We start from the raw sequence: 63,851 nt of genomic DNA on the forward strand, positions 1-63,851 counted from the left end.
AGAAAACCCACGAGCACGGTGTTTGTCCACCATAAAGTCCACACGGCGCGAGCCGGGATCGAACCAGGGACCCCAAGCACCGGAGGAGAACGCTCTACCACTGAGCCACCGCGCCCCCTACACGTGCAGGGAAATTCGCATTCTCATTCGCAATCGCATTCGGTTGCAATGGAGGTGCGGCCTAAGTCACATCGACCCCTTGTTAAAAATAAGTGAAAAGAAGAGCAAAACTCAAGTAAATAAAACGGGATGCTGTGACTCAGTGGTAGAGGGGTCCCTGGTTCGATCCCAGCTCATACCGTGTGGACTTTGTGGTGGACAAACATCATGTTCGTGGGTTTTCTCGGGATTCTCCCGTTTCCTCCCACTTTTTTCATTCCACCATTTCATTCATTTATCATCATCACCGTCTCCTTTAGCTTAACCGGCAAACGTGGGACGTAAAACTCAAAGATTTCATTTCATTTTTTCAAATAAATAAAACAAATGGCGCTTCCTTTAATGTAGCTAAATTAATATGATCACAAAACTTGTCGCATAGGAATTGGATACACACAACGAACTAGGGAAAATTTGATAAGAAAAGGGAAAATTTTGTGTCAGTTGAGGGAAATTTTCTTCTGGAATTCTATGAAAACTGCCCCTGCCAGTAGGCCGTTACATTAGTCAACATGTGTTTTGCGCTTTAATGAACGCAGCACCTTTTGAAGTTATCATTTAAACTAGTTAAACTATTTATAAAAATTTAGTAAGAGTAGAGTAAGTATTTATAATACACCATTTAACATTACAGCGTATCAACTAAAATTAAAGAAGTACTTATCAAGTAAACTTGGTGCAGATTTACTGTACGGATCTACAGATTTGTAAAATTTAAAGAACTAATTTGTAATAATATTTTAATGGACTAGTGTGTAGATAATCTACGTATGTTGGGTTCTTACCTGTATACAAAGTATCTCAGGTCAATGTGCTAATATGACGCGTAACTAAAGAAATGTTCGTTATTTAAAGGATCCATATATTTGTGTTAATTATGTTAGTAGTGTACTAATACTTTGGATCACAAATTTTGAAGCAAATAAAACATGGTACTGGTGTAGTTTTGGTGCACCACATTTTGGAAGATTTAGAGTTAATATTTAACATGTTTATAAAGAACAAAATTCTGCCTACGGCAGGATTAAATGCAAGGGCCTATGTTTAGCAGAAGGGGTCCAGCTCTTTTCTCTAAAAAATGTTACAATTTTGGTAATTTCTGTTCACTTTCGGTTAGTTTAGGCTAGCTTAGGTTAGGTTAGTTTAGGTTAGGTTATGTTATGTTATGTTATGTTATGTTAAATTAGTGTAGGGGTCCCGCATGATTTTCTAAAAAAATGATAGAATTTCGCTTATTTCTATAATATTAGGTAAGTTTAGATTAGTTCAGGCTAGCTTTGGTTAGTTTATGTTAGGTTAGGTTAGATTTGGTTACGTTAAGTACTTGCACCATTCATTTCTCCTGTAAATTTTCGTAACGAAGACAGAAAACAACAAGCCTAACCCGTCTTCGCTAACTCTCGCTCGGCAATATTGTCTGCAGTAGTTGTTGTTAACGTAATTTAACGTATGAAACCATAAAACGACCGAATGGGAATAGGATATCGAAGAAGAAAAAAAAGTGTGTGAAAAAGCTTGCCCCCCATCGCTAAACAATAGCCCGAATGGGTTAGTGCCTTGCATAATAATTCTTATCGTGTACGGTCAATGTTCCGTTAAGGGGGTCCAGTAATTTCTTCCACACGAAATTTTCAATTTCCCCACTTCTTTCTATTGATTTTCGTTTGATTACATAATATAACGTTATATTAGGTTAGGTTAGTTTTGGACCCCTTAACTGAACGGAACGTACACTGAAGCACTCTGTACGGAAGAATGCAAGTCGGTGCCCCAAAATTAATTGTTTTAAAATATTAATAGTCGATTTACTGAAAACGAAGTATATGTCTAATAAATATATATATGGATCCGTACAATAAATCTGCACAGTAAATTTATATGTAGGCTGAAAATGAAATCCGTGTTACGTGCCAAAAATGGAAAACTTTGGTTTAATGTCAAGATGTGGGCTATGTGCTTAACAGTGCTCAGTTAAAATCGGGCTATCTAGTATTCACTCGGAAAGTAGTTCAAGTAATCGCCAGGAGAATGCACATGGGTCTATGTGCCACCTGCCCTGAAGTAATATCTGGCCCTTTTATTCAGTATTTTCATTTGGGCACCTAGCATCGATTTCATAGTCTTGTCTGCATATCTGGACCTTTATTGTAATCTTGGCCGTTAATTACTTTAACGAGTAGAGCTTAGCGTGATAAACGATAGCGTGAGTATGTACGTCACAATTGCAACAAAGAATACATACTTTTCATAATGTAATGACTTATTGCATAAGCGCACCTGCACAACAGTAGATTAACCGTACTAAGAGGGAAAAAAAGAGAAGCACCTTTAGTGCAAATTTATAATACTGCTTTTTTATATATAATACTGCCGTAATTTTCCTTTTAGAATTAGTGAGTCCATATGATAGAAAAGTGTCTCTAAGATATTAATTTCCACATGTGGAGCATTTCTGCGCAGTCTAGGAAACAACGGTCGTGAGGTCAAGTTTAGTCACACCATTTGAAATAATAATTGTTATAAATTCTTTCACGAACTTTATGCTTATTGTCCTTCAGAAGATTTGTGCTGAGCGACATGACAATCCTTGACTTAGCATAGATGTGGTTTAAGGGGCACTTGGAAGTAATTGTTAAAAGATTACAATTCTTTCACGAATTGAGGACAAATACAGCGGCCAAACGTGTGCCATAAATGCTACAGACTAATCTTCCATAATTCCGTCGTTCAGTCTTAACTGTTAATCACATATTTCTTGGTTTCATGCTTGCGTTGCTCTTCATTAGATAGGTATTCATCTGTATTGTTTAGTGCGCATAATTAGTACTTTCTCATTGTTCCAAGCACCACCCTTCTAAAGTTCTAAACAAACGTTTAGAGGGGGTATGGGGAGCAGTACCCTATGAAATACCGGGTTAGAAACACCAGTAAAAGGTAATATTGGTAGCTTTATTAGGTATTCAAAGCAAGTGAAAATGGAAATTTTTGAACTCTTAACTAAGAAAACTTAAATACACACTTACGCAAGAAATATTAACAAATCAATAAATGAATTTCAATAACACATGATCTGCAATAATATATGGTTCACAATAATTCCAATTGTAAAACATTGCACCTTTTCTTTACATCTTTAACTTTTGTTGTGCACAACATTAAATGAAACAGCAAGCAAGAATTCTTGCATGCTCTTTGTTCCAGCATTGTAGGCCAAGCACAAATTTTGAAATCTTTTCTGCAAATGATCATAGATCCGCTTCGTCTTCTTCGCTGTACGCTCCCCTACAGCAATCTGCAAAAGCATTGTCGAGACTATCCTGCTGGATGCATTGGATTAATTTCCAGATTGACGGATGAGAGACTCCAACCAAAATACAAACCCGTTAGAGGGGAATTTTAACTTGCTTTGAATATATAATGAAACTGCCAATAGTATCTTTATCGGTGTCTGTACTGTCAGTAACAAAAGTTCTTTTCCCATGTTAAAATTTCTTCCGCGAATATCTCTCGAATGAACAGACAGATTTGAGTGCAATATTCAGCAACTTAAAGCAGATATAGTTTCAAATCAGTCCATCAATTCCAAAGTTATAAGCAAAATAAATTTTACAGAAGAGAAAGAAATTTTATCGCTGACTGTACATTCGTCACTGGTTTGATTCGTTGCGCTGGAGCAGTTCTAATTAATAACATGTGAATTTAAATATCTATTACATTCAGAGTATTTTCTCACATTTTCTGTACTTCTATTATAAATGGTGCCAAAATTTCCGCCTTTCATGAAATACATGTTATGAATCTTCAGAAATTACAAGCCGCATTCGAAAGTATGAAATATGAACTTCTCTTAGCAGGAAATACACTCTTGTTGCATTAGGAAGTGTCGCCGCTGTGGCTCAGTGGTAGAGCGTTCACCTCTGGTGCTTGGGGTCCCGTGTGCGTAGGTTTCCTCGGGGTTCTCCCATTTCCTCCCACGTTCTTCATTCCACCATTTCATTCATTACTCATAATCACCGCCTCCTTTAGCCTAACCGGCATAACCGTGGGACGTAAAGCTCAAAGATTTGCATTAGGAAGTGTTTCGTAAGGCAGGAATTATATTAATGGGTAACGGTTGACTTTAGGAGCCTAAAGCGTAGTTACAGGGTGTGCATATATAGTAGAAATTCTAGTGCATAAAACACGAATTAACTTGTGCTTGGTGGCCACTAAAAAGCACGAATACTGTCTGACCGAGTCAGGGCAGATATACAGCAGGGGGCCGAGCGAAGAACAAAGGGTACGTCCATATGGAGTAGGCGCGTAAGCGACGGTAAGTATACGGGTAAACGAGACATTGGAAAAACCCTTTATATAACACAGATTTGCGACACTTCTATGATAACTTTATATTTTGCTTTTACATTTTATCGTGTCTTTCTTCTTATACGTGTGAGAGGTAAGATTTTTTTTTTTTTTTTATTGTGTAATCCTGTTTTGAAACCAAGTAACATGTTTCATCCTTGAACTCAGAAAATTTATGCCCATATAAAATGGTGTATCATCCAAAATTTTGTCACATTTTGTTCAGACACAATTCATTTCTTGCTAGTTTCCCCTTTCATATCTGTATTTCCCTCCATTACTGCAGCATACACGTTCTAGATTAGTTAATAAAACTAGCTTTGAAAACGCTGCTATATTGTGCTCTATTGCCTGTTTACCTAATATCGCATCAATACGCGAACTAATATAGTCCAGAATTAAACTTCTTTTTCTTCCTAATTAATTATCGATATTAATGATCTTTATTGCCTCTTTTGTTACTCTCATGCTGATATTTCGTCTGTTTCTGTTCATTTCTTCGTAAGTGTTGTATTTTGGGGCCGTCATCTGAGACAGTTAACTCAAACTACAGTGCAAGTAACACAAACTAACCTGTGCTAGATGATCACAGAAAGCGAACGCTACCTAACCGAGTGAGGTCAGGGCCAAACTTATGTTTCCGGCGCGGAGGTGCGTCCTAAGGGAGCAGACGCGTCAATGCAGGAGGGTATGCACGTAAGCGAGGGTAAAAGCATGTGTTTTCGCAATGATACGAGTTGCTATAACGCTTTGAATGGTTTCACACTAGTAACGCTACAATTGTAAACATAAAAATATAACTATATGTCTTACTACTTACATCTGAGCCTGCAGAAATTCGTTCCTTATAAACATGTCTTTCCATACAAAGTGTTAAGTTTTACCTGTAAATCTTGCAAAATGTGGTGTGAAGAGAAATTCCCGGTTTAAGAGGCCACAACAGAACTTCGTTCCCAGAACCAAAGTCAAAGCTAGGACAGCTGATGTTCGTGCTCAGAAAAGGGAACATTGGGTTCTTTTTCAATTTGTTATACATTTGTTCGTTAATGTGTTGGAAGGACGATGCATCACGAAGTGAATGTGATGGGAAAATGTGAGCCACGTTTACTTACACATATTATAATGTTTGAAACATATTAGACGGCTTTGACATTTTGATAACCAACAGAAATGATTATTAAGCCAAACAAGGCAGGAGCGTAAAAACTAATCGCATGTAATGGAAAGTTATGTGTTGCAGATATTTTATTAATCAGTACTATCTTACTGTGAATCATCTTATACTAATACAGTTTACTATCGAATAACTTAATTTCTGGAATGTACCCCTACTTCCTAATTTATTTTTTTCTTCCGTGAATTGTCGATGTCTCGACCGATCACAAAATTACAACGTGTATATTTTCAATATAAGCTTCGTGTGAGTAAAGTAAGAGAATAGAAATATAATGCCTCTCTGTATTCAGTTTTTTTTTTTCTTTTTTTCTTTCGTGCTGTTGTAAATGAATATTCAATATTTCGGACCAATCACGTTATCTTTTCAAATTACTCCATATTTAAAAAGTCAGCTTTATTGTTGATTATATCCGGACCAGAGAACAGCTTCCGGAGAATTCGCTGCCCGACAACCCAATACTATTATAGACACGATGGCGTTAATTAATAACTATTGTGTTTACAAATTAACCGGAGGCTTATTTATATGATTATTTGCTACCTATCTTCATTAGCTAAAAAGGAAAATTGTGGGACAAAACAAAACACATTCCAAAGTTTAGTATCTTTTTTTTTTTTTTTTTTTTAATTTTTTTCTGTTTGTCACCTACAACAAAACTTCATGTCCCAACTACAATAAACTTACTCAGTATCTAATTGTAAGTGAAGATATTTATATCGGGTGTTATAAAATGGCGCTCACGGACTATTCTACAGGTAGGGTGACCGTACGTCCCGTTTCAGAGGCGTGCCCCGGCCGTCCCATCAGTAGATGCAAAAAAGTATTTATCCCGTTTTATACAAGTAAAGAAGCAAATAACAAATCCAGCATCTTTACTCCTTGTAAATGTATTAATGATAACAAAAATTCAAGAATTGAACTAAAATTCCTTATATTAAACTTTAAACATGATATAGTTCGAAGTATTGCTCGAAAGGCAGCAGAGGTTTTAGCAGTTGCTTGTTTGTTGACGTGTCTTTCCTTTTTCATAAGTATCAATTACTTGATCTCGCCCTGTAACAAAAAGTTAGAGAGAGAGGAGGGGAGCTCTGATATCGGGGAGCTGATAACAAAGATAGGCCTAAAAGTCCAGGGCTGCTAAATTCAGCACCAGTAGCAATTCTAGCCACATTCTTTTCACTTCTGGCCATTTTATAGCCAATTTTCGTATTCATTCTTACGTCTCTAAAAATATAGTCATTATAAGTAAATTGCATGTAGGTAGAGGAAATTTAAACGCGAAATTTTTTAACGTCAAATTTCTTACGGGCATGGCGAGAGATGTGTGCAGCTTGGCACCTGGCGGGCGAAAGCAGGTTGAGTATTGGCAACACTGCTAAAGTCAGTGAAAAGACTATCTCAGTATTTTTAAAAAACCGGAACCTGTCCTGTTTTCAGCTAAAAAAAAAATGTTGTGGTCACCCTTTCTACATGTCAGATTAAAGCAAAAAGTATATATGCTTGTGTACCTTTCCATTCCTTGTCTGGAGACGCAAATTGGACTATGTGGCAATGTCGCTGATAAAGAATCATAGAGTATATCTACGAATTTATCAATTAGTTACATCGATTCTTTCCAGATGGCAGTTAAAGTCAATATAGAGTGACACTAGCATCACTTATTAGTGTAGCAGTCGATGTAACTGCTTGATGGATTCGTAGAGACGCTAATGGTTCCGTTAATCTGCTACGTTGCCACATAGTGAGAATTTGATTTTCCATAGCGGCTGAAGGTGGCCCCTATCTTCATATAACATTTTAGCTTTACTTTGACCTGTAGAATAGTACTCTGTAGTCCGTGGGCGCCATTTTTAGAACACCCGATATAATAATACATATGGTACTTAAAGAATAAAAATGAATTTAAATTTAAAGGAAGGAAGTAAAATCAAAGGAAAAAGAAAGAGAAATGTACTTGATTTGTCCATATATTTGAGTTACCTATCTTTCTAATATTATATAAATACCTTTGTTATCTTGCTTTTAATTGGCTTTAACAATACATGGGCTCAGTTGGATAAAATGTTGTTGGTATACACGAAAATTGTGTAAGTTTCGTTATTCTTCGTGATCCTCAGAATTCGAAATTATCGAGTAAATTGCCTAAAATTCTATCCCTTTATTGTAGAGGGCGTAATGTGTTTGTATATTTATTTAAGCTAACTCAGAACAAGTCAGTTCAGTGCACACACTTATTTATTGTGTTCGTTTCAGACTAACTATGCCAGAAGAAACGTTAAAAAGGTTTCTGCTTTTGTATGGCTCCCAGTTAGGTCAAGCAAAATCAATTGCAGAAGAAGTGCAGAGTCAGTCGGAAAGTCAAGGTTTTCTAGCTGACTTAAAATGTATGGATAAAGTAAACAAAGAGGCAAGTAACTTCAGATACGCTACGTGATTGTAACTTACTTAAATTATAAGATAGAAGGTGATTGTTACTCGTCAGTACCATTGTCTACTATTATCTAAATTCTATTTCTTGTAGTAAAGAGGAATTGGCATTGAATAGCTTGAATCAAATGTCAAAAGTAGATACAAAACATGGAAATTACATACATTGCTGATAAAATACTTAGTGTTATTTATTCTTCTCCAAAGTAACGTCAGTAAATATAGGTGTTCCATAGAATTCATTTTGCGACTCCTTGTTTATCAAGAAATGTGATCTTCTGCTTTCAAATATAAAACACGAAAAATTAATTTTCTATGTAAAGTAATAGAGACAGAAACTATACACAATTAAGAAAAGAAAGAAAAAAAAATAGTGTGTACACCGAAATCGAAGAATGGTTCTAATTATTATAATTTAAAATACGAACTATATAGCAAAAGAGTACAAATGCCTCATTCATCAAAGACCAGTCTATACCACTATAGTTCTCAACGAGCTTCCTTGTGACAAAGCTGTTAGTGTACGCATCTTTGGCGTGAGAGATCCAGGTTCGTTTCCTGGCGGGTGCGCGTGTAGTTCGAACCCCGCGTTAAGCTACTTAAAGGGAAGGTAAACTGAAAAATCAAATCAAATCTAGCTCTAAACGTGAAATTTAACGGAAAACTCCTTTTGTCACGAAAGTAAGGAATGAAAAGTTTTTTTTTTTTTTTTTTTTTTTTTTTAAATACTATCCTAAGATGGAGGGGGAAGAGACAGATTTTTTTACCAAAAGTATCTCACGAATTCTTGAAATTTGGGAGATAAAACTCAGCATATAAATTCATCACTGAAAATAAGCGAACGAGTTTTTCAGTGATTTCATAATTTCGATGATTTTTCTTCTTTCTTCAGAAAGTGCCCATGTGAGGATTCGCGTAAGTTGAAGATGCAGTATATAAACTCTCAATTAAAAATAAAGGAATACATGTTTCAACATTTTCTAAATTTTCAGTTTGAAATGGGGCGGATTTCATAGGATTTAAATTTCCAGTTTACATTCGATAAGTTTGCCTAAAATATTGAACTTTTCAAGAATTCTTGACTTTTACAGGAAAGCTTTCAGGTCGATATTGTGATAATATAATTATACTGTATTCCTCCTGTGCGAAAAACGGACATTCTGGTATTCTCATACAGTCTTATATACAGTGAAACAAAATACTTGTAATTTTTCACATATTCTATTAAGATATCATTTTTGTGTTTCTTCCTTTATCAATAACAATCAAATTCGAAGACTTACATATATAATACATTGAACTGACAAACATACCATACATCACTTTTCTCGTAAATTCCTTGATTAAACCATGAACTCCCATGTTACACAGTCGCTTGATTATTTGCATTACGCTAGATTTCAATGACCCGTCAGATATGATACTGACTTCTGGGGCTCCTCTGGTGAACTAAAAGCTTGGTGGCATGGTCAAGCTGCCTAAGACATTATGTTAGCAATCGCAGGACCAGCCTGTTGTGGATTCAAATCTCGTTCAAGGCATGGGTGTCATGTATTGTCTTTTCACCATTCCTTCATCACTATTACTAATTTCTCATCTTTTACTATAGCCTAAAAGGTAGAATCGTGGGACATGAAACAAGAATAAATAAATGAAGATGACTAAGAACCATTTTCAAACTACAGATTTTTTTAAAAAAGAAGTATTTAGTAAATCCAGAAGTATTTAGTAGACATCCAGAAAGTTAGTTCATTTACTAAAACCACTGCATGTTGTCTACTGATTTTAGATGACCGTGGAAGCTCGGAATTGAATTAGTGTCTGGATTTTACATTTTCACGCTAAATATATATATATATATATATATATATATATATATATATATATAGAGAGAGAGAGAGAGAGAGAGAGAGAGAGAGAGAGAGACAGAGTTTTGTTATCGTTTGCTTTCGTTACATACAAATCTGTACTCAAATGGGTTCACTCATTCATTCCGAATTTTTTGAGCAAAGAAACTGTCTAAACAAGTATCCACTTTTGTTGATAAATGTATGTTATATTAATTTCCATCACTAACACTGAAAATCAACTTACACAATGAAGGGCCTATCCAGTTGCAATGATAAGAGACTATGTAGATTCTATATTTCAAAAGCAATTTGTCCTAAAATCAATGGAACATTGTCAAAAATCACGAAACATGAACATTAAAGTGAATGGAAAAATCAATAAAAAAGATGGAGTCGTCCACATATCTCAAAAACTATAATAAGGAGATGGCTAAATGAAAGCGTATTGCAAAGATATAATGAAGAGCTTAAATGAAGTATACCGCGTAAGGTAAATATGGATAGAACATTGTCAAAAGTCAATTTTTTAGAGTAAAATCAATAGTGATAATTTAATAAAATATATGCATCATCTTCGAATTACCCAGGGCGCCTCATGTATAGGTTATGTGCTTGAAATATCTCACATCTGCATTTGGAATCTCCAGACTCGATTTAGCACGCAACGTGACTTTTGACTTGATCACGTGACATAATCTGATCCTTATAGCAAACTGAATAGGCCCTTTCATAATGTGGATGTGTGTTACTTCGTTTAATAAATACCATCTTGCTGCCAATATGGGAGGACTTTAAACTTGATTGCAGGAGTAAAATAAACTTCTCTCAAAGGAACTGGCGATTGAGCTGTAATATAAAATATGACTGACAGTATCTGTTTGTTTAATTATAATGTTTTAACTTAGCCTAGCGAATTGCACTTACTATCCTATCATTGACCTTAGGTTGTACATTTATCGCGTCTTCAGAAATTAGTATTTTATATAGAAGAGCGAAATCTACTGTTTTTTTACCTTCTCAAGCCCCTTTTGTATATTTTAGCACCTAGCTGAGTTGTTCTGTGTTTAGAGAAGTTTTGGCTGAGGAAATAGGGGAAATTAGGAATTTACTCATAATACATCTAAAATATTGTGAGAGTATGAAATTGTGGAAATGGAACTAAATAAACCATGGTAGGTCATACATTACGCTAAATAGTTCGAGGGCACAGTGGCTCAGTGATAGAGTGCTCATCTCTGCTCCAAGGGGTTCCTGGTTCGATCCCAGATCATGTGAATTTGTGATAGACAATATCATGTCTGCGAATTTTCTCGGACCATTTCCTCCCTTACTATCATTCTATCGATTCATTTTATAAACATTCACCTTAACTGATCGGTCTCCTTATAAAGCATAATTGGGGAACGAAAAAATGAAAAGTTATTATCGATATTATTTCTTTTTAAAAACTGTCATTGATGAGTGTTTCAATTTTATTTAACTTTCACAATCCATATGTAGAAAAAGCTTCGTAGCTCTAATGTCAAATGATTTGTGATATTTCTTTCTGTTTATAATTTTGATTAGTGTAGAATATTTATTTGGTGATTTTATATTTATATTCTGCTTATTGTTCAGTTTAATCTCGTTGAAGAAAGCTGTGTTGTAATTATCACTTCTACAACTGGAGAAGGTGAGCCACCAGAAAACGCTGCGAGATTATGGAGATGGTTAAAGAGACCTCATCCACCTAACTTCTTGCAGCATCTACATTATGCAATACTAGGTCAGTAGATCACTAAAATGTGTACTTGTGATTTCACTTTCACTTACACCAGTGGCGTTATTTTGGCTGAGTTCAATAAACTGTTACTTCATCCAATATTAAATTCATCTGTTTTATACTATTAAGAATAAAACTTCTATTAAAAACTTCGAAAATTTATATATGCTTAAGACTAAACGTAGAATGTAGGTTATTTGTTATATAAAGATTATATTGATATTGAAAATATAGTTAAATCGTAGTTCCACTTAATTGATAGATTATATACATTTACATGAAATGTTTAAATTATTGAAAAGTAAGCTTTTCCCTCTGATGGAGAGGATAACGCGTACCTTTGGTGCACTTAGTCCCAGGTTTGATTTCCCCTAGGAGAGGCTTGATTTTTAAACTGTTACGGTGGTTTGGATTCCATTTTAAGCTGTAGGTGGAATCCAAATGCCTCATAAAGACTCGGTGCTAAAAAGATATGCGTAACTCTAACCAATCAATCAATTATTGGAAAGTGATCGGCAATAATTTTTGTCCTCCATCATTATTAGAATTTTTCCGTTTGTAATAGGATTTACTTTGTATAATACTGAAACCCCGCCTTTCAGCTCATGAATAGATGTTAGTTTTGCTATTCAAAGACATGAAGTTTTAAGATACCTCTTCGTACTATAGAAAAGTGAATCTAGTGCACCCACACGGGATCCGAACTGTGTAAGTCACAATCAAAGATCAAATTCATGTCTTTTGTATCTAAAGTGAGAGTATTTAGATATGATCTTGTCGTGGTATCAGGAAGTTCTGAGTAACAGTTGTTCTCATCTCTCAGAATTATAATGCGAACTGCAAGAATGGACTAAAACTAAATTACTAGAAAAATAACAACATAGATTTTTAATCACATACTATTAGTTATTTTGACATGAAGGAAAAAGTGAGCCGCTTGAAATGTTTTCTCTTTCCACTTCTTTTCTTTCCATAGACCATCAATGTCCGTTCTCATCGGAAAAGTATCCTGAAACATAAGTCTATTTTTAATGCAAGGCGCCTGAGGATCTGCACTATGAAAAAACTTGCCATACTCTTTGCTATGTAGCTGTTTTTTAGTCATCAATAGCCGAATTTTCATTGTCTTTACTATCAACATTGTCAAGACGCAAGTAAGAAAAAAAGGCATTTAGAAGAGAGAGAGAGAGAGAGAGAAGGAATTAGAAACAGATATATGCGCTAATATATTATAACATATAACAAGAATCATTTTAACGCTTGTAGTGTTTCTGATTTAACACCAAAATAATATAATAAGCTTGTATAGTAGTTTCTTTCCAATTCATAAATGAAGAACCTGAGGGAGTTTTTGTGTTCTAATGTGAAATGTCAGTGTTCGAACCTACATTTCAGAACATCACAATATGCGACTTTTTCACAAAATATTGCTAAACTGAAATAAACTTCTTCCGAAGGAAATACTCCGATAATGTATACAAATATACAGTTAACATTCAAAGAGTTGGGAAAATATTGACCCAAAAAAAAAAAAAAAAAAAAAAAAAACTCTTAATAACTTCACCAAATAAAACAAGTTGTTGCTGATATTATTGGAAGAATCTCTTCTATGGTGAGGAATGTATTATATTTTATCTTGTTCCGTCTGTACATAACTATCTCAAAACTTAACAGGGTGGATGTGTGCTAAATTGAAGGTTCAAGCCTACATTTTAAGATGATCATACGCCTCCCTGTTTTAAAAATGAGGATTGGTATTCACTGCTCCCTGTAAGAGCTTTGCTCACATTGTGTACTCTGTAATTCCGAAAGAAAAGTGTTGGCCAAAGAACTAAAAAGTAAGTTTTTCTTCAATGTGATAATTTTCAAATATGAGCAAGTGAAAATGTTAACTATTTGTTTAGAGATATTTAAACCAATCTGACTCCTTAATAAGGTTCCTGATCTATTAACTGACAGCTCCTTAATACAGTGAAACCTCTCTTAACAGGGCATATGCCATTAGCGGACGCCTCCATAGTATGGACAAACTTTTTTGTTCCGGCGAAGATGTATGTTTATTATGGGAGAGAACTCTTCTTGTTACGGATACTCTCAGATATGGACAAACACAACCTCCTTTTATCCCAGCGTTTTAGAACTTCTTCGTAACGAACAGAAATTATTCTCAGCTCTCACGTATTTAGCACAGAAAATACTCCTTGCAGTTTACAAGCACATTTCAATCAGAATCTAGCGTCTGCAGGATTACATGGCGAACGACTACAGGAATTTCCCAAGAATTTCGTTAATCGTCGTGATTGGTTCGGTTTGTCGATTCATTAATTTGCGTGTTCTTATTGGGTTACTTTTTACTTTTAATACAGTCGCTTATAAGAGATTTTTATGGAGGTATGACTTGTACTTAGAAAGACAATTACCATGTAAGCATTTTATTTTGCAGCACATGCCAATATGAACACATTCCCTAGCGATTCTTTGGTTTATTTACAGAGGAAGATTTCCCCCAGTAATTTAAACACTGAGTTTGGAATTTCGATATTATCCTATATTTATACATTTGTAACTGATGTATTTATTGTATACTGCGTTCAGTTACCATGAGCTGCGAGTAATCTAAATTTTGTAATCTCTTTGTAACCGATAAATGTCATGTACGGGTAGATAACAATGTTCTATCGGTGTCCGTTATTTAGAGGTTTCACTGTATAATATTGATTCTTAGTATATTCAGCTTTAGTGTTGTCCCGTTTTAAGATCTTTAGTATATTATTTGTGGATACATTTTTATAACTTTAATTTCCGTTTCTTTAGCAATCGTATAGTCTTACCTTTGAACAGAAGTGCAAGTTTTTCTTTGAAGTTTCTTCATGTGAATCAATTAAAATAAATGAGAAACGATAATGGTATTTTAATTGCAGGGTTAGGAGATACGAATTACACAAATTTTTGTAATTGTGGAAAATCCTTCAATCGTCGTTTGCAAGAATTAGGCGCAAAGACGTTTTGTTCTCCTGGTTGGGCTGATGATGGAGTTGGGTAAGTCAGTTAGAATTTTTATGCTTTTTAAATGTAACTTTAAAAACAGGAATAAATAAATAATGTTAGTCTGCGTTTATTTATGCTATCCTGATCATTCATCCATTGATATATGTAACACATATTCGGTAGAAAAATATAACGTCCATGGAATATACCAGCACTCTTGTAAGTGTATTTCCTTATCATAAAGCGATCACCTATGTGGAAAAGTAAAGTCTTTCTATCCATGTTATCGCAAATTTCAATATATGTCCAATAAGTTCATACCAGATATCATAAAATAAGTAACGCTGTTCTGAGAACTCTGGAGACGTAACGACTTGACAGAATGCAACCAAACTTGGTAGGAGTATATTTGGGAACATGCAGAAGCGATTGATGTAGAAAATAAAATTAGTTCCAATTTTCGCCACCAGAGGTAATTGTGGCGTTGTACAAGTCCTAGTAAGTGCAGCGTAGAAGGAAAACGACAGTAGTGATAGTAAATGGTAAGAAAGGCTGTAATTACCTCTCCTGTGGGTCTCGTGGCACTGTTTACCAATGCTATTAATACCCTGTGGTCAGTGACGAATTTACGGGGGACATTTGGGCTGAAGCGTTCCCTTAAAATTCTTGGATATCTTACAAAAACAAAGTTAAATATTAGTCTTTCCTATGCTCATAAACTGCAAGCTCCCTTCAAAATTCCAGGAAAAGATTAGTGGCAAATCTCACTTCCAGAGGCTATTGTGTTGCTGTTCGGTGTTAAGTACGGTAAGTGCAGTACGGAAGACAAATTATATTAATGATGTTCAGTGAAAGAAAGGCGTAATTATGCCCCTCGTGCGACGCGTAAAATTGATTTGTACTCCTATATCCCTGTTGTGTAGTGATGTGTTACGGGGATGATGGTGATGTGAGATTCTGTCCGAAGGCAGGTCCTTAGGCAAAGGAACCCATGATGACTAGTACCGTATAAAATGATGATAACGTTCTAAGGACGGGACCTACAGGCTAACATGAGACCCGACATTTGTCTTCACCGGAATCGAACCCGGGATCCATTGATCACAAGGCAAAGAGTGTGGGAAGAAAAAAGAAGCAAACATTGGGCATTAGCAAGATCAGAGCAGTTCACTTCTAGCACATAGTGGTGCTCAAACCCGTATCACTGAAACACATGCAGGCGTGAGTAAGCACTTCAGTTGTTGTGTAGTTCAAGACTAAGCTACAAATGGATACCAAGAGAGCAACCATGGTATTGAAGTTGCCAGAAAGATCCTTGTTAGTGAAACTTTACGATACGTTGAACAATAGTGCTGGTACCATTCGTGAATATCTCCATGATAGGGTTACATCGTGGTCCCATTATATAATGTGCGTTAAAAAAATGGTGAGAAAGTTTGAGGAGACCGGCATGGTAGGGTGGAGACCAGGAAGAGGTAGTAAGAGTGTAACACAGGAAGAAATTCAAAATGTTCGTGGAGAAATCAACGCTGTCATGGAGAAATCCGTGGGTAACAGTAGCGTGGTAAGTGTGAAGGCAGTGTAAAAACATCTGGACATCCCCTATGCAACTAAGTAGAAAATTCTTCTCAAAGTGTTTCATTGGTATCCTTATAAGGTAACAATAAAACATCAATTGCGTCTCGCAGATGCCGATGCTCATCCCGGAATTTTAAGAGGAGCTTCAGCCCAAAAGACCCCCGTAAATTCGCCACTGACCACGGAGTATTAATAGCATTGGTAATCAATGCCACGGGACTCACAGAAGAGGTAATTACAGCCTTTCCTATCATTTAGCATTACTATCGTCGTTTTTCTTCCACGCTGCACTTACTTGGACTTGTACAGCGTCACAATTACCTCTAGCGGCGAAAATTGGAACTGCATGTTTCCAAATATATTTCTATCGAGTTTGGTTGCATTCTGTCAAGTGGTTACGTCTCCAGAGTTCAGCGATATTTATTTTATGATAACCTGGTACTTCATTATGATGTAGCATTGTTGAATTGTTAGATAATCTGTTTTCGCAACATTATATTAAGCGTGAAAAATCCCTTGAAGAGCTATTCGGTAAGTCCTTGGAACTAACGCTTATTGATTTATATAGGTGAGACCATCTGAAAGCTTGATTTTCTCAGTAAAATTTTGAAACTTGCGGGACGAACGCACCATATATACAAGGTGATATATTCCACTGTGCTCAGACTGATAATTAGTAACGTTGTTTGTGTTTGTGTGTTTATATATATATATATTTAGCTCTACATATTACACTAGTTTTATCACAGAACAAAATATAGTCATTTTTTCTATTTATTTGGAAAAGATATATATTCAAATTAAATAAAGAAGCAAATTATTTTGAATTTTACCTCTAAGTGTAGAGTAGAAACATCTCATGTGTTTATTTTAAGTGGAATTCAATATGGCAAGGTGTATAGATAAGAATAATAAAAAAAAGCTTTGTTGTAAAGATGCAGTAAAGTCTACCCAGACGTCCTAGATAGTTTATGCTAAATTTTAAGTTAAGTATTTGTACCTAATGGCTAATCATCAGTAATTTATTCTTCTTACAAAAGAATATATATATATATATATATATATTCTATAAACTATATCCTTGTTTTTCCCACAACAGTTCATTCAATATTGTGTGATGAATTTTTGGAGTGAGAAGATGTGAAACTATACTGCTAAAGGTACACAAAGTGTGTGTGTGCTAGTTTCTGCATGGCAGCTATTTACAACTAAAGTTGTAATGAACTGAAAACTAATATGAATGGATTGTTCATTAATCACGTTGTATTGTTCTAATTCACAATGTAAGCAGTTAATTTTATTATTTTGCTAACTATAACCGTCGTAACATAACTATAAATTGTTTTTTCTTGTTAAATTTCTTGTTGATCTTCTAGCATTCTAGAATAAGAATATAATGTTTCGTGTATAGATTATTACCGTTCCGGCCGATTAATAACAAATAGGTTGGAATGAAAGGATCAGAGGCCTATCAGATATATATGTGATTCATTAAGTAAGAATTGAAAGAAGGGAAGAAATGACAAACTAACTAGTATCAGTTCGTCAGAAGAGAAGTTTGATAGGGATCTTGCCTCTCACCAACATTTCTGGGTAGAAGGAATAGTAGGTAGCAGATGGCTTTTGTGTAGACATCTGAATCGAAAATTAGTGTATTGTTAGTATGACTGAGGAAAAGTTATGAAAATATAGGATGGAAATAAATATTAAAAAACAAAACCGATGGTGATAGGAATAAAGTAATTTGTATCAAATATAGTAGTAGAAGAAAATTAAATTGAACAATTATATTCGGTATGCTAAGTAGTATCATTATTGAATTAATGAAGTGAGAACGAAAAATAAAAAGAAGAATTAGAATGAAGTGAAAATGAGAGAAATTTTAAGAGGGAAAATGCGTATTTTGTGGTGTTCAGGCAAGAATTTATCTGTTTTGAGACAAATATGTACAAATTTATTCGTTCAAGCAACGTGTTACTTTGTACTGGAAGCTCGTTCAGTAGTTTCCCCTCCTAAATTTAATATGGCTGTCTAGCTAAACTTAATTGTAGTTGCAGTTGAAATAACATAAATTAACTTGCATGTGTTCCAATGTATATGTACAACCAAATATTTGAATGCTGTAAAATGTGTGGTACTGTTTCTCGTACTTGTTTTGTCATCTTCACCTTATTCACGTATTATTTCATTAGCGAATTAATCTATATTATTAGTCCTAACTGTCTCTGCTTCACTGGCGTCTCTGGCATGTAAAATTTGGGGGGGGGGACATCAAAGAAAGTTATTTAAATGGTACGAGTTGTCAAATTTAGCTGTGTTACAAATTTCGTACAAGCTACGCTCTGCTCCAAAGCTTAGATGCACGTTTGTTTTAATCCAACTCAGACAGAAATTTGTAGCACACACACATACTTTTACAGACACTTTTTCTCCCTTTTACATAAAATAGAATAATTCATAAAATGTTCATAAAACAGGGGTGACATAAAATTATTAAATTGGAATTGTTTCCGGCAAGAAAACACAAAATATAGAAACTGCATTACTTACAGAAATTTAAAAAAAAAAATCAAGACTTATAAAACTATACTTAATTATCTTATGTTTCCGCACACAGTTCTTCCTGAGAATAATTCAGAACGAGTCTTTAATTGTTTTGTAGAAAAATAGTGCAAAACTTTTGGATTGTGTAACTTGGCTGGAAGGATGTTGGGTGCAGTGATTCAAACAAATCTTCCCATGAATTCACTTCGTAAATCTTTATTATTATTATTTAAAAAAAAAAAAAAAAAAAAAAAAAAAAAAAAAAAAAAAAAAGATAGTTTGTTTAATTTATAGTATTAAGCTCCCTCCTTTAACAGCAGAGTGGGGTAGCAATCAAAAATTGCTTCTGCATACATTCTTTGTTTTATCAACATTGATTGACAATAAGAAAAAAATTAATTGTAAAAATGCAGTTTTCATCAATACAATGAACGTCAATTCGTATACTGAGAAGTAAATCCAACTCTGAGATTACAGAAGAGCAAGAATTTATTCATTTTCAAGGAGGAAAGCATTTAATGATCTTTTAGTTATTGACAATAATTGGGCATCTGTATTGTATATCAGTAATTATTACATCTGGTAATAGTTCTGTTATATCCGTTTTCAGCTGCATAGAAAACGATAGGAGTAAAATATTAATTTGCATTTATTTTGATTTCATATTAAAATATAACTTGATTTTACTATTCTTTCCTAAGGTTAGAGTTGGTAGTTGATCCATGGATTGATGGATTGTGGCCTGCCTTGAAAGCATATTTTTCCACAACTGTGAAAAGCACTAGTGTTAATAATAGGACGTGTACTAAAAGTAAGAATCCTGAGAGCATGGAGAGCACTAAATCATACGAATTTCAAGGGCCGACTAATAGTAATAGTGTATTGACCTCAACAGAGCCTGTAAATCAAGATAAATTGAACGGTGTAGAATCCATAAAAACTAACAGTGATACGAATGTTAATAGTGTAGAGAACTGTTCACTTACGGAGCAGTGTATGGAATCAAATCATAGGACTCCTTGTTTAAGGAATTCATATTCTTCATTATCAACAAGTGCCTTGAATTTACCAGCTCTGCCTCAACGGTATTTGGAAGTTGAGTTTACTTCTGAGGTAGATATTGTAAGTATTAAACTTAGATTTTGTTAAACGTAGTAGCAGTATGTCGTAAAAATGTTAGAACAGTAGCCAAAATAGTAGAGATTAAAAACCCTTTAATTTTTATTTATTTGAGGCGTTTATGTACAATCATAATTCAAGTTCAGAATGTCAAAATTATGTAAGACTATTCATTAAATGTGATTTCAGTCAATATATTTGACTGAATAAAACCAAAGTTTTGATTCCTTGATTTATTTTTTGTACTGAAGATCGTGCATAGAGAAGAAAGACAAAAAAAAAAAAAAAAAAATCTGTATATTCTTTTAAAAGACAAATAGACAATTTTGTTGCTCGAAAATAATTTCTCGTCGTAACTAGGCGTAATGTAACTCGAGTTTCGTTATTTTCATTTCTGAGATGTAACATTCTCAAAGGTACCGTATTTGAAGGAACAGAAAATAGTAAGAGAGCATCCGATATATATACAGGGTGGACAATTTATCTGGAACATCCGTAATAACGGAGAAACCAGGAGAGGGAGAAAAACGAAACTTTGCATAAAGCAACTATAAGGAGGGGGACATCGTTTTACGTATTAAACACCACCACCCGGTGAACAGTGTTGCCATCCCAGTATAAAGTTATATTTTTTTCAAATGGCTCTACGTCAGATTATTACGTATTTCAAATCAGCATGTTAGACGAAAATTTAAAATATCACATTTATTATTCAGTGTTGCAAACTAAGGATGTTATAATATCACAAACATCCAAAATTTGGAAGCCTCTGTCTCACATATAACACAACCGAGCTGAACAGGACAGTGCACATTGGCAGTACCTTAGCGTTGGATACTATGGTCATGGTATGACTTATTTTGAATGAATAGCAACGAAGTTACGAGGGGTTGAAAATTTGATTTTTTAAAGGCTTTATTTCGAAAAAAAAATGCTTAGATAAGTATCATATCTAGTTACTTGTGTGGTTTGCAATTGGCAAACAAATCATTTTGCCGTTTACAGTACTTCAATATCTCAAAACATTCCAGAGATATGATAAACATCGATGAAGTTCGCAACCCTGCTGAAATGACGTATTTCTGGACAATATTTAAACGGATTGTTGTTTTCCTTCTCTTTTATAGCATTGCAGGAATAACTTTTAGTAGGTGTAATTACAAAAAAATGAAATGAAATGAAATCTTTAAGTTTTACGTCCCACGGTTATGCCGGTTAGGCTAAAGGAGACGGTGATGATGAGAGATGAGTGAAATGGTGGAATGAAGAAAGTGGGAGGAAACGGGAGAACCCCGAGAAAACCCACGAGCACGGTGTTTGTCCACCACAAAGTTCACTTGGCGGAGGCTGGGATCGAACCCGGGACCCCAAGCACCAGAGGTGAACGCTCTACCACTGAGCCACCGCGCCCCCCGGTGTAATTACAAGTCCTCGCAATTACATGATTTAAGCAGTGTTACAAATTTCAGCAATGTTATATCTCCGGAACGGTTTGAGATATTGAAGTGCTGTAAACGGCAAAATGATTTGTTTGCCAATTGCAAACTACACAAGTAACTAGATATGATACTTATGTAGGCATTTTTTTTCGAAAAAAATCAAATTTTCAAGCCCTTGTAACTTCCTTGCTATTCACTTAAAACAAGTCGTACCATGACATAGTGTCCAACGCTAATGTACTTCCGATGTGCATTGGCTTGTCCATCTTCGTTGTGCTGTATGTGTGATAGAGGCTTCCAAACTTTGGATGTTTGTGATATTTTAAGTTTTCGTTTATCATGTTGATTTGAAATATGTAATAATCTGATGTAGTGCCATTTGAAAAGTATAACTTTATACTGGGATGGCAACACTGTTCACCGGGTGGTGTTGTTTAATACGTAAAACGATGTCCCCCTCCTTATAGTTGCTTCATGCAAAGTTTCGCTTTTCTCCCTCTTCTGGTTTCTCCGTTATCACGGATGTTCCAGATAAATTGTCCACCCTGAATGTATAATCATAATAAATATTAAAAGCTTATATTGTCGTAAAGCTTTTCCCTGAATAAGTGGAAGTAATTACTACAATTATGAGAAGGTGTGTATAGTTGCGTTACTCAGCCATTATTATTATTATTATTTTATTATTATTATTATTATTATTATTAATAATAATAATAATAATAATAATAATAATTATAGTATTAGAAGATTGCATCTCCATTTCTGTAGCTGGAGTGTTAACTTGTTGAAATGTCAACATTGTTGTGTAACATCCATTCGTCCGACATTGAAATTCCCACGATCAATGATCCTGTGTGAAGTGAACCAATGAAAGTAGTGATCATTGCTTTATAGCATTCTTTTATTTAAAAAAAAAAAAAAAAGTAATTATCGACGCAATTAAAGTCCAAGTAAGAAATTTAGTGCAATAACTCAATATAAACTTTGCTATACCAGATAAACTGGAAAGAAATAATTATTTTATATCTTTAATTTTGATATTATAAATAACTTCAGCATACTTCCTTATTAATCAATTTGCATATTAAATGTTGTTGCAGTTAAATAATATAATGGGGAGCTATTGTAAAATGTTATACAAGAAGGAAAGAGTAACGTTGTCATTAATACTTCAGTGAATAAATAACATCAAATCTAAACTATTGTTTTATTGAGTTCTTCAGTAAGTAAATATATTCGATACACTCAAGGTTTTTTAATGGTTAATAAATAATTACAGAATAAGAGCCAGAGCGCGTAAGGTGTATCATAACTTCTTCGGTACTATATATAGTAATCCAGAGTTATCTGAGGAAGTAAATAACGAAGCAAGGATCTACTTTATTTTTAAACTAAGGAATGTTATAAATTGTGTATTATCAGAACACAATGTTATTAATTGTGTGTGTATTTTTCATAACCTATTATTTTCAACTACATAAATTTAAAGCTGTTCAACCGCCTTCTATACCAATATGCTCAGGGCCAATAGAGGTGGTTACAATATGCATCATATAAGTTAATTTAGTAATGACAGGATTATTTTTTGGAGTCACTCATGTAATACTAGAATACGTTTCATTTTGAACATAAAGTACTAATGGGGGCTGAATTTGGATTTAAACAGCATCGGAAGTGTCACTGTTCGTCTCAGTGACTCCGAAAATTATGCATTCGATACTAATGTCGGTCATTTTTCTATATCTTCCCTCCTCCTCTTTCCCTAAGTTTCACCGTCAAAGTGAAATGATAAAAAAACATCCCAGGCCCGAACCTCATCTATGTGGTAAATTTAATCGAGATCGGTCTCGTGGTTCAAGAGTTAGTAATATATATATATATATATATATATATATAATTCTCCTTCCTCTCCCCTACGTTGTACCGTCAAAGTGAAATTATAACATCACTCTCAGGCCCGAACCTTATCTATGTTGATCGAGATCGGTCGGGTGGTTCAAGAGTTATTAAGTTACAAACATAATGACTTAGTCTCTGTAGTTTTTGATTTAAAAAGTGTAATGAAACATGTCATTACTTATCATCAGAAAGTATTATCGTCATTATAAATAATTTAAGATAAAGGATCGAAAATCACCAATAGATGGCAGTTTTTACTTTCCAAAAACAAGTTCCCAACAAAGAAACTCAACAAGAAAGAAACAAAATATCGAAAAAAACTTCATGCATTATTCCCTGATTATTGTTTATTCATCTCGTCTTTGGACAAAGTTTGAATATTTTTCTCTTGAATTTGATTGGATTATTTTGAAAATTGTCGATTCTGCGGAATACATTGGAAAGACTGGGAGCACGTGCTTCCATTTATCTATGATTAGCGTTCCTTTAAATCCACTTTAATATGGTATGAATAAATGTGAATTTGTTCTTGCATCTGACTGTATAAAAGTGTATTTAACAATATTTAATGTAAATTTCTCATTATTTACGTCCCATATTTATTAAAAATTTCGCATTATTTACGTTCCATTGACAAGAGTTTTTTTTAATCTCCAAGTATTGATCAATGAGGTAATGATTCTCATTATTTATATTTTCTTTCCAGGATTTAGAGGGGATTCCAGTGCAGAATAATAGCGCATTTCCGTCTTCTGTAGGGGAACTACGTGAAGCAACAATTGAAACCGTTCGGCGTTTAACATATGGAGATGATGTGAAAGTAACAGTCGACGTACGTTTGAATATTGAGGTACTTGCTTTAAACTTACTGTGGATACCTTAAATTTTTAAACTTACCTTAAGCATACTGCAAATGGTAGTTCGCTACAAACTCTCTTCTGTCATGTGTAGTTTCGATAATATGTATCTTTTGTCAGTAGTGTACGACTACAACAGTAACTGTAGAATTTAACAAATCCAGAACTGTTTTCTTGTTTATTTACAAAGTTTAAATGCTTTCGGTGCAAATATGGAGTTAAATTTTTTGCTTGCTTTAAAACTAAGGATTTTTTAAAAGTTTTTTCATTATTCTGAAAAGTTACTTTAAAAAATCATAAGTTAATAGTAACTTCACTATAACACTTAGTCTCATTGAAGATACTCTATTCCTTAAATAAAACTTACACATTTTATATATCGTAAGAACACTCTACATCCTCTTACAGGAGAATGATTTTGATTATGTTCCGGGCGATACAGTTGGTATTATATGTCAAAATGACTCATCTGAAGTAGAAAACATATTAAATCACCTCCTCCTGATGGATAAAGCAGACATGACATGTTCCTTATCTATTATGAAGGACACAACTAAGAGAAATGCCAGCATTCCAATCTACTTGCCACAGAGAAGTACTGTAAGGCATTTGCTAACGACGTGCGTTGAAATACGCAGCACTCCGAAGAAGGTTAGTAACTGGTGTGATAAATCCATTAATTATTCTTGTTTCTATCTCTGTCATTTTTCTTTTTCTGTTTTTATTCTGTTTTTTTTTTTTTTCTTTTTGTTTCTAATATTCCGAAATCTAAACATTTTTAGAAATTATTTTTAGTGAGTTTCTTTGTTTCAAACTGCTATTTTGTCATTGCTCCTTGACTTTGCTTCTGAAACATAAAAGTCTGGGTTCTTTCATTTCCTCCTCTTTTCTCATTTCACCAGTCCATCATCATTTATATACATTTATCATTTGCCTCTTGAGTCTACAGGGCATAACTGCGGAAGGTTTTATTTCATTTTCAGTGGAACAAAGAAGTTATCTTGATCTTGCCAAGCCAAATGATGAATAATACTCGGGATGTGTTGCATTTCGGATATTCATCATCTTCTCTTTATCATTGATCGGAGGAGGATGCTGAAAATTGTATTTGGACAGTAGTTGAGTTGGTGCTCTGACTTCACAGGGCAATTAGAAATTAATATACTGACGCTGGCAAATGCATGCATATCTGTCGTAATGAATGTATATTGGATATTATTTGAATGAAGAATCTACCGTAATGAGAGAGTATTTATTGAACAATAAACGTAAATCTTCATAGAACAAACTCACCTTGCATTCAGTGTCATTGTAATCCTGTTTTAAAACTTCCTATTACCGGTATCCTATATTTTCGTCAGTGCTGGGGTCATGGACACGACACTTACCACAAACTGGAAGAAATTACTGTGACAAATATAGGATAATATGAAGTTTTAACAGGATTACAATGGCACCGGATGCAAGGTCAGTTCTTTTTTGTGTTTAAATATGCATCTGAGAGCATCTACAAGTTATGTCAATTAAAACTTACCTTAAACATGCTATTACTCGCAAAGGACTTTTCTGTATTATTTAACAAATTCAGAACAGTTTTCATATTAATATATGTTAACGTACATATTTTGTGCATATTCAGTAACAATGATTATAACTTCGTACCCACGTAACAAGATAGGAAATTATAACTTCTGTTAATTTTAAAATCGTGATTATAACAAATTCTATCTATACCTTGCAAAAATGTTTAAAGTCGATATTGTGTAAAACTTCGCTGTCAGTTGAGTGGTAAGTTGAAAAAGCGTATAGAATGCAGTAACTTGAAGTATTCTACGGAACTATATTCGGATCAAAATAAAATTTGAATTGACGTTTGGAGGAATACTTGTTGTCCTATTACCACGTCGTGAATATTCAGCTGAGGCCTCCGCTGTACTTCTTTCACTTCAGTTGACAATACTTCTGAACATACGTTACAAGGCTGCAACATTGTAATATAGTTGTCCCTTTCTCCAAAAACCCTCCACTTGTAACTATCACCACGACGTTAATGATTGGCCCTCCATTCGATTACTTAAATAACCCCGTGATAAAGCTTCCCTTCTTAACACAAATTTCCACGTGTTTTAAACTGTTAATTCGCTTCTAATTTTGATCGGAGTATAGTTCTACATTGGATATGTCTTTACAAAAGAGGCTCCAGTGCAACGTATTTGAAGTAGTAGATCGTTTAAAAGAAGAATTGTTCAAGTACAAAGGATTTGGATTTTCATTAACAAAAGTTTAAACATCATTATTCGACTAGACACGAAGAAAGGAAAAGAAAATATACAAAATGAAGTTCTGAGAAGTGATTGAAAAAGCTCTCATGAGAGTTTCCCTACCGGCGGAGGCAACAAAGGTTGCTGAGAAAGTTTAATACAGTTTAAGTTCATCTGGACGCAGTAACTTGTTAAACATTTTCAAATTCTTCTCTACCAATTATGTTAAACATTTTACGGAACTTTATAGGGGGCGCGGTGGCTCAGTGGTAGAGCGCTCACCTGCGGTCCTTGGGGTCCCTGGCTCGATTCCAGCTCGCGCCATGTGGACTTTGTGGTGGACAAACACCGTGCCCGTGGGCTTTCTTGGGGTTCTCCCGTTTCCTCCCACTTTCTTCATTCCACCATTTCATTCATTTCTCATCTTCACCGTCTCCTTTAGCCTAGGCGGAATAATCGTGGGTCGTAAAACTTAAAAAGATTTCATTTCATTTCATTTTACGGAACTTTCTGTTTTCTTTAAGTGGTAAAAGAGAAGATAGGAGGGGGAAATCGGTTTATGAAAAATATCAGCTACAAAATAATCATAGAAAAAATTTCTAAAAGACTTTACATCTAAATGAAAATGCTAGGAGTCGAAATTGCGAACGAGCCAAACAGCACGCTCCTCATTTCACATCCTGTATTGGAATCCTTTTTCCTTTAGGTATAAGTTGGTCGTTTGTTGGTATTCAATTCAAAAACATGTGCAATTGTAAACGTGAATTGGACAGGTCTCAAAATTTAATGTTTTCATGACAACATCGTTATGCATCCGAAGTTAGTCTACTAATCTGTAAGATCAGCCGCCTTGACTGAGATTTTTAAGAATTTAGCTCAAAAACATAAAAGAATTCAGAAGCGGTTCTTGGACGTTTTCAATTCAGCCCATTTGCTTTCAAAATACTTTCCAAGAATCAACATTTTTCAGGTCTCTACTTATGAATGAAACTTCAGAAGATAAATGTTGTTGTAACTAAGTTATGTAATATACTTCAATAATATAAAAATATACTATATATTGAAAAATTCTTCCTTTTGTAAAACACAAAGCATTTTATGATCGACTGCTTCAGCCTCTAAAGATGCTGAGATCATCAGTTACATCCGGTACTGGTCTAAAATATTGCGTCATAATCTTTCTGCTAGACGTTACTATCTGATTATAAGTGCATGCTCTTAATTTTTCTTGCAAATGGAACTCGGTAAATACTGGTAAAGAAATTGAGTGTTCTTCTCTTATTTCTACAGCTTTTCCTTCGAGCCTTGGCAGAGCATACTTCAGATGTAAGTGAACAACGCCGTATGCAAGAGCTGTGCAGCAAACAAGGAACATCTGACTACAATCAATTTGTTGTTGGGGCTAAAATTTCGGTGTTAGACATTTTTAATACTTTTCCATCGTGTCAACCTCCTATCGCATTGTTATTGGAGCATCTGCCTCGACTGCAGCCCCGTCCATATTCTATTTGTTCTTCACCACTAGTAGATCCTCATAGACTTCGTATAGTGTTTAGTGTAGTGGAAATTGAGCAAGAAGCAGGAAGGACGTATTCAAGGAAAGGTGTTTGTACAGGTTGGTTGTCAAATCAACTAAAAACATTATACAGTGATACATCTTTAGAGGAAAAAATGAAGAATATGACTATATCGTTTCCTGATGTAAAGGTACGGTATCATTCATTTACTTTTTTGTAAATGCAGAGTTATTCATAATGAAGAATTTTACATGTTAGAGAATGTACAAAACTAACATTAGAAATCCTTTCTGCAATACAGGACAACGAAAATGTCAGTGTATATCACTATACATTGTTGTATTGTAAGCACCTAATGCAAAGACGCGGTTTCTAGTAGGAAAGACGCTAGAGTGAGAGTTTCCTTAAGTGAATTTTTATCATTATATTGAACAGAAGTTCAATAGTTTTAAAAATTCTCAAAGGGAGATTACTAGTGACTTAATCGATTAGAAAGATGTTGCAAGTTTGAGACCCAGGTAGAGAAATTTTTCAGATTTTCATGAATTCATGTTTCATATTCTGCATCCCTATCATGAAAGCTTACCAAATTATAATTTCAGTTCCGTTTTTAGCTATTTATGCATTCATGTGATATTGAAGAAAGAAAGAAAGAAAAAAAAGATATTACACGGAATTTGTTTCATTGTGTAAATTGTTCCTCCCCTTCTCCGATGGAAATTTTGACAATACTCCGTTATGCTATAACTAAAGAACCAAATAAGTTCAAGGGCCTTTTACCTCTGGTACATGGGGTCCCTGGTTCGATCCCTGCTCGCGCCATGTGAACTTTGTGGTGGACAAGAGTTTTCTCAGGGTTCTCCCATTTCCTCTCACTTTCTTTCCATCATTTCATTCATTTCTCATCGTTACTGTCTCCTTTAGCGAGCATAACCGTGATACGTAAAACTTTGATTTCAGAAGTCATAGTCTAATGTGAATGAAGTGTTGAACACGTATACACTGTAAGTTGTACGCTACAGTGACTATTTATTACTGAGTATTGTTGCTGCCAGTGAAAGCGGTGATTGTACAGTATGTCTCAAAACTGATTTTAATTAATTACTAAATGCTTCATGATTTTTGAATTCTAAAATTTCGCATCACACCCCATAGAACTGCGCGAAACACCGGTCGAAAACCACTGTTGTAAATTACGTGAACAGTTGTAGGAGTCTGTGCATATGATCACGTAGAGTGTACAACCTACAGCGTATACGTGTTCAACATTTCATTCACATTAGACTATGACTTTATGGGAATTTATAGTATTACACTATTACAGACGCCGTTCCACGTATTTGACCAAATTGTATTTACCAAATACGAAAATCATGCAGTACTCGGTATGTCTTCCCTGTTTCTGAACAATGACCCACCAACGTCGTTTTCACTGTAGAAGGCATCGTTGAAGAACTATGAAGGAAGATCTAGTTCTATTTCTCTTTCACAGCTTTCCAAGAGTCTACTCAAAGTCGACGCATGTCTCTTGCCCAAAGACCGTTTTAGCATTCCAAATCCAATAAAATACATTGGACTTGCATCTGGAGACTTAACACAAGTATGAATTATATTTCAGTGGTCTCTGGTTTTCTTGTCGTGGTAGAATGGGAGGGACAGTCTTGAGGTGTGTGATGAAGCTTTGTCTTGATGGGTGTGGACCATGTTGATCCTGTTAACGGTACATTTCTGTTAGCTCTTGCTCGTAGATCGGCATCAGGATCTCCTTGTGATAGTACTGCGAGTTGATTTTGTTGTTTTTCCGTATCCTGCTAACCTCCATTTTGCCTCGGTAACAGTAGTCTGCGACCACCTGAACTCTTACAGGAAAGCCTGTTTGCATGCTTGGGCCCACTTTCTGATGCGTTTCTCGCCTTTGTCTTGGTACGTGATGGCTTTTGGATCGCCGGAGTCAGAAAGGTACACCCATTCCTCATCCAATGTAGGGATGTACCGCCATCTTTGGTTTGCCAGATGCCTGTCGTACAGCTTCCGAGCATTTCACTCGCATTCTCGTAGGTAGTTTACGTTATTATTAATAAAAAGTGTGTATCGTGATGTCGTGGGTATTCAGTCAAATGTGTCATCAGTCAAAACATGTTGGCAACCACTAATGTACAAAATAAGTCTTTTGACCATATCAGTGTGTTGTGATCCTTGTATGCACCTTCAATACAGCCTGCATTTTCGCATGGAGTTCGGATGTGCCAAGTTTCATCGCTACAAATGAATGTTACGCGTTTCTTCCACCTGGTAGTGCAGTTGTGTTAGGTTTGTCGCCTTGTTCGAGTTCGAGATCACAAGATACAAAGGGCATAATTATTTTATTATAGATTCTATACGGAGTTATAAGATCATAGGTGCATAGAGGAAGCTCTCGGTACTCAACGAAAAGTATAAGACACACAATTAAATTTTTTATAGAAGGTGACTAATGAAATTGATTTCAATACAATGTATTCATTATATCCTTCCTATTATTGGTTTATGTAACTGATGAAATTTAAAATAAAGATTATATTCGCGCGTATGATTTCTTTTATATAATTTAAACTGTTTTTTCTTATAACTGACGAAACATTAAATAACCTTTGCAATTCTAATTACGATATTTCCTCTTGTATGCTTTTTTTTACAATAATAATTAGATTAACTTTTCTATTTCCTCTGAAACTGATAGTAATAGTTATTGGTGTCTGTTCAATCTGTGCAGGTCTCTTTGTTTCCGAGGAAAAGCATTGGTTTCTGTCTTCCGGAAAATCCAGAAGTGAACATAATTATGATAGGTCCTGGTACAGGAGTGGCTCCATTCATCGGTAAGTTCATGCTTGCTTGCGATACATTCTTACAGATCTTTATGAGGACTGTATCATCTAACTTATGTTAGACTACGGAATTGTTTTTTAGTATAAAAATAGTGAGAAGTGTTGCCAGTGAGAGTGAGAGTAAGTGTAGAGTTCAAAGTTGCCATACTTTGAAAAGGTTTAAAATTTTTCAAATCTTAAAGTTTAACGATGATTATACTCCAAGACTAAAGGAGATTGGTAAATTATAATGGAAGAACATGCAATGAATGACGTAATACGAAAAAAAAGACTTCCTAGGAAACCTAGGAATTTTGGTTTGTCCACTACAAAGCCCACTTGGATCGAACGGAGATCAAACCCGCAATCTTAGTTACCAACTATGAACACTTCGGCGTAGTTATTGTTTTCTTATCTTTCAAAAGTGCATTCGAAAATCTAAATTCCATTTCTTTCTTTCTCCAGGTTTTCTTCAGCATAGAGAAGCTCAAATGAAAGCTTTGCAAGGTGCCACTTTTGGAGATGCGTGGTTGTTTTTTGGGTGTAGATACAAGGAAAGAGATTTTCTTTATAGGTAAGGTCAATGAATGACATGAGAAAAATACTGAGGGTATTATAAAATTATAGATTAAGGTGCAAATGTAGACTTCTGTTTTTATTGTTTGCCCTGCTGAAATTATAGTTTCATGTGCAAATACCTGAAAGATCATATTGAACAAAAGCATTTCACGGGGATTTCATATCATATAAAGGTTAAAAGTTTTAAAAATATATATACCTAAATATATCAATTAGCTAATTCATTCTACACAGAATTGTTATTACGTACGTATCTCAATCTTGTTATATGTTATACTTCTATCTTCCCGAAATTTTTTTCCCGAGACTCCTTCCACTAAGCTCTTGCACGTTTTTTTTCGTGCAATTAGCATACTCATCCAAATTTAGACGTCTAAATCTAATTATTCACACTATATTTGATAGCGAATACATATGTGAAATTATATGCTATAGGTACAGATAGTTACCAAAATAGTGGAATGACCCACATACGATACTTGGAACATGTAAGATAAGTGGAACATGTAAACTTGGTTGAGTTAGTATCACTGAACATTCGTGCTCTGCAACAGTTTTGTATTACAAGAATAGTAGTTTTAATAAATAAACCCCTGTCTGCGTATCATCCATCTCGTCTTAATCGTATGTAATAATGTGCCTCATTGTATTCACTCCGTTTGCCATAGTTCGTTATTTTTACCAATTTTCATTTTTTTTGTCCCGCTTTTATTTACAACGACTTATCAAGAATAGTCGTTAACCTGGTTCGGCTAAGTAAGATATACAAATTTCGAGTGGAATTTCTTTGCATGTAAAAATTAGCTTCAATAATTATATACGATTATTCTCACCTTTACTATTAGAATCATAAAGTCGGTGAACGGTGTTAAAAATGGTTTATTAGTTGATATACTTTATAATATCTTTTCCTTAAAACTGTCAAGCACACAAACTTGCTGACTAGGTATCCATAAACATGTACATAGCAACAACTATCCCATAATAATACTTTACATATCTTAAAAACATTCTTCTTCTGTTAATATGATATTAACATTCTACTAAGTATAGTACACATGTATGAACACTTTCTGCCCAAGGTACAGGTAATTATTAATCTAACCAAAGTATTTTGTTATATAAAATGTCGCCCGACAATTGGACTGAATATAAAAGTCATGAGTAAGCTTGGCTTTTATCTTCAAGAACCACTGGTCCGTTTACAATAGTGTTCTTACATTGCATATGTCCATCACATTTTGATCGCACCTCGTATATCTCTTCATTACATTTCACATATATATATTTTTAACAAATCTTACACTTCATCAATACTTATCTTTTATTACAATAATTATATTTATTTCATTATTATTCACTATATTATTATTATATTTTCTTATTAAAAATATCGTCGCTCATTTAATTAATCGTTGAAGGGTGCGAATTCAAAAATCGTAAAGGACAAACATGAGTTACAAATAGTCAGGGCGCATTATATAATAAATAAGTTAGATGTTTTAAAATAAACATTGGATTCCTAAGGTATCAAAACATAGAAGAATCTCATTCAAGATAGTCGTTGAATAATTAGTTTTATAGAATGGATCTTATTCTTAACATAATCTTTGACAATTAAGTTTTCAACACAAATCAATCTAATATAAATAATCTTTGCTTTTAATCATTTATGAATTAAATTATAATTCTTACATATATTAAAAACATTTGAGAATTATCATTGATTAATGAGAATTAAATTGAATAAAAATAAAATAAATGTTCATGAAAATCTATAGCTGATATGGATTTAACCAAATTTCATTAACGGTAATCAGGTTACATTCGTACTTGCATACGATTCTAATAAAGTACATTGTACTGCACAATCGTGATTAGGTTCCGTGCTATTTTGTACATGTATTTCATCATGATTCTGAGTTTGATATGAAATGCCATCTCTTGTTCTCCAATTACGTCTATCCACGTAGTTCGTTGTATTCCTGTAATTTCGCTCAGTACTTCGATTGTTTTTATATCTACTGCTGTTGGGTGATCTGACATCATGATTACCATGATTAGTTAGGTTAGGCGGATTCCCTACATAACTTTGCCTATTTTGCGCGTTTTGATTGCTAGAATATACTCGGCTTAGGTTAGGTTTCGTATTATTCACACTTCGGATATCTAAATTCCGAACTGGCACAAAATGATCTGAATTATTCTTATTTTTACCCATTCCGGCTTGTTGATTCATAGCATGGTATTGAGTTTCATAGCATTGGACAAGCATTAATAAATGGTTGAAACTCATACACTGGGTGGAAAATAAGATCTGTTGTAACTTAAATGGAAGCAAATTTCGAATCGATGCTATTATTCTCGATTCCGATTGCAATGGATTAACGACCTTTAATTCGTTGTATGTATTTACAACAAACTCTACAACAGATTTATGCAATCGAGGATTGAAGTGTTGATTTCTAATGGTGGCATCTCTATTTGCCAGCAAAAAGTCATTTTCATAATTTGCGATTAGTGCCGCTTTGAATTCTTCATAAGTACTGATGTGATCACGTACTGCTTTAAACCATAATGAACAAGGTGGGAGTAATACATGAGGGATTAATTTCATATATTGTGATCTATCTATACACATAATATTGCACTCATCCTGGAATTTCTCTAAGGAAGAAGTAGCATTCTCGTTACACTTACCACTGAATTTACTCATAGCTCGTATTTCACTCATCTTAACACTTAATTTTACCTTCCTTTTATCATTCCGTTTACTTGTTGAGTGATAGTTCCTATCCATTACGTGATGTGTTGTTACACCATCTATGTTTCGCCCATCTGTACTCTTCGGATGTATTTCGTCCAATATAATATCCTCATCAGACCCCGGCGAAGGTGAGTTCATCACTGGTGAGTGGGGAAACTCCAAGCGATCACTACCCAAGTTATTACGGTATGTGTTGTCCTTAACCTGTAGCGTTCTAATCTCTTCCTGTATAGTAGCTAACAATTGCGTATTTACACGTATGTTGTTAGAATTGTTGATGACCTGGATCTTTTGCTGTTGAACGGAAGATTCTATCACTTCTAAATCTTTTTTTACAGCACTGATTTCTTGGTTTTGGTGATTGTGCTTCTCCTGACAATCATCGGATATTCTTTTTAACTTTTCCTCGAACTGTGAGGATATGTCATTCACCACCTGGACAATTGTCTGTCTCGTTTCATCTGACTTCTGTTCTATCCGTCTACTTAATTCTTCATATTGCTTGTTAGATTCGTTAAACTTCTGTTCCATTCGTCTACTTAATTCTTCATATTGCTTGTTAGATTCATCAGACTTCTGTTCTATGGTCTGCTTTATCTCGGTAGACATCTGAATCAATTGTCGCTGTAAAGCTAACAAGATTCGATCTTCCGATGTCAATCCTGGTGTTACACTAGTTTCACCGTTGTCACTATTATTTGATTCATGCTCCGTTGTTTCGTTGACCATTTTTCTTATAATTATCCTACCACTCCTAAGTATTGTGAAATTTGTATTCATCAACTTTATTACAAAAATAAATTCACTCTTACTTTGCTTCGGGATGTGAATTTACAGCAAGATCCCGGGTGAGGTAAACCAAAATTTTTACAACGACTTATCAAGAATAGTCGTTAACCTGGTTCGGCTAAGTAAGATATACAAATTTCGAGTGGAATTTCTTTGCATGTAAAAATTAGCTTCAATAATTATATACGATTATTCTCACCTTTACTATTAGAATCATAAAGTCGGTGAACGGTGTTAAAAATGGTTTATTAGTTGATATACTTTATAATATCTTTTCCTTAAAACTGTCAAGCACACAAACTTGCTGACTAGGTATCCATAAACATGTACATAGCAACAACTATCCCATAATAATACTTTACATATCTTAAAAACATTCTTCTTCTGTTAATATGATATTAACATTCTACTAAGTATAGTGCACATGTATGAGCACTTTATGCCCAAGGTACAGGTAATTATTAATCTAACCAAAGTATTTTGTTATATATTTATTATTATATTGTTTTATTTCGTCATTGATTTTAATGTTTCCAGTTTTTTCCCTATATTATACAATTTATTCTTTTTATTATTCTTTCGTTCTCCTGCATTCTTTTTGCATTCTACCCATACTGTTAGTTTTATCTTTCTCCACTAAAGAACATATACTTTCACCTATAACATTATTGTATTGTATGGAGTGACTACCTGATCCTGCATTATATCATGGCGCCCACCTGGATACTTCATTGCATTCCTGTGCTCATACTTTTCCTTGCTTCACTATTTCTTCTCCTTACGTGATGAAGCACTTTCGCAACAATGCTTGTAGTGTATATGTACAAGGTGATTCTTTATAGGGTTTGCAACTTCAATCATTTATAATTCTTTATTGAAACCACATACAGACTAGGTTTATATGTCATTATACTGCAAAACATTTCAAGTTTGACTCACGTAGTCAGTAGTTACGAAGTTGACCACACGCGGCGCCACCGGCCAGTCGTTGAAAATGGATACTATCACTAGTGCGGAAAGAGTTAAGTGCGTGTTTTGGTTTTAAGAAACGAAGTCAGCAACGAGTGTACAGCGTACGTTTCGCACAGCAGACCAACAGGCACCAGACATTTGTTGAAACAGGTTGTTCTGTGCGACACACAAAGACTCCAGAGCTCTCACCCGTAACTGACGGTGTGGTGGAAGCAGTTAGGGAGAGTTTTGTCCGCGGTCCTCGAAAATCTACACGACGTTCATCACAAGAAACTGGTATCCCTCTGACCACTGTTTGGCTGTATTGGGTAGACGTTTGTCCATGAAGCCATACAGACTGTCCTTGGTTTAAGCACTGAGTGAAGCGGATATACATATTCAACATGAATTCTGTGTTAGAATGGTAGATCGCGTTAGTGGTGATGAGTCATTTTTGAATAATGTGGTATTCAGTGACGAATCAGCTTCTCACCTTTCCGGCCAAGTCTACACACACAACTGTGGTATTTGTGGCACGTAAAATCCACATGCGCACGTGGAGGTGGTTCGTGACACAACTCCAAAGTGAACGTATTTTGCGCTGTTTCCGGAGCAAAGGTGTATGGACCATTCTTCTTTGGTGAGAGCACCATCACCGGCATCTCCTATCTTGATATGCTCCAGAACTTCCTTGCTCCACAGTTAGATGAAGATAACCACGATAGCCCCTTATGATGGCAACAAGATGGCGCCCCGCCACACTACCTGATTGACGTAAGGGAATTTCTTGATCAGTGTTTCCCAGATAAGTGGATAGGTCGTGGTGGACCAATTGCCTGGCCGCCACGGTCTCCAGATTACACGCAACTTGACTTCTTTCTGTGGCGGTTTGTGAAAAATAAGGTGTACACCCCTCCCCTACCTCATAATGTTAATGAACTGAAACATCGCATCACAGCAGCCATCGTGGAGGTTACTCCCAAAATGCTGGCTACTGTTTTGCAGGAAATCGACTTTCGTTGAGATATGTCCAGGATGACCGCAGGTGCACACATTGAGTCATAATGAATTTGTCACAAAAAACTTGAAGTGTTTTGCAGTATAATGACATATAAACCAAGTCTGTATGTGGTTCCAATAAAGAATTATAACTGATAGAATTTGTAAACCTTATCAAGATTAACTCTGTATATAACAACAATCACTTAATGCGTGATAGATAAACATCCAAATGTTTAACAGAGACATATCGGGAAGTCCGAAGGGGTTGTGTCTGGATTGCGCAAACAGCTGCATTAGTGGGTTGTTGAAGGGCAGCCGTAATGCATGTGTATGAAGACTGTATAAAAAGGAGCAAGTGACGAACCATCGGCAAAATTGCAGAAAACGGTGCGAAGTTGATTTTCGGGATGAGCATTGCATTCAGCGACTTGTATAGGTTCAACGTGATCACTATGACCATGCACACACACCAACATGTATGGGTTATTCCAGCAGACTCCCCCGGCGTCACCCGGCTTCAGTAACACCAGTGACTTGACTGCTCCAATGAACATGCAAACCGGACGATAGAAGATTAGAAGAAGATCTGCTGATCTTGTGAATCATGATTTTTACTCCATTCCTGTTTAGGCATTTGCGTGTTTGACGAAAACCCATAAGACACTATAGTTTTGTGCATGATTGCAACAGGTCAGTAGTAGCGAGTGTATGATGTCAGCTATGTTTACGCCAAGAACTAGGTTCTCTGGTACTTTTAGACAATCTCTGACTCATATCCGTTATTGCAATTTCCTGGCAGATTGTGTACATTCCGCCAGGTTGCATTTTTTCCCTATAGTAATGAAATTTTCCATGGTAATAACGCATCTAGAATCGCTCACTTCCTGCGCAAGAATAATTTGAGGAACACAGGTGAGATTTCCAGTATATTTCATACCCCCGAAACTTCCTGGATCTCAACTCCATTGACTATCTGTGACATAGTTGAAATGGCTCATCGAGTCTCTTGTAACATCCTTCACCTATAACTGTGCATTGAAAGCCGTATTACCCACATCTTGGATGACCATACCAGTAGACAACTTACAGACATTTTATTACATGCCTTCTATATCTGATCATGATGTATGAAAGGCTAAAGTACGCGCCTTTGGCATGGGAGACCCAAGTTGGAGCTCATGTAGTTCAGATTCCACGTTATTCAGTATTTTCACATGTCATATAGCCTCGTTGCTGAAAAGGGACGTTAACTCAAAATCAACTCAACTCAACGAAAGGTAAAAGCAGGATCTACACAGTAGGAGATAGATGGTCATAGTTCATGATTAGTCTGTGTATGTATGTATGTCTATTTGTATTCGGAATATATTTTCGTCAAGACTGTTTTCGAAGTCCCGTGATCATCAAAATTCAGAAAATTCTATTAAGTGAGATATTTCTTTTAAAAATCTGGACAAACTTTTGGCGTAGCACTAATAACGCTTGGTACAAAGGTCATAATAATTAATAAATCACAGTTATCTGGTCTTGCATTTCATTGTGTATCACTGGGTGCAGTTATTTATTCATTGTATATTGCATTTCATGCCTGCAAATGTTAATTAAAATTAAAACATGATTTCTCTTGTGAATACAGTTTGTATCACTATTGATTTTTGTTTCAGATCTGAACTAAATGATCACTTAAAATCTGGTGCGCTTACTCGCCTGTTCGTATGTACCTCGAGAGATCGGAACGAAGAAAGTGATGATCATGTTAGTAAGCCTAGATATGTTCAGGTGAGCATTATAGAATATTTATGTATTCTTAATGGAGATCGTATAGGCATTATCAGATAACCATTTATTATTATATTGTGTACATACTCTATACATCTGAGGACTCTTCCATCATTCCAAAATATTACAATTACAGTATTACATCATATATTTTTGATCTCAAGCACTCACTCAAGAGTTTATGCACCAATCTACAACACGATCATGTCTAATCCAGTGTCTTAACCTCGCTATTTATAACTGTAGGAAATGAATTCCCATATTAATTTGAAGTTTGGTTGCTATTTCGCTAATTATGACAGCAAATGTTCCAATGTCATCTTGAGTATTATATATGTGTATTTTCCCCTCTTGAGAAAGCCTTTGATTCTCACGTAAATATAAGAATTAAGATATGTGCCTTTACCTAATTCTTATCTTACTGCTTTAATTTATTGCCGAGGACTAGCTGCGTTGTCTATGATCGACGGGTTAAACAATATATATATATATATATATTCTTATAGCAAAGAACTCAGATGTATTTAAAATATTAATAATAATTATAATATTAATATAGGCTAATTACGTCTCAGAGTTTTAATACAAACAATTCACGGAAAGTGTAGAGGCCTGTTAGCTGCCCTAGAATATGGAAAACCCTCCTTCTCCTAAAGAATTATCTTAAAATGTGCAGTAATCATCTAATCAAAAAATCACTTTCTTCATAACTTTTGACAAGAAAAAAGAAAGCAACTTCTAAAATTAAAATGTAAATATGTAAATGTCTCTTAGAATTCAAGATGAAGAGTTTGATCAATCATCCAAGACGAGCTATTTTAACTACTAAAGGAAAAATGTTTGCTCTATTTCTTCTCTGGCCTATTTTCCCTGAAGTAGATCTTACAAGGGAGGGTCACGAAGTTGCTCCGCTGAGATCCGAACAAGACATTTATGTTTGCATTTGATATGTTATAACTAAATGAATCCCAAAGTTATACGTGCCACCGGGCGGGATATCGTGAGTTACAACATATTTTGTAATGTATATATATATATATATATATATATATATATATATATATATAAAAAGCAGAAAAGTTTGAACTGAGTCATTTGTTCAGAAACGGTTGGGTAAATGTAAAACTCGGCGAATACTTATCCCATCATCTTCAAGGACAAACTTTTTGGGGTAAAAAATTTGCCACGGGGTCCAACTCAAACTTTTCAAATGGCAAGGGGGGTTAATTAGCACGCCGTTTGCAAGCTGTTGTTAAATGAAAGAAGGTGGAGCAAGTCTCGACTTTCTATGACAATTCTGTGCAAAATGGCGGCGGGTCAAAATGTCACCAGAAGATTAATTGAAAATCTATGGCCACCATGAATCCAAGATTGTCGCTTAAAACCTATATCGAAAGGATAGGCATACCAAACTGCTGAAGCTAGGAAAACCAAATTTGGCATGAATATTAATCAGTAGGTGCCGAAAAGATGCGAAATGTTCAAAAACGCGACATCTTGAGTTCAAAATGCTGCACTGTATATCGAATGCATGTCCAGCTCAAACCAATGGTGTTGGAGAAGCAAAATGTGGTATTTAACGTTTATGATTAATAGCAGATATCCACAAAATATCAAAGAGTATCATCTGTAGTCCAATATGGTTGCCAGCGTGAAAACTGAATTTGTATATAAATATGCTATTTCTTGGAATATTGTGACAAACCAACAAAGTTTGCGCAGGTCGACGTACTGAAATGATTTACACGTGGTTTGGTTACTGCTCGTCAATCTTGTAAATGAATGTTTTTTTGTATATTTGGTATTGCTTGAAATATGGCGATCAAACCAACGAATGGCATACAAATGTAACCATCACGAATACATTACAATAGAGCCCCAACCTGACTGATGCAGCAAGTGCTTTATGTATGAACTACGTATGACAAAATTAGAAAAATACCCTAAGGTATTCAACTATTCAACTTTTGTTTAGCAGTATGAATAAGAAGTCAAAATTGTGTGTTCATCGCATAATCGTTATATTCACGTAAAAGATATTGAGAGAACCGTGACGAACGTGCATTAGGAACAAAACATGTATGTGTTGTTACGGAATAAAATAATAGTTAAAGTGAAGCGATATTCAATTGTTCTTTAGTCTTTCTATTGCTTTTCAATACGTAATAGAGAAAAATAGGATTTAGGTTTGTACTGTTTTTAATGACATAGGTTTTAAGGACAATCTTGGATTCAAGGTGGCCATAGTTTTTCAATTAAGCTTTTGTTTACATTTTGATCCGCCGCCATTTTGCACAGGGTTGTTATAGAAAGTCGAGACTTGCTCCATCCTCTTTAACAACAGCTTTCAAACGATGTGCTACTTACCCCTCTTGCCATTTGAAACTTTTGAGTTGGACCCCACCTGTGGCCCTGGGATAAGACGTTTTAACATAAATCGTTGTACTTTGAAAATTAATACCACACTTCCTTCCCTGTTTTCATATTTGTCTCACCGTTTCCGATTTATAGGGGTGGCCATGGACTTTTCAATTAAGTTTTTGTTTAAATTTTGACCCGTTGCCATTTTGCATATTGTTATCGTAGAGGGTTGAGACTTGCTCCAGTTTCTTTTATTTTACAACAGCTTTCAAAAGATGTGCTATTTAACCCCCCTTGCCATTTGAAAAGTTTGAGTTGGACCCCGTCTGGGACCCTGAAGCAAACATTTTTTTATCCCAAAAAGTGTGTCCTTGAAAATGATGGCCACCTGGTGGCACGTATAACTTTAGGATTCGTCTAATTATATCAAATGCAAACACAATTGTCTCTTTCGGATCTCAGCGGAGCCACTTCGTGACCCTCCCTTGTCAGCACCTTTCAGATCTTGGGTTCGGGAACATACATAAAACAGAACTTAAGTCATGTAGATGAGAGAAAGAAAGAAGTCGTGAAAGCCTCGCATTCGAGGTTTACAGGACGAGAAATAAAGATTTAGTAAAATCTAAATAATACTTTAATATACCCAGAATCAGAGATCATGGTACTGTGTTACAACTCGATAAGAAAGAATAAACTCGTTCTAATTTATGTCCAAGAGTCGAACTCAGTATTCCAAGATTTCGCAAAACTAATCTCTCATAGTCTTCAAAGTAAAAGATTCCTACCGCTCCCATTATCTGTCAGGACTGTAGATGAACAACTACACATTGCACTCTCCAAATTATTCAAATTCCAATAGTCCAGCTGTACAGGCCAATCGTATCATCTCCACTTATTGATTTTTCAAGAGAGGTAAAAAAGGTAGAACTTGTGTTCCAAGTTCCACTGTTACTAACGGAATCTAATTACGGCTCGACCTCTCCAACACTTTTGATACACAAAAAACGGCATCCCTCAAAAAAATCTAGTTTCTTCCATAACTAAAAGGGGCAGCAAGATAAACGTTGAAACCATCGAGAGAAAACGAAAGAAATGAAACTTCTCTCTCAACCAGGTCTAAAAAAAGAAGGTACCCAGGAATCAATTAGAGCCTGTACCCGGCCCTCTTTCTCGCTTAAAAATAATGAAATAAGGTACAGTCTCAGAGAGAATTAGTTAATTTGAGCTAGAAGTTTTAAAAACGGAAAGAGAAAGAAATATACATAACTATATCAATTTAAAAATTGTGGTAGAGCGTTCACCTCTGGTAAATGGAGTTCTTGGTTTGATCCGAGGTCGCTCCAAGTAAGCTTTGTGGTGGACAAACACCGTGTGTGTGTGGGGGGGGGGCTTCCTCGGGGTTCTCCCGTTTCTTTCCACTTTCTTCATTGCACCATTTCATTCATTTCTCATCATCACCGTCTCCTTTAGCCTAATCGGCATAACCGTGGAATGTAAAAATTAAAGATTTCATTTCATTTTCAAATTGAATTACGAGGGCCGCGGTGGCTCAGTGGTAATAAATCATTGGATTTCATATCAATAAATAGATTTGTACAAGTAATTAACAGCGAACATTTAAACTTAAGACTCTTCGCTAAGCTAACCTCCCACTTTTTCATTTTAGTCAGTAACTTAGACAGTGATGAACTTCAAAAATCTAGAAAGTGAGTCGATAGTATCTAGAAAACACTGTTACATAAACTAATGATTATTTTCAAGACCTTCTGTATAGTGTAGACATTTGAATGCCCAGCATGATGACATCATAACCTGCACTTCCAAATTTTTTTCTCTCTAAGAAAAGGTCTGGAAAGCATTTTGTGTAGACAATTATGTAGCTCACTTTCTGAATTTTTAAAGTTCTTCAAGTCCTTTTGAAGTTCTTATCTTTAAATTATGCACTAAAACCTTTTTAAATTAGCGCAGAGCCTTAAATATACACATCTCCAAGCATGGGGTTACGTAATATAGGATTTTATAGAAATAAAAGTTACAAAAGTAGGGAAAAGACAAAAAAAAAAAAAAAAAAAAAAAACTGGATTTCGCAGCTTTTACTAGATATATGCCAACGAAGGTTGTTCACGCCTTGAAAGCTTAAAACCAGGTAACTCTAGAATTACAAAATTAAACGCATAGATAAGTTTTTTAATCAAGGCGTAAAGGCAGATTAAGTTAATTATTTTATTTACCCAATTGAATTGCTTTGACCCGTTTGATATCAATGACTAACTTGTCGACGAATCGATTTCAAGTAGCGATAATACCATGGCCAGCTCAGAAGGATTTCCTGCTCTTTCAGCTCCGTATAGAGTATGATTTTTCTCGCTCTCTCTATATTTTGACATTATATTTTTCTGTTATTGTTGTTATTGTATGAAAACTGTGTATATAAAATAAATAAATAAACTGATTTATTATTAGTGAATGGTCGACATACAACTGGATTATACTATTTCAGGGTTGGCAAAAACCACAGTTTTTATATATAAAAAAACTGTTTTTTTAAACCCGTTTTTTGGGGGGGTTTAAAACATTTTTTTCGGGGGGGTAAATAATTTGCTATATGTATTTATATTACATATGGTCAGAAATAAGTTTGTTTCGCCTTGGTGTTATTATGCAACAACAGGGTTATGCTGGGTCACATAAGCTTAAAGCGGAATCCAAACCACTTCTCGGCTTACATGCAAGAGAAATTGTCCATTTGAACACGAAACCGGGACTAATTGGTCACAAATGCGATGAGTGCCGACACACTCACGAAGGACTCCTGATAAAAAATACGTTGTGCTGATCTCTACGTAGGCGTATTTGTTAATATAATTGTCAAGAGTCATTTCAGAAGGACAAAAAGATAGAGTTACATATGTAAAAACATTATACAGAATTATATATAAATCGGAAAACTCCCGTCGTAGCCACTGGGAAAATCCTGTGTACTTTAAATGTATTTGCATGTAAAATTTTAAGGTCAGCTTATCATAATCAATACGCTAAAACAGGTATTAAATTGCAAATTTAGTATGTAGATATCACTCAGTAAAATTAAAACAAAGTTCAATCCAAGCTAATGTTGGAAGTACGTAGGCAGTCGATAAATTTTGCCAATTTCTATTAATATATTTAAGCAACCTTGGCTTATTTATAAAACAACAGCCATTCAGGCACGCATAAATATACAATTTGGTTTCATTTCGTATGTTTAGGCTTAACATCCGTATGAAATACCGAGGTTATCAAGGAGAATTTCGCTTAAAGTGACACCCGAACCGATACTTGGTTTGGTTTACACTTGAAAGAAGGGTTGTGGTTCGACCGAGAATTGAACACGGGATGCCTTGATTAAAAGGTGAAAAGGAGATAAAACTAATATAGATGGTTTGATATGTGGAACGCCACCATGAAGTTCACACGAATTAAAGTTTTTTTTTTTTTTTTTTTAAACCATTTTATTTAAAACATGGTTTAAACCAGCCCACCCTGTACTATTTGCACCAAAATCGTGATATCTTCATCATTCTTCATATAAACTGCAGTTATCAATCTTGTAAAACTGAACGTTCATTGAGTAATGTTATAGTTGTTGCTATTTTTAGAAAGAGATTTTATCTCTCAAGACAATTATGAAGATATTATTCAGTTAGTTCAATATCTACTATGGCAGGAGTGTTTTACATTATTATTTTAGTATTAGATTTCATTTTTCTAAAAGCTTGTAGTTTTATTAGAGAAAGATTGGATATTTCTCTCATGTAACATCCGAATGTAGGTTGGTATTGAAAGAGTTAGCAGCGCAAAATGAAAAGTAAAATATCATCTGAGATTGTATCCAAGTGTAGACTTCATTTATTTTTGTGCTTTAAATCCAATTTTCTAGCATAATAGACTCTAATTTCAATATTGTTTTTAGTTATTGCACGCTTTTTGAAAAGATGTAATCAGATACGATCAACTAGATGGATATTTATTTTATGATAATAATAGATATAATATTTCACCAAGTATGTTAATAACAAATTTAATCAGATTGTAAAATTTAATCACGTTAATGACGAATGTTAATGACAAATTTAATCAGATCAGAATATTTTAATTGTTCTGTTTTGTTAATGATTTTAAATATGGTAAGAGCAACAATTAAAATTTTGCTTGCTCTCGTCTCGACTTTCCTCAATTCCTTCCCATTCAGCCCCTTTCCTTTCACTGGTGTCTTTATCAATTCCTCGCTTAACTTACTTTTTACGATGTTTTTCATCTTGGCATGAGACCTCTTTACTGAAAAATATGATAGTACCCTGAAAACTGGCCTTGAGTCAATTCTGAACTGCTCGATAAATGACGACACTTGGATGCAAGCATGTTTGCCTGTTGCCTTGGGTGGTCTTGGTATTCGACGGGCTATGGATATGGCGATTCTTACATTCTTAGCGTCTTACCACGGATCTCTTAGTTTAGTCGAGACTCTCCTTCCACAGGGTTATTGTTTAAACCCAGATGGTTCAGTTCAAGAAGGCTCTACTAGGGGCAAGCTTAGCAGACACAAACCTCCCAGAAATTAGCAAAAGGCGTTATCCGTCATCTTGGTATACACCAGTTGCATCTCAATTACATAATCATCTGTTACAATTTGCTGTTGTTCCGTAAAATAAAGCCAGGCTCCTTGCTGCCTCATCTCCCAAAGCGGGTGCATGGTTGATGGCGATACCTTCTCCGCCTTTAGGCCTTCATTTGTCAACTGAAACCATTCGACTTGCTGTTGCCTTACGTTTAGCTTTAGCTGTTTGTAAGCCTCATCGCTGTCCAGCTTGTGGAAATCAGGTTAACCAACGTGGCCATGCATGAAAAGCGCTGGTAGATACGCCCAACACTCCTCTGTTAATGATATGATATAATACTTCGAGCCCTTAATACTGCTGGAATTCCTTCAATACGGGAACCTTCTGGTTGCTGTCGTTCGGATGGAAAGCGACCCAATGGCATGACATTGGTTCCATGGATGAGAGGTAAATGCTTATTATGGGACTTTACATACGCTGATACTTACGCTCATTCAAGTCTCCCTTTATCTGTAATGGACGTTGGAGCTGTTGCTAATCGCAGAAAAGTTGAAAAGCAAAGAAAATACAACAACCTTCTCGAAAATTTTGTTTACACTCCAATTGCTGTTGAGATTAGTGGCGCTTCGGATGCAAGAAGTCTTGAATTTATTAGGGACATAAAAGATGGATTTCGTGCGTTTCCGGTGAAGTTCGTTCTACATCTTTTCTAATACAACGCATAGCTGTTTCTTTTCAGTGTGGCAACGTCTCGTCGCTTCTAGGCACTTTACAACCTGGAAAGGAACTGGACGAGGTGTTTGTACTCTAATAATACTCTAATAAAAATTGTTTATATATAACAGGAAATAAATTATTTATTTGATATTTTAAACTTTTTTACTTTTGTTTAAATTTTATATATTTCGATGTTTTGATGATTATATGTATTTAGAAATATTTTCTAAATTAGTTCAATTCTGACAATAAGTACAAAAAGAAATCAATCTATTTTGATGTTTGAAAAGAATCTACTTATTGTTTACATTTAAAAGTACATGGTAAGTATTTAATTTAGAGGACTTTTCATTATTGTTGCAATAATACATTATTTCGCTATAGAAACAAAATTAAAATGTGCAATAAGCAATTAGTAAAAATGGAGTAGTACGGAACTGGAGTGTATGTAATGTGTCATTAATTTTTAAAGTTTTACAGTAGCTAAGTTTCACAGTTCGACCACTTCAAGAAATCGACTTATTAATTTTATTAACAATTTAATTTGAAGTATCAATGAATTAACCAGTGAACAGGAAATACGACAAAATGAATTCGAAAATATTAATTCAATCACAGATAATATTACTAGAATACAATTTATCTAAAACAAATGAATTTATGTATTGTTCATAATTTTGTGATAACTCTTCTTTCTCTGAAAATCAGTAATACGGATTTTCAGATTTCTTCATGATGTATCAGAATCAGTATTATACAAATAGATTTTATGAATAAATTGTACTCATTGTGCGACTCTTATGCTTTTTGTGGTTTGGTAACATTGGAGATTTACAAAGATTATTTATTTATTTACTTAATATTTTTTTCAGGATTTGATCAAGCTTCATAGCAAGGAATTCGTATGCCAGCTATTAGACAAAAACAGTACACTATATGTCTGTGGTGATGCCAAGAATATGTCAAAAGATGTCTTTGAAACCATCGTCAACACAGTTCAAAAAGAGAAAGGTCTGTATTTTGTATCGCACTGAGTTTCATGAAAGAATTATGAAATGAAATGAAATCTTTGAGTTTTACGTCCCACGGTTATGCCGGTTAGGCTAAAGGAGACGGTGATGATGAGAGATGAGTGAAATGGTGGAATGAAGACAGTGGGAGGAAACGGGAGAACCCCGAGAAAACCCACGAGCACGATGTTTGTCCACCACAAAGTTCACTTAGCGGGGGCTGGGATCGAACCCGGGACCCCAAGCACCAGAGGTGAACGCTCTACCACTGAGCCACCGCGCCATGAAAGAATTAGTAGCATGATTTTCAGTTTATTACAGTAAATCAGTAATTACTAGGGTCCGGAAGTTGAGGAAAAATCTTCTTTTTTACGAGTGCCCGAAGACGAGGCTTAACATAATATATGTTCATTTTGGGTCATTGTAGGCCAGAAAATGGTGGATTTTATTTGTCCTTTTCTATCTTTTCCGGCGTTTTCTCGTTTATTGGGGCCTTTTTTTTTAATAGGTCTTAACATCTTTTTTTTTCTTTCTCTTTTGCACTTCATCTTTCGACAATAAATTTACTGGCCATTAACTCGAATCACCACCACCTTTTAAACATCTTTTCTTTAGTAAAGAAAATTCCAATGATAAGACCACTGGACGACTGGACTGATAAGACCAGATCTGCAACAATCAGAAGTCAGATAAGGAGGCGTAACAATGTCCTCCAGCAAGGGGGTGAGGGTGGGGAAGTTTCCTTATTTTAGTTAATAGTTCAGTTTATGAAAAAAGGACAGACTGTTAACCTAGCAGAAGCTTGTATTTCTCAAGATTATATCGATTAAATATGTAATTCTAATTAAATTTGGTCTTATTTTTACGTCCTTTTTTCCAGTTTTTAGGTCGTTTTTTTTTAAAAAAAAAAAGATATTTTTAAGTCTTTTTATAGATCCTTTTTAGACAATTTTTAGGTCTTCAACTTTCGAGCCCTAGTAATTACTAATAGAGCGCATGGAACACATTGTAATATTGGCATAACCGTGGGATGTAAAACTGAAAGATTTCATTTCATTTTCATTTACATTGTAATATTAATTATCTACTGTGAATAATGTGCATTCCAATCGTATTATTTTTTCGCCCGATATTTCGAATGCACTGTTTGGGCATTCTTTCTAGGCCATCTCTTAACACTGAAAGAAACGTATTGAAAGTGCATTATACAGAGTGTTACAAAAATGTGTCCCAATTTTTTGGGAATAGATTCCTCACATCAAAAAGAAAAAAAAATGTTTATGTAAATGTGCTCAAAAGTGTATAGTTTCAGAGTTATAGGGTGCCGAAAATAAGTGGACTTTTAAAGTTCATAGCTCCACTACTATGGATCCTATTGTAGTTGGGTCAAGATATCACTGAGGAACTGGTATGTGAACTACCCAAATATCTATGTTTTAAGAATGCTCCAGCAGTTGCACACCCATTTTTAGAGAGGTAGGTGGAGAGTGATCAAGAACTGCCAAACAGCCTCTCTAAAGATGATTGGGCAAGTATCAGAGGTTCTGAAAGATTTGAATATTTGGATAGTTCAGATACTAGTTCCTCAGTGATGACTTGATCACTACGATTAATGCTATAGTAGTGGAACTATGAACTTTTAAGTTTCATTTTTTTCACGTTTTCGACACATTTTGGGTCATGAAAGTCGAGAAAAAGTCACAAAATTTAGCTTTTGAAATTTTATCTGTACACATATAAATACTGACTAAAAACTTTGGTCTGTAAAACGTCAAAATTCACCACCAAAAATGTCTATGGCCGGCTTTAGACGCTAGCAAATCGTATGCGTGAAAATTCTGCCTGATTCGCACCCAAATTCGCTCTTGAGAGTGTTACGAAATTTTATGGTTTGGTAAAGAAAAGGTCACGAAAAAGCCATGAAATTTCATTTTGGAATTTTAGTAGACATCCTGTAGAAAGATGAACAACCACACTATTCTACATATCTCATATAAATCTGTACACTTGCCAGATCTGTCTGCAGCTTCTGAAATCCAAGTAAAATTCCTCCGACTGTAGGTGTAGCCATTCACTTGAAATGTGAGTTGTCTTTTGAATATTCCCGAAACTTGTCCCTTTAGAGGTTTCTTAAGATTGGAGAACAGATGGTAATCAGAGGGTGCAAGTCAGGCGAATAGGATGAATCAGACAACACTAAAACCTAAGGTCAATTTCACTTTTGTTTTACCTGCAGTGTGTGACGAGGCATTATCATGCAACACGATGACATCTTTGGATAACTTTCCGCGACATGTTTCGTTGCTCTGCCTGAACTTTGCAAATAGAGCACACTAATAGATTGCATTGATGGAGTCCTGTTGGAGTAGTCTACTAACAGAACTTCCTTCTTATCCCAATAGATTGTTGCCATTTTTCCACATTGATCTCTGCATATGAAATTCCTTTCATCTGAGGCAATAACTGATACCAGCATTTAGACTGTTCCATTAGACAGGTTCGTAAATGTAAATCCATATCTTATCACCAGTTTTGAGTTTATCCAGGAATTTTGATTCTCACTCTGCGAAATGTTCAAAACAGCTATTGGCGTTTCCACATGTTTTGTTTGTTTGTTCGCTTGTCAAAAGATGTTGGATCTACTTTGCTGCAATCTTTCTTTTATTTAATTCGTTGTGGATAATGGCGCCAATTCTTTCACGTGGTTATGTCTAAACATGTAGCAGTACTTCCGGTTCCCGATGATTGTCACGAATGTATTTCACATTTTCAGGCACACAAACAAGCCTTCTACTAGGTTTTGCACTTTCAACACTGAAATGGACAGTTTTAAATTAGACAACCCATTGTTAAACCATTGCATATAAAGGGCCATTGTCACCCAAAGTTTGACATTCCTTCGTGGATCTGCTTCGCACTATTCTTTTAGATAAACAGGAATATGATTATGGTCCTGTGTTCTTGTCCATTGAACTTTCCCTAAGAAACTGTCACTTCCACTTAGTATCTGAAAATAAATAAGAAAGTAAAATCATAGTAAGCTGATTTCTAAAAGTATTGACAAGTATACCACAAACTCAGCTTCCTAGCTCAGTTACTTCAAGGTAAAGGTCAATTTGTAACAGCAACCCTTGAAGGTTTGTAACGTTCTCTATTCTCAGCAGCTAAATAGTTCCTGTATGTTTTTCTTTAAGGCTTAGTTTCTGAGCAACCGTAACATATATTCGTTCCTGCTAGTGTCCAACTTTCTCGTCCATGCATTACACACACATACACACAGAATTGTACTTCTGATTCTTCGACAGTAGTTATGAGGACAATAATGTACTATTCAAATTAAATGCTGCTGTTCTGTTGCAGCATAATTTATTTATCAACAGTTTTGGTGTGATCTAAGATCATAGTGATTTTTTTGTTTTTGTTTGTTTGTTTTCTCGTTACGTAGTAAGCATTGTTCTCGCCTTTGTGGGAAAGTTGGGTTGGTTACAGATGACACAATTGTTTAAATCCATGTTGAACTGTAGTCAACAGCATCAGTGTTGAAAATTGACATTAAACTCCAATTAAGAATGAATGCATTGCATTGTTTAAATATTCAGCAATTCATTGTAAGATTTTTAGTATCATTGTAGATTTTAAAAAATACTGACTAGCAACATACATTGAAATGCTAAACAATGCATGTATTTATTTTCCTTTAACATTAAGTTTGTTTCATAACATTGTATTCGTTACAAATCTTGATTCGGTTTGTGAACTAATTTTTCTCACTTTTTTTTTTTGTTTGTTTGTTTCTATGTAATTAGTTTGTTTTTAAACCAAAGTAACTTCGTTATATAATTATTTCCTTTATGTTAGCAAAGTAAGAAAGATAAACGTTATCAAAACGTTGCGAAAATGTAAATAAAGCAGGTTTAATAATTTGGATCAAGATTTAGTGTGGTTTTCAGTATTATTAAGAAAGTTGTCAATATTCTTATTTTAGGCTATTCAGAAAAAGAAGCACGGGGAATTGTGGCTAACCTTCAAATAAATAAGAAGTATCTGCAGGATGTGTGGACTTAAGAAAGTCTCTAAACTACTACTATGAAAAAAAAAAAAAAATTAAAAAAGTTTGTACCATTACATTGAAGTTTATGTATGCGCTATATGCATTCGTCAAACGTATATGCTAACTTACATTCTTCATCTGGAGAATATAGTAATTAATGTATGTACATTCATTTTAATCGGATATCACATACGTGGATTCAGTTGGTCTATTATTCAAATAATCTGATCGGAAACAGCTCTGAATGTAACGTCAGCCTTATTATACGAAGCGCCAGAACCCCTAATTATTACACCAACTTTAATATGTGGAGCACAATAACGTTAATGTACACTTTGATAAATATACTTTTCCTAAAGATGTTCCAGTTCTTCATTATTTTATGTTGTTTTACTGACAATATATTTTATATACTGTCTTCTTATCATGTGATCTGTAACAGTTACGTAATGTGTAAGTAGCTTTATGTAAAGAGTGTACAAAGAATTAAGATATGATGACTGTTAAAACATCTATAAATTTTATTTTTATATGAAAATTTTATCATAAGATTATGAGCGAATATGCATTATTTGTAGAAAGATATGAATTGTATATAGATTTTGTGTTTTATGGTTGAAAATGAAACAAATGCTACCTAAATTTGTTGTAACTTACAAACTAGCTTAAGAAGCGAGTTCGTTTGATATGTAGACATAAGCCAAAACTCAAGTTAATTTTCTTACTATTTTGTCGAAAATAATGAATTTCTGAATATTAGTATGAAAAAAAAAAGTTACTAGATACAAATAGTAGCTGCATTTCTTCTGTCCAAATATAGTATTGTGAGTACCTCTAGATTCCTGAAAAATTTATACAATTATGAAATTAACATTCAGTTTGGGTTAACTGTAATTGTTACCACAACTTAAAAAGCAAGTTGTATACAGATTTTTTTAAAGTATTGACATTCAATTTTAATTACTTATAAAAAGAAAAAAGTACATATAATTAATAAATCTTTACTCTGAAATAAAAATACTCTTAACTATGGTTTATGAAAACAGTTTTAAAGATGTTGCTTTATCTATGTTTTTGATCATATATTTGTTTGTTGCTATGTGATACATATTTAATGTACTGCACATTCTGTTGTTTCCGCAGAAGAGATGAATATAATTAATAAATAAATTCTTCTTGAATAAGCACGTGTAACTCTTTATTTTCTATGAAATTCGAATTGGTGAAATTTAAAAGCATTAATTTCATATTCTCAAATTCTCAATTGTGATTCTTGTGCTTATTTTTCGGTTTTAATTCTTAGAAATACTGGAGCAGTTGTTCTGATTGTATGATTATACGGTCATATCTAAGCAATGAGAATGAGAATCAGCACGAGATTACATAATCTACTCGTTACTGACTGGAATCGTTGATCGGAGCCGCGGTGGCTCAGTGGTATAGCGTTCACCTCTGTGGCCTGGGGTCCTTGGTTCGATTCCAGATCTCGCCAAGTGAGCTTTGTGGAGGACAAACACCGTGTGCGTTGGTTTTCTTGGGTTGTCCCACTTTCTTCATTCCACTATTTCATTCATTTCTCATCACCGTCTCCTTTAGCCTAGCCGGCATAATCGTGGGACGTAAAACTCAAAGATTTCGATCGCGATCGCGTGCTCTATCCAAAAATACATGCTTCAGAATCCTGCAGTAGTTCCGCAACAATTTTTATAGAGATAGATAGTGAGTACTTCAGATTACACTGGTCGTCATGAAAATCCTTCCACGAGGGTGAAAGGGTGTACCGGATAGATTTCGAGACGCTCATTACGAATATCGAGAAACTTCCAGCACTTTTTTTTTTTTTTTTGGCGGGGTGACGTTTCCATAATTGACAGAAAAATCGTATTTTTCGTATTTAATATGTGTTTTCCGTGTTTGGAGTGCATAATTCTGAATTTTTATCATAATCCAAGAACTGTTACTAGGCTATATCCCAGAAACATTCTTTTCTCTGAAATATTGACGTTTGTGTTAAACGAACATGCCGAGAACTTGCAACAATTCGACAAATTCATTCTGCTACATATGTGGGGAAGTGATTTTCAAGGGACAAAGTAAGCCATTGTCACCGTTCCTGAAGACAGCCTACCATCTGTACTTCGGGTGTAAAATCGGCGACCAGGATCGCGTTTAGGCTCCGAAACAAAGTTGTAACTCGTGTGCGCGTACTCTCACAGGATGGTTGAAAGGTACACAGAAATCGATGCCGTTCGCCGTACCTATGGTTTGGCGCGAGCCCCGTGATCATGTTTCAGACTGTTACTTCTGCCTGACTAATATAAAAGATTTCTCAAAAAGGATGAAGCATAAAATACAGTATCCTAAATTGGATTCCGTGAGGAGACCTGTGAAACATGATGTTTGTCTGCCTGTACCCGTACCACCAGACTCATACACCCTGTGCAGTGTTACATCCGATGAAGAACCTGCTGCTTGTGAGGATGTTGCACAATCTTCGAGTACACAGTCATATCCCAATTACGCTCCAGTGCCTGACACTAATGAACCACATGTGGTAAGTCAGGAAGAGCTGAATGATCTGATCAGAGACTTAAACCTTTCCAAGTCTAATGCCCTGTTGCTTGCATCACGACTTCAACAATGGAATCTACTAAACCAAGATGTGAATATATCGATGTATAGGAAAAGAGAGGTGAGCCTAGTTCCTAATTTTACAAAGGATGGTGATTTGGTGTATTGCAGTGACATTCCATCGCTTATGGGACAACTGAAGTTGAACTACAACACTGGAGATTGGAGGCTATTCGTAGATTCCTTTAGGATAAGTCTCAGGCATTGTTACTACACAATGGCAATAAAAAGCCAGCCATCCCTATTGTTCATGCTGTACATATGAAAGATACATACGAGAACCTATTGCAGAAAATAAAGTACGAACATTTCCAGTGGTCTGTATGCGCTGACCTTAAGGTTATTGCCATCCTCACCGGTTTACAAGGAGGTTACACAAAGCACTGCTGCTTCTTGTGTTATTGGGATAGTCGAGCCAAAGATCAGTACACCATCACAAAATGGCCGCCAAGGAAGCAACTGGTCCCAGGGGAGATGAACGTGGCTAATGAAGTCTTGTGGATCCAGAGGAAATATTCTCACCACCACTTCATATAAAATTAGGGCTCATGAAGTCTTCGTCAAGGCCCTGAACCGGGATGGTGAAGCATTTAATCATCTCAGAAAACTATTCCCAAGACAACGAGGCCAAGGTGAAAAAAGATGTTTCTACGGGACCTCAAATCAAAGACGTTTTCAAGGATACTACATTTTCTTCTAAGCTTAATGAAGTGGAAAGTGAGGCTTGGAAGGCCTTTCGAGAAGTGTACAGTAACTTTCTAGGGAATCATAAGTTACCTGACTACAAAGACATTGTGGGCATGTTAATTACTTCATTTCGTAACATGGGATGTAATATGTCCCTAAAGTTACACTTCCTGCATTACCACCTGGACTTCTTCCCTGAAATGAACAGCTTGGGGGAGGTCTCTGACGAACACAGGGAAAGGTTTCACCAGCAAATAGCTACCATGGAGAGGCGCTACAGTGGTAAATGGGAGTGTGAATATGTTGGCAGACTTCTGTTGGAATGTGACACGCGAGACACCCTGTAGTAAGTACAAGAGAAGGAGGAAAACCAAGTGACACCTAAGTGTTTAACTTTTTATGCAATTTTATCTGCATAATTTATATTGATATTTAAATTATAACGTGCAAATTATTATGGGTGGAGAATAGCATCTTTGGGCGGATATTGAAACACCCCCCTCTCCTCCCTGAAAACTGGTACGTCCTGGAGAAAAACGGGTTACGGATTCGAACTCAGGAGCTCGAAACCTATAGGAATCAACTATTTTCGTTCGTGGGAGCGAAAGAAAGTTTCATTTTGCCGACCAGTGTTATATGCCCGTAACCAAACTGCCTGTACAAAAATTGTTGCGTGAGTACCTTAGGATTTTTAAACATGTATTTTTGGATAGAGCACATATTAGTTCCTAAGTAAAGTCTTGACCCGACTACGGTAGGTCCCATAGTTTTGGAGCTATGGACTTTCAAAGCTCATTTTGTCATGTTTTCGGCAGCCTATAACTTCGAAAGGAATCATTTGTGCACCCAGGTTAGTCTATACTTTTCGTCTTATCTTGGTGTCAAGAATCACCTCCCAAACGTTGTCGGTGTTGTTTTGAAACACCCTGTATACAAAGAGACCATAATCGATCTGTTTAGGATCAGTCGTAGAGGAGGAAATGAACATGGAAAATCAGCCATTGTAATATAAGAAAGAATACCCCTCCCTGACTCACACTCATTTTTAAGGACGGAGATTTACTAAAAACTTATTTCAACTGAACTTTCTACGCAAAAATTAATTTATCATTATCTTAGTTAAAATCATACAAGTAATTATTTTAACTTGCTGAAATTATTTACCTAGGTAGTATAGTCACAAAATTAGAAACATAAATCGCCATACACTGTATTTAGAATATTTTAAATCAAAATAAGAAGTAAAACAGTAATTAATAAATGTAAATTATTTCTGATTATACGCTGTTTCTTTGTAGCTATATTTCAAATATTAAATACTGCTTCCTAATACGCAGAGTCAAGGAAAAAATCGAAGCTATAGAGCTTATTCCATATTATCGGGTTAGCATTCCACAATGCACCTCCATTTTTAATATAACGATAATTATAAAATGTGTTCCATTTTTTATCAAACTTATAATAATAACCTTTCGTAATTTTTAACTTTACGTTCAATAGAATAAGGAAGGGGTATATATCATTGTGAAGTCGCTTTACAGTCCCATAACATTTTAATATCATAAATTGACTCTTTATAAACGTCATCTGCAACCTCTTGCCGTCCATAATTGTTATTTTCAACTACGGTTACCGACTGGACATACAAAAATGCATTATAACTGTATAACTCAAGTATGGAATAAAACATTATGTAAGTTAATTCCATGTATTGAGTAACAGGAAAAAAATCATAAGTATTAGTAAGGAACAGTAGCTTAGACCATTTCGGTGAATGCACAATATGAATGTTGGAAATGCGTAAAAGGAACCCGAAACAGTATACCAAAATACAATAACATCAATTTCTTCAGATTGATTCCTAAATTTGTCATATTAGTACAGACGAGTTTAGAACATAATTGCATAAATTAGCATCACAAAACAAAACATTTTTAACGATGTAATCATACAATAATCAATTAGCAGAAAGATCTCACAATTTCGAATTCTGGCAATTATACTTGTAAACCTTTAACTATTTATTACCTCACTGAATTTCCTTAATTTCCATTTGAAGTCCTTCTTGGAGTAATTTTAAATATAGTTTATTTACGGTATATTTTGGCCACTCCCATCCTAGAAATCTAAAGTTGTATCCAATCGAAAGTAGAAACTAAACATTTTCTTTTGGGTATCGTCACAATATTTAAACACTTTCTACCCTACGACTAGTATACACAATCGGATAGCCTGCAAGTGACTCAGTTTTTGTGTATATATATATATATATATATATATATATATATATATATATATATATATATTTGGTATTAGTTTTTATTTGCCCTGCGGATAGTTTTTAAGTAATTCCTTCCTGAGTTTAGGTGTACTATTAAAATGTTTCTCAAACTGCGTGTTGCTGCATCCTTTCCATTTAATATTTTAATCTTAAAACTATTCATGTAAATCATAAATAATATAAGCACCGGAATAACAACTTAGATACCGGTATTTGGCGAATTTATGGTTAATAAACTATGATTTCTTCCTCAGCGATACAAAATTAAAAGGTTTTAATTGCTTACAATTTACTTTATTATTGGTTTTATTTTTCTTTCAACTTCTTTTGATATTTATTTCCATTAACTTGTAAGTGCAATATTTGCCTAATGAACAGACATATTGACTTCGGGCCAAAAGAATGTAAAGAAAGTCATACCCCACCAAAATGATGGCGCAAACAGAAAGGAGCAGAGCGGACTGAAAAGGGAAAAAGGGATTCACGAAATGAGATGCAGTAGGAAACGTGAAAATGAATAAAACGTACAAACGTAAAATGACCTGGTCATGTTTAGCTTACGTACTGAATGCTCGATTGGAACGGGCAAATGAAGATTCCCTACTGCAGCGTCGGGGAGCAATGTATACGATAGATTACACCACGAACGAGATAGTTTCTTGGATCGACGGTACCACTCGCAACTATTGTTCCCGACAGCGTCCAAAACAGAAAAGTGGCCGAACCAGAGGAGGGTCATTATCGCGCTAGCAGTAAGACACAAAGTGAGGAGAAGGAAAGTGAAAATGTACTACAGATCCTGACAAAAAGACATCTTCAGAATTCGGAGGTACGACTACACATTACCTTGCTTTAAAGAAATGTAGGTGGTATGTTCAGCCCCACGCTCTTTCCGCCTTGTTCTCTCGCATTTTGGCCCCAAAATTGTACATACTGTACCGAGTAGGCAACTGCAGCTCGTAAAACATGGCTTTCGTAACAAAAAAGTACAAAAGAAATCTTATAGTAAGATATAAACTGCATTTGTAAGGAATTTACAATGTCAAAAATAGTACGTACATAGTAAATAATTAGAACAAAGAAAGACATTAAAGACTAGGAATGCAATGGATATACCCGATTGCAATGAAATGAGCTGAGCGAGCTTAAACTACGTAATCAGGAAGCGTTTTTCGGTGATTATTCCTCGATGGTACATCGGATTTTTGATTTCGACCTATGTTGTCACTCAGCACGACATACTCTATCAGCGTGCTAAGTTTGGTTGAGATCGGCCAAACGGTCTAGGAGTAAGCGTTTCTCGGTGATTATTCCTCGATGGTACATCGGATTTTTGATTTCGACCTATGTTGTCACTCAGCACGACGTACTCTATCAGCGTGCTAAGTTTGGTTGAGATCGGCCAAACGGTCTAGGAGGAAGCGTTTTTCGGTGATTATTCCTCGATGGTACATCGGATTTTTGATTTCGACCTATGTTGTCACTCAGCACGACATACTCTATCAGCGTGCTAAGTTTGGTTGAGATCGGCCAAACGGTCTAGGAGGAGTTCGCGGACAACCAAACGGCTAACCTGAGTATAAGAGCTTCGCTTCGCTCAGCTCAATTACAGAGGTCATGTAATATTCGTACCTGTAGCAAAATCAGAGATGATGCTCAAAATGACGTTCACCAACACGCACACATGCATTTAGACGTCGTCGCAAAGAGCGGTGCACACGTGCAAATGTTCCTGGCTGTTGCTGCAAAGCGTCATAGGCAGCTTGTACTCGTTCTTGCAACGTATGCACATCAGGCACCAAAGTGGCATAAACAATACTTTTGAGATGTCCCCATAGGTAAAAATCAAGTGGATTGAAATCCAGTGGACGGACAGGCCATGGCACAAATCCGACATGTCCAATCCACTTGCCAGGAAACGTAGTACTCAAATATTCGCGCAAAGGATGACAAATGAGCTGGAGCACCATCATGCATGAACCATATGTGTTGTAATGCCAAAGGGACATCCTCAAGCAGAGTAGGAAATGTCTCCCGCAAAAACGTCATATAAAGGGGCCCGGTGAGCCGTTGTGGGAGAACAAATGATACAATAAGATGGCACCCAGAATTCCTGCCCACAGGTTAATGCTAACTGTTGCTGGTGGTGTTCCCCTTGTATTATTTCGTTTGGATTATCCATAGACTATAGATGGCTGCTATGGAAATTGTGGATATCATCCATTCCAACTTTGGCTTCATCTGTAAACAAAATGGCGAGATAAACCCTGCAGTATTAAGAATCAAATATAGGAACTGGGATGAACGTCCTGGGACAAAAATCCGCTGCAGATAGACCCTGCATCTGTTGTAAATGGTAGGGGTGAAAAAAGTTCGCATGTAAGATCGACAACACTGTCCAGTGGTTGACTTTATAAAAACAGCAAGTTCCTTCAACTCGCACTAGGGTCATTGTTCACATATTGCAGGTTACGCTCTTCCACATGATGGATACGCTCCTCAGGTATTCTTCCTGTCTCACTCGTGGCTGGGCGAAACGTCCCCGTTTCACACAAACGACGATATAAGGATGCAAACGTTGTGTGATGCAGTTGTTGTCTACTGGGATGTTTCTCGTGGTATAACCATGCTGCTGCAAAGTCATTTCCCTTCCTTTGATTATCTCTAAACGAAAACCACATCTGCTTGTTCTTGATATGTGTACTGGGCCATTTTCAAACACAACACACTACGATCGTGATGTCAAAAGACACAACGCACTTGTGCCCCTTCACTGCACGAATTACTTGGACAGACAATGTAGGTATGTTCTTAGCTAGTGCCGTCTGTTGCTGGCAAAGCGAGTCTCCTCGGTACGAACTCTATGCATAGGCGTCACCTAGTGCTTCGGGGAAGGATGCCACGATAATAAAATTGTAGTTACAATTAACAAAGAAATACGTTAATGCTTTTATTTCAGTACAAACACACACAATAAGCTTGTCATGACCCAACACAATTATATGTAGCAGAAAGAAATACATGGAAATATAAATATAGTTAGTTTGAAAACACCGTACTTCTCATACAAAAGGAAACTTCATGAATTAAAATAAAGCAGTATTATGTAGGGACTCCAAAGATAATATGTTTTATAGGATTAGTTTATATCCGTAGAATAAGTATTAGCTACATTCTAATGCAATATTGAGTCTTCATGTTTACCTAATAGTTAGTATAAAATACCGGAAAATACGCGTACAACTCAAATTCACTAGTCATGAGAAAAAGGTATGGTTAAAACGGTGTTTCCTATCATATCAATACTTACATTTATAACATTTGAACTCAGTTGTGGCATGCGACACATGTATCAGGAAATATTGCACAATTTTCGTGCAACCACATGTTACAGATCGTATATCTGATCCATGCCACGTTTGCACGTTTTGGATCGAATAACATCGACCGCATATACAGCAATAATCATTGGAAGAAACATTATCCTTTCTGTTATTTTGACATAGCCCTACTTTTGCAGCTGATCTCTTAGGAAGTTTCTTCAATTTGCAACCACAACTTCCTCCAGAACTGAAAGAGGACATTGTTGCTACTTCAACGTTTACTTGCTGCTTATCCCTAGTGCGTTTTGAGAGGGTATGTTCAGTGTCATTTAAAATATGTGCTGCTCTTTTTGGTTTCCGTCTCCTACCAGTTTGGGTTTCTTCGCGATCTACGGGATGAATTGGAGATATGTCTTCAAAAGGTGTTTTCTGAGGAAGGGAAGATGAACGTACAGTATTAACGGCAGATGCAGGAATAGAAGATTGAGAAAAGTCATTTGAGCAGCTAAGACTTGCAGAATCTCGAGGAAGGTGTTCTGAAAGAGTGCTGTCGTCTGATGGAGAGGGAGAAGCAGAATTTCGTTCGTTAGTTCAAGCAACACTAAAATCTGAAGTAGCAAAAGCTTCATCAGGGATGATTTTAGGATCGTAGGGCAAGATCCCACATGCTTGGAAACCTGAAATGCCATTTCTGTGTGTTGCAGCTTTATCCCAGACTTGACGATGCAAGATAGGAAATAGTGACCTGGATAGTTTTCTATGTGGATGTGTTCGCTGACATTGTGACAAAGCTCTGTAGAAAGAACGCTTCAATGGACGAAAGAAGCTCTTATCTAATGGCTGCAAATAACGAGTGCGGTGACTGGGGAGGCAAAGCATGATAATATAATTTTCTGTTGCAAAGTCCAGCATATCAGGATTAGTGCAATGAGAAGAGTGACCGTTCAGAATGAGTAAGACTTTTCCTGGGGGTTTGCGTGACAGAAGGCGTTTTTTGCAACCAATTCATAAAGATTTCAGAATTTGTATAGGCATGTTTTTGATTCATAGCTACTCTAGAACCATTAGAAAGAACATCTTCTCACTCGGACCTCTTATTTTTCCTTCTCAAAATACATAACATTGGCAGAAAATTGCCTTCTGCAAGCAATCAGTGAAATATTTTCATCTTTGTCTGCTGACGAAAGCACTAACTTGTTTAGAACCTTTTGCTGCTACTACAGTTTCTGAACAAGACTTTAATTGTATTCCTGTTTCATCACAATTAAAAATACTACCTGTTCTGTTGAGTAAATCATGTTTCTCACAGATTTCTGAAAGAAGTTTAAAATAATTTCCAACATTCTCACGATTCATAGCTTCTGCTCGATCTAGGGATGGTACCGAGACCGAGACTAGTCTCGGTCTCGTCTCGGTATCGTCTCGAATTATCGAGACGAGACCGAGACCGAGAAGGCCTTTTATATACCGAGACGAGACCGAGACGGCCTTTTATTTACCGAGACGAGACCGAGACCGAGACGGAGCTCTATAAATCGAGACGAGACTTAGGTCAGTCTCGAAAGTCTCGGTCTCGTCTCGAATATTGATATAGACAACTGTTAAGATTGACCTTTACTCAGAATTTCTTTCGTTGCTGTATTAGGTAATATGGGAACAGTTGACTAATGTTCAGTGGTGTATTTAGGGAATGGCTATCGGACTGAAGCCCCTCCCGAAATAGATTTGTGATCATTTTTTCGCATTGCACGTACAACACAAATATTTCTTACTCGTTCTCAAGCCTCTCCCGAAACAAAATCTACTGCTGATGTGTATAGTCATCTCTGTCTCTCTCTCCCTCTCTCAATATATATATATATACCAGCGGATCCAGGATATGATCGAGGGAGGGGCTAAACCATAGTTTGACATTTTATCCAGTGTAAAGAAAGAAGTAGGATTGAAGCCCATTTTATACAATGTATAGCTGAGCGTCAAGGGGAGGTATAACCCCTTTAACATTCCCCTTGGATCCTCGCCTGTATATCATATCTAATATAAGTAAAAGAAAGAGTTTGTTTGTCTGCGTGCCTGTCTTTCTGATTGCCTGTGTGCGGCCTGGGGACCAGAAGAGAGTCCAAGAGTTACGAAATTTGGGTGACAAGTATCATGTCCCAGGCCTCAGATCAAGAAGAAGCGTTTTTTTAAATTTTGAATCAGGAGGGGCGTTTACCGGGACATGTAAAAGTAGTAGAAAATGACTGATATTAGTGTCGAATACATAGTTTTCGCAGTCGCTGAGATCAATGATGATACTTCCATTAGCGATGACTTTCAAAGTCAGCTACCAGTGCATGCGGGCCGTGGTTCACTTGCAGGGGAGGGGAGTACCGAGACGTAAAAATAGTACAAAATGACCGATATTAGTGTCAAATAGTTTTCGCGTTTTCTGAGATCAATGGTGAAACTCCGATCGCATTAGCCTCCAAATTCACCCCCATTCAGCTGCGGGCCGGAGTTCACAGGAGGGATACCGAGACATGTAAAAGTAATCCAAAATGGCCGATATTAGTGTCAAATGTATAGTTTTTGCGGTCGCTGAGATCAATGGTGTCACTTCCATTAGCGATGACTTTCAAATTCAGTTACCAGTGCATGCGGGCTGGGGTTCACCTGCTGGGGAGGGGGTACCGATTCATGTAAAAATAATACAAAATGACCGATATTAGTGTCAAATACATAGTTTTCGCGGTTGCTGAGATAGTGATACTACCATAGGCCTTGACTTCCAAATACTGGTCCCATGCGAAAAATGGGTATTTCATCAAGTTATATATAATAGTCATATATATTAAAAATGCTGATTTTTTTTAACATGCTGTGTGAAATATGGAAGGGGAAATTCTTCTAGATACTCTGCAATACCACTAGATAAACAAGCAATGTTGCCAACGCAACAAAAAGTTATAATTTCTCAAATTGCACTACGTTTGATATTACATATTTCTGTTCAGTTAATTTAGTTTAGTGCGTGGGTTTTCTCGGGGTTCTCCCGTTTCCTCCCACTTTCTTCATTCCACCATTTCATTCATCTCTCATCATCACAGTCTCCTTTAGCCTAACCGGCATAACCGTGGGACGTAAAACTCAAAAATTTCATTTCATTTTTTAATTGAGTCTTTCAGCAGCGAGGTTATATGAGACTGAACATACTGATTAACGTTGAATCTAAACCACATGAACTCCCGCCGGGAATCTAACGCCATAGGCTAACTGCTTAGCCACAAAAGAGCTCTAGATATTTCTAATTTAGATATTAAATAAAACCATAATACCACATACATTATTCAGTCTAACAAAGTACAATACATATCACTAACATCAACTTTTTGGAGATCTCTAATAACTCAAATGGCAGGAACATTATAACATTAGTGTTCAGTAGTTTTAATTACAAGTCTCAGTTACATTATTTTAAGCAGTGTTGCAAACTTAAATAAATTGCTAAATATTATTATAAATATAGTGCAAATAACGTAGCTAAAGTGCAAAATGTTTTAAAATTACTCGTAATTT

The 63,851-nt window shown here is 35.5% G+C and overlaps 1 protein-coding gene and 1 long non-coding RNA gene across 2 annotated transcripts; one reads left to right on the top strand and one right to left on the bottom strand.

The window, feature by feature from the left end:
• Positions 1 to 601: 601 nt before the first annotated feature.
• On the top strand, positions 602 to 52,558 carry LOC145668389 (methionine synthase reductase-like). Its single transcript, XM_081736178.1, has 13 exons — positions 602 to 759; positions 7,934 to 8,087; positions 11,575 to 11,722; positions 14,641 to 14,758; positions 19,531 to 19,951; positions 23,996 to 24,139; positions 24,555 to 24,797; positions 27,698 to 28,114; positions 30,677 to 30,779; positions 31,233 to 31,341; positions 38,520 to 38,634; positions 47,183 to 47,321; positions 51,306 to 52,558. Exons 2-13 carry the CDS (start codon positions 7,941 to 7,943, stop codon positions 51,383 to 51,385), a joined length of 2,184 nt encoding a protein of 727 aa, XP_081592304.1. The 5' UTR covers positions 602 to 759; positions 7,934 to 7,940; the 3' UTR covers positions 51,386 to 52,558.
• LOC145668390 (uncharacterized) lies at positions 48,227 to 56,919 on the bottom strand. Its single transcript, XR_014128022.1, has 2 exons — positions 56,718 to 56,919; positions 48,227 to 50,327 (listed from the first exon to the last, which is right to left on the bottom strand). It is a non-coding gene; the product is annotated as an uncharacterized LOC145668390 (long non-coding RNA).
• Positions 56,920 to 63,851: the final 6,932 nt, after the last annotated feature.

Source organism: Thermobia domestica, chromosome 13, assembly GCF_964235325.1.
Source record: "Thermobia domestica chromosome 13, izTheDome1.hap1.1, whole genome shotgun sequence".
In the NCBI taxonomy this organism is placed as follows: Eukaryota; Metazoa; Arthropoda; class Insecta; order Zygentoma; family Lepismatidae; genus Thermobia; species Thermobia domestica.

Bases quoted from the DNA above. Each gene is read 5' to 3' on its own strand.
- LOC145668389 (XM_081736178.1), top strand. From the start codon at position 7,941: ATGCCAGAAGAAACGTTAAAAAGGTTTCTGCTTTTGTATGGCTCCCAG. The intron at 24,798-27,697 runs GTTAGTAACTGG...TTATTTCTACAG, and splicing joins TACGCAGCACTCCGAAGAAG to CTTTTCCTTCGAGCCTTGGC. The intron at 30,780-31,232 runs GTAAGTTCATGC...TTCTTTCTCCAG, and splicing joins AGGAGTGGCTCCATTCATCG to GTTTTCTTCAGCATAGAGAA.